Genomic DNA, 72,089 nt, shown 5'->3' with positions numbered 1-72,089 from the left:
CTCCAATACTTCACATTCAACCACCACCGCCAAATGATTATCTGAGCATTTCACTTGCATTTCCCCCAACTTAGTCTACTGTATTCGTTGCTCCCAATGCGGTCTCCTCTACATTGGAGAGACCAAACGTAAACTGGGCGACTGCTTTGCAGAACACCTGCGGTCTGTCCGCAAGAATGACCCAAACCTCCCTGTCACTTGCCATTTTAACACTCCACCCTGCTCTCTTGCCCACATGTCTGTCCTTGGCTTGCTGCATTGTTCCAGTGAAGCCCAATGCAAACCGGAGGAACAACACCTCATCTTCCGACTAGGCACTTTACAGCCTTCCGGACTGGATATTGAATTCAACAACTTTAGGTCGTGAGCTCCCTCCTCCATCCCCACCCCCTTTCTGTTTCCCCCTTCCTTTTTTTTTCCAATAAATTATATAGATTTTTCTTTTCCCACCTATTTCCATTATTTTTAAATATTTTAAAATTTTTTATGCTCCCTCCACCCCCACTAGAGCTATACCTTGAGTGCCCTACCATCCATTCTTAATTAGCACATTCGTTTAGATAATATCACCAACTTTAACATCTATGTGTTCTTTTGTTCTATTGTTGTTGACATCTTTTGATGATCTGCTTCTATCACTGCTTGTTTGTCCCTACTACCACACCACCCCCTCCACTTCTCTCTCTCTCTCTCTCTCTCTCCGCCCCCCCCCACACACCTTAAACCAACTTATATTTCAACTCTTTCTTGGACTCGAACTCAAGTTCCATCGAAGGGTCATGAGGACTCGAAACGTCAACTCTTTTCTTCTCCGCCGATGCTGCCAGACCTGCTGAGTTTTTCCAGGTAATTCTATTTTTGTTTTGGATTTCCAGCATCCGCAGTTTTTTTGTTTTTGTTTTTTATTTTTATCTGATCTTCTATCTCGTTGTTGTTTTGAGATTTCACAGTGCACAATTTGGCTGCTGTGTTCGCTTATGTAACAACTCTGACGACACTTCAAAAGTGCTGCGTCATTGGTTGTGAATCACATTTGAAGTATTCTGAGGCTGTAACTAGTGCTACAGTGCTACATAAATGCTAGTTCTTTATTTATGGCCATATTTGTATGTCATCTTTTGTCCATTTAATCACTGTCCAATACTCTCACTAATAGAATTCGTGTGGATATCAAATGATAGCAGTCTGAACCACACTCCCCAGTGCCCCTGCCCCTGTTAAATACCAGGAAGAATGGTTAATTCCACGAAGGTCTTGGAAGCCAAGCCAACCGTTCTCTGTGGACCTGCATCCCAGAAACACAATTTCTTTAAAGCAAATGGGGGAATGTTTAAAAAGATTATTCTTTTCATGGGATGTGGACATCACCACCAAGGCCAGCATTTGTTGCCCATCCCTCATTGCCCTTGAGCTGAGTGGCTTGTTAGGCCAGTTAAGAGTCAACCACATTGCTTTGGATCTGGAGTCACATGTGGGCCAGACCAGGTAAGGATTGCAGATTTCCTTCTCTAAAGGACATTAGTGAACCAGATGGGTTTTTAACAACAATCGACAATGGCTTCATGGTGATCATCACTGAGACCAGCTTTCTACTCCACCTTTTTTAGTTTAAATTCTACCATCTGCGATTTGAACCCCTGTCCCTGCGGTATTAACTTGGATTATCGGACCCGTGACATTACCACTATGCCGCCATCTCCCCATCAAGCCACCATGAGCCCAGTGAAAGGAGGAAAAGAAAGGAATCACCACAGGGGCCAAATGAGAGAGAATTAGTTAGCAAGTTTGAGGAGAAGAAACTTTCCAGTGATTGCTGTGAAAGATCATAATAGTTGATTCAGTCCTGCAGGCCACAATCCCCATCAACACAAAATGGATTTAATACTGGGCCTTATATGGGACTCTCTGGGGCTGAACAATCAGAAAATAAAAGTGACAACTCATATTTTTTTCCTTCATGGGACATGGGCATCACCACCAAGGCAGCCAGCATTTCAAATTGCCCTTGAGGTGTATAGGCCATTTCAGAGGACAGTTAAGAGTCATCAACATTGCTGCAGGTGTGGAGTCACATGTAGGCCTGGCCAGGTAAGAGCAGCAGTGACATTAGTAAATCAGATGGGCTTTTACAACGATTGATGATGGTTTCATGGTCCAGATTTATTAACTGAATTCAAGTGCCACCAGCTGGTGTGTTGGGATTTGAACCCAGGTCCCCAGAGCATCAGCCTGGGCCTCATGGGTTACTAGCCCAACAATATTATCACAACACCACTGTTGCCCCAAATCAAATAACAACTTTACAGTTTAGGACAGCCTGCCCTGTTGTCAACATGATATCAGAACTGAAGAGGGCTAGCTTGAAACTTACCTCTTTGGCCAAGATTTTGGCCATTTGCCCTACTGTTCCATCATGTGTCTGTGTCCAATTCTGTTTGATAATCCTTCTGTGAAGCCCTTGGACCATTTTTGCTCTGTAAAAAGTATTAAATGCACCCCCCCCACCCCAACCGTCATGTTTGTGGGATCCATATGGAAGTCAAACACAGCCTCGTCTTGGAGACAATCTCTTATTTTGATTTCATTTGATATTCAGAGGTTTGTTCTGAAATACTTTTCTTTTGGTATTGAGCTACTTTGCATTTTACTGTACTTCATTCACTGAATAGCCATATACCTAACAAAAATCTGTCTGTCTCTCTCTTGTATTTATCCTTATCCAGGCTTTTTGTCTCCTCCCCAACTCAGCTATTTCAATGCCCTTCAGCTGGCTTCCCATCTTCTAGCCTCTGTAAACTTGAACTCATTCAAAGCTCTGCTCTCCTGACCCCAATTTGCAATCAATAAACCTGTGAGTATTGTGAGGAGGGATATTGACTCATAAGGCCATAACAGCACAGAAGGAGACCATTCAGCCCATCGAATCCACGCCAACTCGCTGTAGATCAATCTAGTCACTCCCATTCCCTGTCTCTATTCCCGGTGAGGATGTGCTGATTTAACTACTTTAGCCATATTTTAAATAATAAAATAAAAGTATCTGCATAAAGGATGAAGTGAATCAATGTCATTAAAAACAAAAGCTTAGAACTGAGTTCTGACAAAGGGTCACACTAAAATATGAGGTGGTTTTTTTCCTTATGCAAATGAGAATTAACTCACTGAATACTTTGAAACAATTTCAGACATACATGGCGGGAAATGACTGTTAATCATGAACAAATGTTGAACGACATTGTGAGGTGTTTGTAAGACATCCCCCTGCCTGCCATTTTAACAGAGGATTTCTTCTTCAGTTCTCTGCCTGAGGGTAGGTCCTTGGTGATTGTTTGCCAAACCTCAGCAAAGTGCCATGATTTTCTTTACCATGGGTAGGGCAAGGGGGTAGGCCCAAACCTACCTCAGCTGGAAAGGAGACTGAATCCCATTGCTGTTGGCATTAATCTGATCCACATGCTTTGGCTGTCTAGCCAGCTGAGTAAACTGACCCCACAGCGGAGGATTTAACCTGTGATAAAATAATTGCTTAACGCTTGCCATTAGCTAATTAAAGGGAAGTCATTTGAATAAGTATTTTTCTGCTGTTATTAGCAACTGTAACTTCTGACCTATATTTCCATTTTGACTCAAAGACTTATTTTCTTTTATAGGAAATAGAAACGATTGCACACTGCAATTAAAAAAACATCCATTAAAATGCACATAAGTGTGGTTCACCCGAGTTCTGTGCTTTGAGGATGACCTGATAGGCTTTCCCTTTCTGAGGTTCATGATCTATTAGGACCAAACAGCCCCGTAACGCAAATATTTGGATGGCTGTTGTTTTGTTTTTGGGTCTATTCTGCCCTTCTTATCCTCAATGTTTTGTTGTTTCTATTTTAGAGGAGTCTCATAGGTGAGATCTTAGCTCATCATATCCCTCTTTTTGATGGCCTAATATCCAGGTAGGTTTTAGTGTTATGACCAGCTTAACAAACAGCAAATCTTTCTTTAAATTACCTACGCTAATTGCACCAATTCTGTATCACTGTATGAGTATATGAACCAGCCATATTAATACTGTGGAGGTCAGAGGCTGGAAATTCAGCGGCGAGTAACTCAACCCCTGACTCCCCAAAGCCTGTCCACCATCTACAAGGCACAAGTCAGGATTGTGATGGAATACTGTCCGCTTGCCTGGATGAGTGCAGCTCCAACAACACTCAAGAAACTTGACACCATCCAGGACAAAGCAGCCCACTAGACTGGCACCCCAATAAACCAAATTAAACATTCACTCTCTCCACCACCGATGCACAGTGCAGTTGTGTCTACCATATACAAGATGCTCTGCAGCAACTCACCAACGTTCCTTTGAAAGCACTTTCCAAATCGATGACCTCTACCATGAATAAGGACAAGGGCAGCAAGCACATGTGAACAGCATCACCTGTAAGTTCTCCTTCAGGTCACTCACCATCCTGACTTGGAAATATATCGCTGTTCCTTCACTGTTGCTGGGCCAAAACCCTGGAACTCCCTCCCTAACAGCACTGTCCACCACAGGTGAACTCTATCAGCATAACCCTCCATTCCCCTGTCCCTCATATGTTTATCTAGCTTTCCCTTAAGTGCAATTGCACTATTCTCTTCAACCAGTCCTTGTGGTAGCAAGTTCCACATTTTCAGCACTCAGGGTAAAAAAGTTTCTTCTGGCTTCCCTAAAGGATTTCTTGGTGACTACCACACATTGATGGCATTTAGTTCTGCTCTTCCCCACAAGTGGAAGCATTCTCCCTGTGTCTACTCTATCAAAACCTTTCACAATTTTTAATTAGGTCATCCCTTAGCCTTCACTTTTCAAAAGAAAAGAGCCTGTTCATCCTCTCATGATAGGTATAACTCTGCATTGCCGCTATCATCCTTGCAAATCTTTTTTGCACCTTCTCCAGTGTCCCTGTAACTTTTAAATAATATGGTGACCAGAATTGTATGTATTACTTCAGGCGTGCTCTAACCGAGGTTCAAAGACAAGTTTAGCGTAACTTTTTTATTATTCAAGTATATCCTTCTAGAAATAAACTCTAGAGGGCTTGGTCTGCTTCCTTAGAGCCCTGCGCACTACTTTTGGTGATTTTGTATATTTTGTACTTCCATATTCCTTTACTTCCTTACCACATTTAGATTCTTATTTTCTAAGTATTATGCAACCTCTTTATTCCTCTTCTCAAATTTAATACCTTACATTTGTTGATGTTCATTTGCAAATTATATGACCATTCTGTAAGTTTTTTGTATAATTTGTCTCAAACCTGCTCAGCAGTGACCGCCACCCCCCCCACGCCCCCCCCCCCCCCCCCCCCCCCCCCCCCCCCATTCCCCCAGCCCCATTTGGTGGACTTTGCAAATTTAGAAATTGTGGCCTGAATTATTCCCGTGTCAGGCAGCCTCGGCGGGAGTGGGTGGGGGCGGTCAAGGAGCCGACCGCCATCCGTGATCGGCTCTGCACCGCCATTTTACGCGGGCGGGCCAATTGAGACCTACCCGGCTTAGTATGCGAGCGGTACAGCGCTACCTGTGTGGGCGGGGGGAGGAGGGAGAGTCGGGGGCCAGCGATCTTCCAGGTGAAGCGAAAGAGTGTTTCAATCTCCCTAAGGGGCGGAGCTGCCTCAGGGAGATTGAAGCACTTTTGAAATAAATAAATGGAATAAAAATTTAATGAAACATGTCCTCTCATGTGACTGCGTCACACGAGATGGGACATATTTTTATATTTCAGAACATTTTTAAATTCAATTTGTTTAAGCTTTAGGAAACCTCTTCCCGCTCGTGGATGAGGTTTCCTAAAAACCGTAAAGGCCACTTGGCCTTTTCACCTGCCCGTCAACTATTAGGTTAGACGGGCAGCATAAGTTTGAAATTAATTAGTTCCTTCATGGCCTCAATAGATCTTTATCGTGAATTATCGGTGGGCGCGCAGCCGACTCCAGTACGCGCCCATCGAATGAGACATCGCGATGATGTCGGGACACACACCTGACGTCATTGTGTGTCATTTTATGCACCAAAATGTTGGGCCGGCCCCCACATACCAACTGAAAAATCCTCGCCTGTATTTTTGATTCAAAGGCTAAATCATTAATATAAATTGAGAACAACAGTGGCCCCAACACTTGTCCTTGTGGAACATCATTTCCTACCTTCTGCCACTCTGAATAACTATCCTTAATGCCTACTCTCTGGTTTCTGTCTTCAAGCCTGCTAGCTTTCGTTCTGTTACTTGTTCCCTGACATTCCCTGACCTTATTCATTACTCTATTATGTGGTACCTTATTGAAGGCATTTCGAAAATCCAGATATATTACATCTACTACATTACCCTTGTCTGCTTAGTTACCACTTCAAAAAAATTCAACAACATTAGTCGTGCAAGACTTTCCCTTTGGAAAACTATGCTAATCATTCATTATTATGTTTTGGCTTCCAGATGTCCTTCAATTCTCTCCTTTGGTAGGGATTCTATTATATTTCCCAGCACAAATATTGAGCTGACTGATCTACAATTTCCTGGACATGTTCTAACCCCCTTCTGAAATATAGATGTAACAAGACCCTGAGGGGTCTTGACAGGGTCGATGTGGAGAGGAAATTTCCTCTTGTGGGAGTATCAGGTACTTGGGGGACACTGTTTAAAAATAAAGGGTCACCCATTTAGGACAGAGATGAGAAGAATTTTTTTCTCTCAGAGGGTTGTGGGTCTTTGGAACTCTCTTCCTCAAAAGGCAGTGGAAGCAGAGCCTTTGACTATTTTTAAGCCAGAGCCAGATGGATTCTTGATTAACAAGGGGGTGAAAGGTTATCGGCGGTAGGTGGGAATGTGGGGTTGGGGTTGCAATCAGATTAGCCATGATTTTTTTGAATGGCGGAGCAGGCTCAAGGGGCTGAGAGGCCTACTCCTGCTCCTAATTCGTATGAGCCAGTCTTTGGGCATTACACCTTTCTCTAACTAAAATGTGCAGTAATGCCTCTGCTATCTCTCTCCTCGATTTAAAAAAAAATGGTTAGATGCAAGCTGTTCATATGCTCTTTTAAGTTTGATTAGTTTATTTAATATTTCACCTCTTTTTAGTTTAAATGCAGTTATCTCGTTTCTAACATCATCATCCATGTTAGGTCCACCATATATTATCTTGGCAAATACTGAAGCAGCATAATTATTTAATATTCCTGCCATTGCTCTACCATTGCCTGCACCATCACCCTGTTCATCTTGAAGGGGCTGTATTCCCATCCGGACTGTTCTTATTGATGTGCCTGTAAAATGTTTTTATGGGGTTGGCTAGCTCAGTTGGCTAGCTGGCTAGTGCCTTGTTTAGAATAATGCCAACAGTGTGGGTTCGGTTCCTGTTATGGCTGAGGTAGACTTGGGCCCTGCCACTGAGAGTGGAAGACAATGGTAAGTGACAAAAGAAATCAGTGCAGAGGGGAGCGTCATTGGACAAAGGACCTGTCTTTGACCAGCACGCACATTGCAGCATTTTATCCTTTTGTTTAATATTAATTGATAATTTAAGTTCATGACTCCTCTTTGCCCTCTGAATTTTTTTTTTGTCCTCAAGTGAATTGTCTTACAACCTTTACCTACAGTGACTACAAATATATGTTTGATAATTCTTGTGTTTAGTTCATGGTTAAAATTTGGGCAGAAGGACCTCTTGGTGTAAAACTAACCGTGGATATATTGCATATTTTGGGCTAGATCAATGTGGATCGTTTGCCAAAATAAAGAATCATTTTGCCAATCTCCAAGGCCAGGATTTTCAGGATGGCAGGACTTTCCTTCCCAACATCTGAGGAGTCAGCAGAGAACAGATCCCCACCGATACTACCTGCCCTGCAGCCATTTAATGCTCCAACAAGCATTAATTGACTGGAGATGGGACTTCTGACCCTGACTTGTGAGGAAGTCCCGCCTCAGAGAGCTTCTGGCCAATCTGATTGGCCGGCAGCACTCTAGCCCCTGCAGCGCCAGAAGCTGCAGCGGACAGGACTAGAACTCCGAGCAGTCACCAGAGCCTAACTCCCAGGAGTCCAGCTGTAAGTAAGTTTTGGGGGTCTCAGGGTGTGGGGGTCTCAGGGTGGGGTGGGGAGGTGAGGCCTGCTGGGGGGTGGGGCAGTGTGGACAGAGGGGTATGGGGTGAATGGGGAGAGGTTAAGGGGTACAGAGGACCCCTCTGGGGCCTGTCCTTTTTTGGAGGGACGGGCAGGTGGGGAATGCGGTGGGCGGGGAGGACAGTGGGACATGCCTGGTGTTAAAAGAAGGAGGGCTGATGGAGGGCCCACCTCCCCCCAACTTCCCACCCAAGGTCTGAACATGATTACTTTTTGGGCTTCCCCCACCTCCCCTGAACTACTCCTGCCAGCCTGAAAATTCAGGGTATTCAGGAAATGACCCTTAAATGGTCAATAATTGGCCACTTAAGGGCATCAGTTGGGGCAAAGGAGTGCAAGCCCAGGCCTCGCCCCCCCTGTGTAAAATAGCAGAGGTCTGGGTGGATGGGAGTCTTGTACGAAGGCCATCCAAGAAATTTAACAGCCACACCCCACCCCCCCACCTAACCTGCCCCCCTACAAGCCTGCCAGAAGGAGAATGGAAAATCCTGCCCCTAGTCTCACTTGAATAAATCTGAAACGTAAAGCTCTGTATAATTCACCAAATGTTACATGCTTTAAACAAATATTCATTTATTTCCCAATAGTACAACAGCTTCTTTTCAGAGAAGACCCTGAACTGATGCCAACAGAGCTTCACCTTTATGTGTGAATAGAAAATAATCTTTTCCCGCAAAGCGAGGTTTTCCTTGTAGTAACAGAACAGGAATGCCAGACGAGTGATGGTTCTTTCGTGATAATGTCAGATCTGATAGACTGGTGTTTGGTGACCTTTTGGCTGTTCCACCATGCTGAGTCAGCATGTTGTATACAGTCCCTAAAGTCAGTCATTAGCTTGTAATTTCAATTCTCCTCAGATACTGTATGTAGTAATATCAGCAAAGAGGTCACAGCATGGTGTCAAGAAGATATAATAATTCTCATGATGTTATTGTAATTTATTGTAAAATAAAGTAATAGTGGGATGTGTCTATGTGTCTATATATTTGTGTGTGTGTGTGTGATTTAATTGAATTAGAGGCAGCTAGTCTGGGTGCTTTGATCTAAAAAGAAAGGTTATGTTTGGAATGTTAATTAGATAAACGTGGGGAAGTTTAGAAGCATAGGTGTCAAGGGAACATTTGCATTTTAAAATAAACCAGACTAGATTGTTTTCAAAGGAGGAGTGAAATATGTCACCTAACCAGGTGAAGTTTAGGAACAGTGTGTTTATTTTTCCCAAAGATTACTGGTAAAACTTAGTGTTATGAAAGGGTTTAACTATCAGGGAGATAGATTCCAAAGACATAGTGAAACAATGGATATTTGTATTCAAAGAGAAAGATATGTATAAAGAAGGAGCAAGGACTGTGTGTAAGGGATAGCATTTGTAAGATCTTACAAGTGTGTGAAAAGCCTTCAGTAATCATGCCTAAACCTGCTGTCTTCAAAGGACTGAAGTTAAGAAAACTCACTTGGAAGTCGACCTGTTCAGAGTATTGTGTTTCTTTGCCTGGGTCTTTTAAAATCTATGTGTCTTACTGTTGCCTTAACGAAAGTGTAACTGGGAGTTAGATTGATTCAGGGACTTAGAAGTTATCATAGTAGTACTTTGTAGATCTATGTATGTATTTAAAATCATTCTTTTATTAATAAACATTTAATCTAGTTTTGTAAAAACCTATAAGACTTGGTGGTCTTATTACTACTGAATTTAGGGCACGCATCTCGAAATTTATACAAATTACAAAACAAGTTTTGGCAGTTGTTTCAAGTTTCCCTTTGGGGTTTGAGCAACTCAGCATTTACCATCGGCTGTGTCATAACAATGTTGAAAGAGATCATTTGTTCTTTGCCATTTGGTGAAAGAATAATTTTTTTTGTGTGGGGAAGAAATTCATTCTTTGTGTTTAGTGAATAGTGAATCTAAATTTTGTCTTTTGACATATATTCAACTGTGAATGGATTTAATCTTGAAGCTGTGAATTGAAGATCTTCTATATTTGTGCCATGTGTAAAATTGTGATATAGTGCAAATCATTATTCTTCAGAAAATTCATCAGGTTTATATTACTCATTACCATGGATCCTTAAATACCCCATAGAGTTATGCGATGGGTGGTAAAATAATGGAAGGAAATGCAGATAGGGAGCAATTGGACTCAAACACACGTATTCTAAAGTTAACTGATGACAGCTTGATGGATGCACTATAACAATTACACCCATTAATACCATGAAGCCTTTTTTACCATATTAACAAACCAGGCGTCCTATCATTCTTATTCAGGTAGCATTTCTGTTGAAATATTGACAACATTACTGTTGATCTCAGATCTTCAAACTATTGTCTGTTCTGGGTCTTGCCTGCTAATTTTGATTATGGCGAAGCAAGTATTCACAACATCACTTAAATTGAATCATAGTTCATGGGTATTCTTTTCTTATACAAAGATGAATTGCGCCACTGTAATGATCCCAGCTAATGATGCTACCGGACAAGCCAAATCCCAGGGTGGAACCGGCTTGATAGATCATAGTTTTTATTTTTTTGTTTAGAAACGTGGAGAGTAGCTACTGAACAGAGTCACAGGAGTCAGCTGATGAACTTTTAACAAAAGAATGAAGCATTTATTATACAAGAAAATAATGAACTATATTACAATACTCCTTCACCCACAACTATACCTTTACAGATATATGCAGATTTGTAAGGATAGCACAAACTATAAAAGCTATCTTATACTCTAATGTTCACAGTAAGTACACAGTCCATGTAAACCAATAGGGTGACCTGTGGTCAGACACACCACACTCTGAAACCAAGAGACAGACACCATCCCAAACAGATGCTATGGATCCCTCATTAAATCCCCCCAGATGCTTGTCAAACTGTGAGCCAACCAGTCTCACTGAACTCATCTTTCACATGAGGGTTGCCAATCTCCACCCTCGAAGAACCCCCTTTGGAATCTTCTCCCAAACAACATTTTCTCTCAGAAACCTTGCACAAGGGTCCACCTCCAGGGTTTCAAACTCTCCTTCCGATGTTCCTCTCCCCTGGATTGCCACGTACATTCAAGCTTCCTTCCACGCACTCTCTCATGGACTCAGCCACGCCAACAGAACACCACTGCTTCACATGGCCATGGTAAAGAGTTAGAGACTTCCACTGTCTCCTTGGATCTTCTGGCTTCTCACAAGCCTATTTTGCTTTAAGTCTGCATCCTGCAGCTTTCCTCCTTTAAGCTTGGAGCCTTTCTCTGCTTCTCACTCTTAACTTCACTTAACGGTGCCTTTTCCAGGTTCCTCTCCTTTGATTTAACTTAAAGGGCTTCTTGGGCCTTTCTCTTTTCCTTTGGGACATGTTCCCTGCAGTTTTCTCTCCCAGTAGACTGCTGAAAACTTGGTATCTCCCTCGAAATCCAGAACTCACTTGACATTCACTGTTACTTTAACTTTAGAGTAGCTCATCTAAGATTCTTAGGCCAGGATTTCCTGGTCGGCGAATAGGGGGGGGGAAACGCGCTCACCGACGCGTAAAATGACGTGGGATGACATCGGACAGAACTCCTGATGTCACCCCGCTCATTTCAATTTTTAGGTTGGCGGGGCTCAGCTGAATCTGCTGTGTGCCCGCCGACCTGTCAATGGTCTATTGAGGCCATTGACAAAGTAGTTAACGTAATTAATGGACCTGCCCGTCCCACCTCAAGGTTAGCGGGCAGGCCGGAAGCCCTGGTGGGCATTGGAAAAAGCATCAAACCTCATCCATGGTGGGATGAGGCTTCATGTAGGTTTTTAAAAAGTTAACAAAAGTGTAACTAAAAGTGATGGATAGTGTCACATGAGGGGACATGTCAGGGAAATTTTTGTTTTCTGTTTTTGAAATTTTTTAGTGTGGAGCCGATCTCCCTGAGGCAGCACTTAGCCTCAGGGAGATGAGTGTGCTCTTCCGTGTGTATGCGCGAAAGAGCGCACTCTTGGGTCAGGGAACCCCCCCCACCCCGCCCACACAGGGAGTGCATAGCGCTTCCTTGCAGACGTCACATTGGGCGGGCCTTAATTAGCCCACCCACGTAAAATGGCAGCACTGATCGAAGGCGTGCCTCCATGCACCCACTCCTCAACTTCCCCTCGATAGAGGGAAAATTCTGCCCTTAGACTTATTCTCCTCACTAGTCTGCTAGTATGTCAACTAGAGAGAGACTTAAACTGCTCCCTGCACGTTAGAGCAGAATGACCAACTGAACTGAAACTGCTTTCGGTTTCTTTGTGTTTGTGTGGGGCTTCTTTCTCTGGGCCCCTGTTGCTAGGCAACAGCACAGTTTTTTCTACTTTGTTTGTTTGTTTTAACTCTCCTCAAGAGTTGTAAACCTCATTAAAATTTAGGAAGATTACAGTAATTTCCCTTTGTAATCTAATCCCTTTAGCCTACTCCTTATCATCAGCAATGTGATAGAAGGAGTCATCAACAGTGCCACCAAGCACCACTTACTCATAGTTAACTTGTTCAACAATGCATGATGTAAGTTCCACCAGCACCACTTGGTTCTGGATCTCATTACAACCTTGGTCCCAAAATGACGACAAGCTGAATTCCAGAGATGAAACGAGCATGACTGCTCTTGAAACCAAGTCAACATTTGACCGAGTGTGGTACCAAAGAACTCTAGGAAAAGGGAAGGGAAGGTGAAGGCATTGGGGATCAGGCAGAAACTTGCCTGTGGCTGGATAGTTCAGGTTTTTGGAGGCCAATTACTTCTGCCTTAGTAAATTGTTGCAAGAGTTTCTCAGGGCAGCTTCCTAGGCTCAACCATCTTCAGCTGTTTCATCAATGACCAGCACTCCATCATAAGGGCAGACTAGGTCTGCTCACTTAAGATTGTGCATGTTCAATTCCATTATCAATTCCACAGGTGTTGAAGTAGTTCATGCCACCATGCAGCAAGATCTTGGCAACACCAAGGCTTGGGCTGATAAGGTGCAAGTTTCACACAAATGCCAGGAAATAGGCATCTCCAATATGAAAGAGTCCAACCACCTCCCCTTGACATTCAATGATGTTACAAACACCGATATCCACACAATCAATATCCTAGGGGGTCACCATTGAACAGAAACTCACATGGACCAGCTATATAAATGACCTGACTACAAGATCAGGGAAAAGGCTGGTTATTCTGCAGTGAGTGCCTTGTCTCCTGACTGCCAAAGCCTTTTCACCACATTGAATGCAGAAGGCAGGAGTGTAATGGAATATCTCCACTTGTGTGTCTGAGTGCAGCTGTGATACTTGAGAAGCCTGACATTATCCAGGATGAAGTGGGCCACTTGAACAGTACCCCATCTACCAGTTTTAACATCCATGCCAACATACTGCAGTGTGTACTATCTATTGGGATGCACTGCAGCAAGTTGCCGAGGCTTCTTCGGTAGCACTTCCTAAATCTGCAGCCTCCAGGACAATGGTAGATGTCAACAATTCCTCATTGTTGTGGGTCAAATTCTTGGAACTCCCTGCCCACCATCACTGTAGGAGTGCCTTCAGCAGGCAGCTTGCAGCAGTTCAATAAAAAAAAACCCACCAGCATCTTTTCAAAGGCAAGTGGAGACTTTGGGTTTGTTGGCAATGCTCACATCCTGAAGTATGATTTTTTTTTTAAAATTCAGCGCTTTGAACTCATCTGGACAGTAGAACATTCCTGAGTAATGAAGTTCTCAATTAACACTTTGCTACTCAAACTGCAATGTATGTGTTACTACCCTTAGCTTTAGAAAGCAAAGACATTTGACAGCGTTGCAATGATAGAGGGTGCTCCCTGGCCCCAAAGGGCATGATGATATTCCCTCTGGTTATGCAGTATTTTGAAAAGAAAGGAAAGACTTGCATTTATATAGCATTCTTAGCGACCACCGGATGTCTCAAATTGCTTTACAGCCAATGAAGTACTTTTGAAGTGTCATCACTGTGGAAACACAGGAAACGTGTCAGCCAATTTACCCACAACAAGCACTCTCAAACAGCAGTGACAATGACCAGATAGTCTGTTTGGTGATGTAGATTGAGTGATAAATATTGATCAGTGCACCAGGGATAACTCTTCATTGAAATAGTGTCATGTGATCTTTTACATCCACCCGAACAGGCAGCTGCTGCCTCAGTTTAACATCTCATCCGAAAGACAGCACCTCCACCAGTGCAGTGTACCCGCAGTACTGCACTGGGGTGTCAGTGTAGATTCTTTCCTGATGGAATCAGATTGTCAGATTTATCCCTAATCCAGTAACATATTGTGCTAGAACTAATCAGTGTGTATAAGGTAAGCCTTCTGAGCCCAAAGTGCTAAGGTTGAGGCAGTGTAGGGATGGAGGCAAGTTCAAATGGAGCATTCAAAAGGGAATTAGATTATTATCTGAAAAGGAAGAATGTGCAGGATTATGGGGAGAAGGCGGGAGAATTAAACTAGGTGGATTGCTCATTCAGAGAGCCGGTGCAGACCTGATGGCCTCCTCCTGTGCTGTAACCATTCTGTGGTTCTGTGAACAAGCTGCTTGAACTGGAGTGGATGGGTGGTAGGCTTGCATTATCTTCTGGGCATTGAGGAATAGCTGTTGCTACGTTCAGGGGTATTAATCCACAATTTGAATTCAATAATGCAATGATTGTTGGAAAAACCCATCTGGTTCACTAATCCCCTTTAGGGAAGGAATATTTAACACGTGACTCCTGATGCCCCTTTGAAATGGCCTAGCAAACCACTCAGTTCTCAAGGGCAATTAGGAATGGACAATAAATGCTGGCCCAGCCAGTGAAGCCCACATCCCATGAACAAATAAGCATGAAAGGCAAAAATTATAGTAACATCATTACAACACATAACTTGTTAATTCTCTGCTTGTTCGAGTTGCATAGTATGCCTCTATCACAGCCAAATTAATTCAGATACTCCCACCCACAATTGGAGACAGCTGTCATATTTATTGTTAACTAAAATTGTTTTATAATTATGCCAAGGTAGAATCAGGGTGCAGATGGAGCACTTACCTTTTGCTCTTTCTGTTTCCATGGCTATCATTGACAATACTTTGCCCACTGGGGAAGAATGAGGTAAATGATGCTGATTGAAAATGAACGGGAGATTATTTTCAGTTTCCAGATTTAGTAACAATGCCCGGCACTTGTAAGAAGACATGGCCAAGGAGCATTTATTTCATGTGGGAATTCTATAGTATCAACAGTCTCTAGATATTATCCCCGGCAACATATTGAGGGTAATATACGAGATTGATGCACTGTGATTTTTTTTTTAAATTCCAGCTTAATTTCTTAATTTAACTGTGCACTGCAAGCAAACATGAAAGTTATGTGATCTTTTACCATCCTCTAATTGCTCGGAAACTGTTTTCTGACAAAGTATTCACTTTTCTGGCACATGTTCACAATCTGTATCGTATTCATTAAGTAGCTAAACCTTGTGTTGTTTAACAGATTGGAACTTTTGAAGCATTTGTTTATAGCATAGAGATGCAGACAACCTGCAACTTTCATATGCAAACATGCAAGGAAGGCAGAAAGAATAAGACAAGCTAATCCACCAACTCTGTCCTGTTAGTGAGAATGTGGAACCTACTACCACATGGAGTAGTTGAGGTGAATAGTATAGATGCTTATAAGGGGAAGTTAGATAAACACATGAGGGAGATGGTGGCATTCTGGTAATGTCACTGACCTAGTAATCTGGGGGACATGTGTCCAAACCCCATGACGGCTGCTGGTGGAATTTAAATTTAATCAATAAATCTGGAATTTTAAAACTAGTCTCAGTAATGGTGACCATGAAACTCTCACTGATTGTTGTAAAAACACCTGATTCATTAATGCTTTTTGGGGAAGGAAATCTGCCATCCTTACTTGGTCTCTGCACATGGTACATGTGACCCCAGATCCACTCTGAAATAGCCGAGCAAGCCACTCTATTCAAGCGCAATTAGGGATGGACAGCAAATGCTGACCATGCCAGTGATGCCTGCATTCCATTAAAGAATAATGGATAAAGGACTGGAAGGATATGTTGACAAGGTTTGTTGGAAAAGGGTGGTTCGAGGCTTGTACAGAGCATAAATGCTGGCATAGATCAATTTGGCTGAATGGTTTATTTCTAATTTGTAAACTCCAACTAATTCTATGTATGCAAGCCTTGTTCCTTCATCATCGTTAAATGCTTCAATCAAGTCTGTTCAAGGTCTATGCTTTTTTAAAGTAAAAAGACCCAGTTTCCTGCGGCTATGTGTTAAATATGAAACTTAGAGATAAGTATTCATGCGTTGGGCTACTTTGTCTCGGATGGTGAGGAACTTTTTGAGCCTTGTTGCAGCTGCACCCATCCAGGCAAGTGGAGATTATTCCATCACACCGTTGACTTGTGACTTATAGGTGGTGGGCAGGCTTTGAGGAGTCAGAAGGTAAGCTACCCACTGCAGCCTTTGAACAGCTTTAATATCCATGGCAGTTATGTGGCTGGTCCAATTGAGTTTCTCATCAGTGGTAACATCAGGATGTTGGTGGTTCGGCTCTCAGTGATGGTAATGCCATTGAATGTTAAGCAGGGGTTTAAGATTTCTCTTGTTAGAGTGCTCCATTGCCTGGCACTTGTAAGGCATGAATGTTAGTTGCCACATAAATCAAAGCCTGAATATTGTCCAGGTCTTGATACATGTGGGCATGGACTGCTCCATTATCTAGGAGTTGCAAATGATACTGAACACAGTGCGATCATCAACGACCATCCCCACTTCTGACCCTATGATGGAGAGAAGGTCATTAATAAAGTAGCTAAAGATGACAGGGTCTGGGACACTACCCTGAGGATCTCCTGCTGTGATGTCCTGGGACTGAGGTGTTTGGCCTCCAACAGATGCAGCCTTCTTCTTTGTGCCAGGTATGACTCACAAGCACTGGAGAACTTTCCTGCTGACCCTTATTGATTTGTTTTATTCAGGCAACTTGGTTTTACATTGGTCAAATCAGTCACTCTCATCTTGCCTGTGGAATTCACCTTGCGCCCACATTTGGACCAAGACTGCAATGAGGTCTGGAGTCAAGTGGCCCTTGCAGAACCTAAACTGATCATTGGGCAGCTGATTATTGGTAGCTGCCACTCGATGGCATTTTTGATGATACCCGAGGGTATCTTTCATGGGATGTGGGCATTGTTGGGCAGGCCAGTATTTGTTGCTCATCCTTAGTTGCCCTCGAGCAGGTGGCGGTGAGCTGTCTTCTTGAACTGCTGAAGTTCATGTTGTGCTGGTACACCCATGGTGCTGTTAGGAAGGGAGTTCCAGGGTTTTGACCCAGCGACAATGAAGGAACACAATATAATTTGAAGTCAAGATGGTGTGTGAATGGCTTGGAAGGGAGCTTGCAGTTGACGGTGCTCCCATGCATCTGCTGCCCTTGCCCTTCTAGATGATAGAGGTCGTGGGTTTGGAAGGTGATGTCGAAGAAGCCTTGAAGAATTGCTGCAGTGCATCTTGTATATGGTGCACACTGCTGCCACTGTCCGATGGTGCTGCAGGGTAGATGCTGAGAGGATGTTTCCCCTTGTGGGGTAGTCTAGAACTAAGGGATACAGTTTAAAAACTAGGGGTCTTCCATTTAAGAGGGTAATTTTTTTTCTCTTAAAGGTCATTAGCCTGTGGAATTTTGTTCCCCAGAGGGCAGTAGAGACTGGGTCATTGAATACATTCAAGGTTGAGTTAGACAGATTTTTGATTGACAAGGGAATCAAGAGTTATGGGGAGAAGCTTTTTTGTTGACGACGCTCTGTTCCAGTAATGCAGTCAAATAAAGCAGTGGAGTTGAGGCCACAATCAGATCCGCCATGATTTTATTGAATGGCAGAGCAGGTTTGGGGGTCTGAATGGCCTACTCCTGCTCCTAGTTCTTGTGTCGTTTAATCATTTTGCTGATGATCAAGAGAGGGCTGATAGGATGGCTGGATTGGGTTTGATCTGCTTTTTATGGCAGGACATACCTGGGCTATTTTCCATAGTGAGGGGTAGATGCCTGTGTTGTAGCTGTATTCGAACAGTTTGACTGGAGTTCTGAAACACAGGCCTTCAGTGCACAGCTAGGATGCTGTTCTGATACACAGTTTTTGCACTGTCCAGCTGTGGTATCATGCGGAGTGAATTAACGTAAACAGAGCAAATATTTTCTAGTTAGATTGTAACAAAAAATGTCACATTTCCACATAGACTGAAATATCAGTTTAATGATTGATCTTGGATTTTATTTCATTTTTCTGGAGATATTTTCTTGAAAGGGAATCCGTTGATTTAGTGTTGGACTGCGATTGCCACCCACACTGTGCAAGTTAAGATAATGCAGATAATAATGAGAAGGTTTCTAAATGACAACACATTCTGGGAGGGGGAAAAAAAGGCACAGTAAGCCTGGGGGTGAACGTTCAAACATTTCATTTCTTGGATGGAATATTTGCTTCTGCAGCTTTGCTTTGAAAAAAAAATATCTGTTGGTGGAGTCTGAACAGCATCATCCATCCTTTCCCCTTGATGACAGAAAAAGGATGAGGAATTTTGACGGGGGTTTTTAGTAGCCTTCTGTTTTGTAAATAAAAACATATTTGTCAGTTATGTGTAGACAGCGCCCCTTTTAAGAGCAAAAAAAAATGCCACTGTTTTGCTAACGGGTTTTGGCAAATTATCTGCGTTTTGCTAATGAAACAAAATCCTGCTTTTGAACAGAGAAACACTGGAGAAGCTTTTTTTTTGACGACGCTCTGTTCCAGTAATGCAGTCAAATAAATCAGTGCTATTCTGCCAGGTGAACCCATGTGGAAACGGCGAGCAGGGTAGAAGAGGAGAGCTCATGGTGGTGGGGCGGCGAAAGAGGGTCCCCAGTGACAGACTGGCGGTGGGGAGGGGGCAAGAGGGGGGTGGTGGGGGGGAACCTCCAGAGGGAGAGGTGCGGCAGGAGAGAGAGAGGGAGAGGAGGGGTGGAGGGGATGGAATGAAAGTAGCTCTCTTTCCCACCACCCCCCCCACCCCACCCCTCCTCTCCCTTTACACTGCCGTCACCAGGCAACAGATTTCTGACGAATTTTTGTTCCCGCCTGTGTGGCAGATTAGTACAGTATCCAGTTTTGGGGATCTGGGCGAAGGAATATGTGTAGCAGCACAGAATTGGAAACTATTGGACACTGTTAGAATTTGTTTATCCCTACCTCTCCTATAAGAATTTAAAAAAAAACAAGGGAGGGACGTAAGATTGGGGTGGAAATAAGTGTTTTTTTTTTCTTTATTGGTCACTGCCCCTGCAAAATGTTTGGGTGGGGGTGAAGTTAAGGGTGTCACATACCAGCACCATGGAGCTGAACGCGAGCTCTCACCTGAGCTGGGGCTCAGGCATCAGGAGAGCCCGGCTCAGCAACCTCAGCCACAACAGCACCGCGGGAGGGAGCTTGCAGCAGGAGCAAACCTACCGAGACTTCACCACCTCGGTCCAAATCCTCATCTTCATCGGCTCCGTCCTGGGTAAGTGGTCACTGCTCTGCACTCCGCCAGTGCCCGGGAATGGCTTTCTTGTTTTCATAACCAATGCATTCCCACCCCCACCCACACCCACACACATCTATAGCCCATTGTGCCCGGGCGTGCTTAATACCGTGGTACAGTGGTCGCTCCACTGAAGTATTTACTGCCATTTAAACTCCCATGTCGGGAATGTCATTCTGTTAGTTTTTTTTCCCTCCCCCCAGCAAACTGCGTCCATTATATGGATTGTGGAGTGTCAATTTAATAGGCAAATGCAGACCTTGGAGCACTGACTCTATAGGGTGATCTGTATTTGCTGTCTCCAGTTGAAGTGGGGCGCAAAGGCTGATCTATTGTGACACATGCACCTTGCAAGTTACCCCCGCTGCTGTTTCCGTGTCTCTGCCTTGGTTTAGGATGTACGGATGCAATTTGCTGGGATGGGGGGGTGGGGGGGGAGGTGATTGTGAGAAACCGTCAGTTGCATCAAGAGCCTGGGCTGTAGCTTGGTGGGTACTGCAGTAAATCCAGAGGATACCTCAGTGAAAACAGGAAATGTCAAGATGCATCAAACAGTGCAGGACAGTAACCCACCCACGGGACTGCTGGAGTCCTCCTTGCCCCCAGCACCCATCTCCATTTACAATGGGCATTTCCAGAGGAAGGCTCAGTCAGTCGCTGCTTGAAGCTACGAGCTTTGTTCATTTTTCCTCCTGCTTTAATGTTAATGAAAGGCTTGCATTTAATATTGAGCCTTTTCGAAACACCTTACATCCAGTGCAGTCCCTTTATTAGAAGTGTAGTCACTGTTGTAAAAACATCCATTTTACTCAGAATGTACACACTCACTTACATTTTCTATGTGCCTCTGTTCAAAACAGGACCACTCATGTGTGAAAAGAAAGATTTTCATTCACACGCTGCCTTTACAACCTCAGAAAAACCTAAAGCATTTTACAGCCGATTTAAGTATCTTATGCAGCATAGTCACTGTTACAGCAACCAATTTGCACACAGTAAGCTCCCACAAACAGCAATGAGATAATGTTCAGATAAGTTTGAGGGATTGACACCGACCAGGATACCAGAGATAATTCGCCTTTTATGAATAGTGCTATGGGACTTGAGACCCACTACCCCAAGTTAAGTGTCTATAAGTGAAGTCTAGTTTTTGTGCAGTGGAAAGTTATTGAGAAGAGTCATGCAGCCTGGCACACCGGGAACCATGAGCAAAGATATTCACAATTTTAGACAAGGAAAGCAATGAACATAGTAACATGGCTTGGAGTTTCTGCTAGGTTGCATTTTTTTCGGCGCAATTCACTTGAAATCGACTAAACCGCTGCAAACGGTGGTTTACTGCCCTGCACTGTTTGATGCTGAATTTGGCATCTTGGCAAGACCTTCATTATCATTGGTGGGAATCTGCTGGATTTACCGTAATGCCCACTGAGCTACCACTCTTGATGCAACCAGCTGTCTTTCTTAGTTCTTTAAGACACTATTTCTGTTCGTGTTTCCTTTTGCTTTAATGTTAAAGAAAGACTTGCATTTGTATTGTGCCTTCGCAATATCCCAAATGCCGTCACTGTAACAGCATTCATTTCTCACCACACATCTCTGAATACATACACAAAGTAAGAACATTTTAAGAGTAAGTTACATTTTTTAAATTTATTTGTTCATGGGATGTGGCGCTCGCTGACTGGACCACCATTTATTGCCCATTCCCTCCATAGAGAAGGTGGTGGTGATCTGCCTTCTTGAACCGCTGCAGCCCATGTGTTGTAGGAACACTCACAGAGCTGTTAGGAAGGGAGTTCCAGGATTTTGACCCAGTGACAGTGAAGGAATGGCAATATAGTTCCAAGTCAGGATGGTGAGTGACTTAGAGGGGAACTTCCAGGTGCTGGTTTTCCTATGTATCTGCTGCTCTTGTCCTTCTAGATGGTAGCGGTCATGGATATGGAAGGTGATATCGAAGGAGCCTTGTTGAGTTGCTGCAGTGCATCTTGTAGATGGTACACACTGCTGTCACTGTGCCTCGGTGGTGGAGGGAGTAGATGTTGAAGGTGGTGGATGGAGTGCCGTCTGTGCAAATTGAGTTTTCATGATTTTTTTGCTAGCTTAAGAAATATTGCACTTGGTGCCAGCACTGCCACAAAACTGGCCATGCCCCCAGATCTAGTTCATTACTATGTCGAGTTTCTGCTAATGGCTAAGATAGCAAGTTACCAGGCTGAGAAAAAAAATAGAATAGCTCCCTCAGGAGCTAAGAATCACTTTGGATTGATTCTGGGAAAATTGAATAGCTACATAAAGGACAGTGTAAAGTATACCTGTTTTTTCGGTTGGGCTAAGAATAAGTGGTACTCTGTTCTGTGGTTTAAGTACGAGTTGCCTACAAAGATAGTGTTCAGTTATAGTGTTTTTGGTGATTTGTTACAGTAAACGTCTTAACACCTGAAATCTTGATGTGTCATTCTGGAAGTTCAAATTTCTTTTTAAAAGTTATTTGACCTCTACAGGGATTGTAGCATTATTGCCCACATGGCCTTACTATGTAATAATGTTGTAGACGGAAGGAATAGTGAGGTAAAACTTTATCAGTGTGGGATCACTAGATGACCCTTGCATACTGACTTGTGTTAAATAACTTTAATTTAAGCCTGGGCAACGCATCATGATTTCAAATCAGTTCTAAGGGAAACATCTGGATACTATTAATGGAGCCTTGCTTTGTTTCTGTGAAACAAATTATGATATAATGGTAGCAAGAGATGCTCACTGAACCTGGTTGTGACTCATTAATAAAGCAGCAACTAATGTCATCCTCTACTTCAAACACACATAGGTACTGATTTCATAAACAAATTTATCTCTTTCACATGAAGCCCTTATTAGTGAGTTTATATTCTAGTAATTAGGTGAAGAGATTAAGAGATGTTGGACTGAATCTTCGGGTGCAAAGGGGACAGTACGACACTGAAAATGATGGGCAATGACTCATGTTACCAATGCCCCTGTGGCAATGTTGACCAGACTATTGCTGGGTAGGTGGAATGTCCCTCTGAGCCAGGCTGTCAGGCAATTTCAAATCAAATCATGGGCCTCTGATGTACTTAAGACTCATTTTTGGCATTTACTATTTGGTGTTTGAGACTTCAAGGTGATTTAGATAAGTGAGTGAGTGGGCAAATACATGGCAGATGCAGTTTAATGTGGATAAGTGTGAAATTATCCACTTTGATAAGAAAAACAGAATGGCTGAGTATTGTGCAAATGGTGGTAGATAGGGAAATGTTGATGCTCAAAGAGACTTGGGTGCCTTTGTACACCAGTCACTGAAACAAGCATACAGGTGCAGCAAGCAGTTAAGAAGGCAAATGGTATGTTGGCCTTCATTGTGAGAGGACTCGAGTACAGGAGCAGGGATGTCTCATTGCAGCTGCACAGGGCCTTGGTGAGCCCACACCTGGAGTATTGAGTGCAGTTTTGATCTCCTTATCTAAGAAAGGATATGCTTCCCATAGAGGGAGTGCAGCAAAGGTTCACCAGACTGATTCCTGGGATGGCAGGATTGTTGTATGAGGAGAGATTGGGCCGACTAAGCCTTTATTCACTGGAGTTTAGAAGAATGAAAGGGGATCTCATTGAAATGTATAAAATTCTGACAGGGCTGGACAGACTGGATGCAGGGATGATGTTTCTTCTGGCTGGGGGTCTAGAACAAGGGGTCACAGTCTGAGGATACGGGGTAGGCCATTTAGGGCTGAGATGGTAGAAATTTCTTCACGCAGAGGGTGGTGAACCTGTGGAATTCTCTATCACAGAGGTTGTGGAGGCCAAGTCATTGAATATATTTAAGAAGGAAATGGATATATTTCTAGACTGTAAAGGCATCAAGGGGTATGGGGAGAGAGTGGGAGTATGGCGTTGAGATAGAGGATCAGCCATGATCATATTGAATGGCAGAGCAGTCTCGAAGGGGTGAATTACCTATTCCTGCTACTATTTTTTTTAAATGTTTCTACACGTTTCTGTGGCCTGAATTTTTAGGTTGGCAGGTGGGCTCGGTCAGTGGGCCTGGGATCAGCCGGGGCATGGACCGCTGGTCAGCCAGCGGGAAACACGTGCTGAGAAGCTCAGCGTTGCCAGGGAGGGGGCAGGAAGGGGGAGGGGGCGCTGACGTCAACAGGGGCGCAGGCCAGTGCAGAGAGCTGCCTCAGGGAAATGAAGGCCTGAAAGATCAAAAATAAAGGTTTCAGAAGCTGAAAGAAAGTGTCCGCGCATCGTACTAAATCACCTGAAAATTTAGCGGCTGAAAATGCTGTTCACAGAAATTAATTTATATCTTGTTTTGTCACAGAAACCTCATTCCGCCCGAGGATGAGGTTTCATGAGAAATGAGAAGGCCGCCTGGCTGATTCGCCCATCTGCCAGCCGTAAGGTTGGACGGACCATGAAAAATATCGGAGTCGATTGCTCCGTTAATGGGCTTAATTACCCTCTTAATTGCCTGCGCTGCTGACTTTTGCGAGTGCCTGCCGACCGAAATATCGCGCGAGCGTGGGACCATGCCAGGATGCTCACCTGACGTCATCTCAAGCGATTTCATGCCGGATCAGATCGGGCGCGTGCCCGCCGGTTGAGCTAAAAGTTCCGCCCCATGTTTCTATGTGTTTGCCATTTTTGGACCGAACTGGGTGACCTGGTTGAAGGGATCCCAACGGGTAGGCTCCTCTTTCTTTATGTGCGGCTGGAAAGAGGAACAGGAGTGGATCCACAAATTCATCCTGGGCCCCCTGCTATCCACCTGCACCACCACCCTCACCCTGTCTACACCCTCCCCAGAGATTGGGTTCCTTTTCTCACAACTTACCTATGTTGGGCCTGGAGGATGGGCAGCCACCTAAGGACTGTTGAGGGATAGAGGAGGGGGGAGCGGGGAGGTGGATGGGGGGTGGTCGCAGTGCAGGCGGGGGGAAAGTCCGCCTCTATAGTTTGTCCTCCGGTTTCCTTGAATGCTTGCTGTAACCAGTGGAAGATTGAGAGAATCCATTTTTCTTATGTGCATAAGTAGGGTTGACTCTGATCTTGCACCAAGGTTAAGGTGACCGATCGGGGGTAAATCTTTAGATGGTTGATCAACCTTCCATTGAATTTAACCCATCTCTGAAGCCACTAAGGATTCCGTCTCAGATTAAATATAGAATCGGTTGAAAACAATTGGGTGGTATAGCACGGGCATGTCTGGCTCCCCTTCTGATCTTTATCCATTTTCTCAGTTCATCATCAATTCTAACTGTTGTATAAAGATTCCAAACAAGTATAATTTATTTCTGATCAATTCTCACTTTTTGCAATATGTCTATTGATCTTTAGTACTCTATGTGATCAAACACGTTCTCCGAATCAATGAAAGTTGGATACAGTTGACATTTAAAACACCCTTTCTGAAAGCAGTGATTCACGCTATGATACAACTTCATAGAGACCAGCAGCCTTGACAAAACTTTGTCGGTCACTTCATTGATGGCTTTTAAATTTGTTCTTGGGATGTGGGTGACACTGTCAATCCCAGTTTACCCTGAGGGCAATAACAAACAATAATAGTGTGGGGCTGGAGTCACATGTAGGCCAAGTTTGGTAAGGTTGGCAATTTCCCATCTCTGTATTCAATTGTTTTTTATTTGAGAATAACTAAGGTGAAGAGTTGGTCGCCCAGACACAAACTTAAGGTAAATGGAAAACGAAGCAGAATGGAGTTGAGAATTCTTTTCAGCCGATGAGTAGTTTATGACCTGGAATGAGCAGCCTGAAGGGGTGGTGGAAACAGATTCAACGGTAACTTTCAAAGGGGAATTGGATAAATATTTGAAAAAGATTTGTGGACCTGTGGGGAAAGGGCAGGGGACTGAGACTAATTGGATAGCTCTTTCAGTGACCCAGTACAGACATGATAGATCAGGTAGCCTCCTTCTGTGGTGAATGACTCTATGATGAGTGAATGAGTTGTCTTTTTTTGAACACTCCAGCAGCTTTCATGATCACTTCCTAATGCCAACTCAGAAATGACCATATCTACTGAATTCAGTATCACGGCCTTGCCATGTTTGGTTTTGAACTCATGTCCTTTGGGTTGACTAGTCCAGTACATAACAATTAGGTGACCCATAATCAATAAGGAAGTGACATGCATGCCTGTGGGACATTGCAATTGATGCTGGCTCTGTTCAGCCCTGAAATCCAGATATACGCACTTCCGGAAACAGGAATCTTGGCATATCGTTTTTATAAACACAGAAGATTTATTGAGCTTCTGGGCCGCTCTGTTCTCAGAAACACTGAGCAGAAGTCAGGCACTTTCCCATAGGAAAGAAACTTCCCCATAGCGAATCAAGCCCAAGTAGATTCTTGTGATGTTTCCTCCAAAGTAGCACTAGTGGGAGGTTGTGATTATCCTCTCAACCAATGTGTGGTGTATGAGGTTCTAATAAATGGTGGGCTAAAGCAGACAAAAATAATTTAAAGAACAAAATTAAGATGACCACTTCCACTTTTTCCTTTATTGCTTTCTTTTTCTCTATTATCTTTCCACTCTCCAGCCCAATATGAGTGTACATTTGATGCTTTTCATACATATTGTACCATTTTCATACTCAATCTCAACCAATGGATTAACACTGCTCCTACTGGCAGTAATTTGCTTATTGGATTTAATGGAGTTCCTTGCTACATTAGCTCAGTGACAGGAAATAGAGGGTGGCTGGATTTTTTTGGATTGGCAGATAATTTGCTGTGTGTGCCTCCCAAGGATCAGGTTTGAGTCCATTACTCTTTCTTTCAATTTTTATAAAGGACCTCAACTCGACTATAGCGAGCAGCGGTATAAAGTTTGCTGATGATATGAAACTTGCGACAGAATAAACAGTGATGGGGATTGTTGTAGACTTCGGAATGAGGAAGACAGGAATGTGAAATGGGGAGAAACATGGAAATGAAGTTCAACAAGGAGGAGTGCAAAGTGATACACTTTGGAAGGACTAATATGAGAAACAGTATATTACAAATGGCAGAATTTAACAAGTGTGGATAAACAAAGAGACCTTGGTATCTATATAGACAAACCCTTAAAGGCGACAGGGCAAATTGATCAGGTGTTTCAAAAAGCATGTGGGTGACTTGGGTGTTTAAATAAAAGAATAGAATATAAAGGCAAAGAGATCATGCTAGTACTTTATAAATAATTAGTTGGAGCTCAGCTGGCATATTGTGGATACTTCTGAGCATCTTGCTTTGTGACAAATGTAAAGGCTGGTAAAAGGGTACAGAGGATGTTTACCAAGGTGCTATCAAGGATTATGGACTTCAGTCAGAAGAGAGGTTGGAAAAGCTAGCAATGTTTTCCCTGCAACAGTGAAGGTTAAGAGGCGACTCAATCAAGGTTCTTGAAGACCAGGTGAGATTTTGATACCGTATATGGAGAAAGGCTATTCCCTCTGGTGAGTGGCTCAGTAGCCAGTGGACATAGATTTAAAACCATTAGCAAAGATCTAAATGGGAGATATAAATTATTTTCACTCGGAGAGTAGTTGGGGTCTAGACACTTGGAGGTGGTAGAAGCTGATGTCATGAATAATTTTTAAAGTGAGTTGGCAGGTATTAGAGGATGAGGATTATACAGGGTCAAGGACAAAAAGTGGGGATGTGCGACTAAACATTACAGCTCTTGAAAAGATCCAGCACAGGCATGATTAACCAATGGCCTTCTTTGCTGTAATTTTCTATGATTCCATAAACTCAGATGTAATAGCAATAATTCAGATGATCCATCAGAAGGGGGGGACAGTGATATTGTGGTCATGTCACTGGACTAGTAATCCAGAGGCCTAAGCTAATGCTTTGGAGATAGGGGTTCATATCCCACCATGATGACAACTAATTAATAAATCTGGAATTGGTGGCCATTGACAGCTATTATCCTTTGTCTGGTTCACTAATGTCCTTTAAGGAAGGAAATCTGCCACCTTTACCTGGCTGGCCTACATGTGACTTGGAACCCACAGCAATGTGGGCGACTTTTAACTAGCCTCTGAAGTGACCCAGCAAGCCACTAACTTCGAAGACAATTAGGAATGAGCAACAAAATGCCAGTAACACTCATACCCCATGAAAGAATAAAGGAGAGAAAACGTTGGCACCTGATGTTCTACAGTCAACACTGAGGGAAAAACTGATCCTTTGTGAAGTTAACCACCCCCCATGTGCTGCACTAAATCATCTGATTTGCATCATCACAGATTGGGTTTGGGTTTGTATCCTGTTAGATCTTCCTTTACTAAGACAGATATCGGGGCCTAGAAACTGGTTTGCGCTAGACTGGCAGAAGCCCACCCAGTTTTGGGCCTCGTGCTTCATTTCTATCAGACTGCCAAGCTGCAGATACCTATAGGGAGCCTCCAGGCAGCCAGTCTGAATTTTGGGCTATTGCGTCATCTGAAATGGTCCGTTGGGGTGGGGAGATGGTGGTGGTGGGGGGTGGGGGGGGTGGGGGAGGGGGCGCACGTGGTGGTGGGGTGGGGTGATGGTGTGAAGATTGGCATTTGGTAGACAATCAGGAAGAGACGGGATTGAATGATGGGTGTCAGAGGCTCATGCCTTTATCATGGATCCGGAAGCAACTCTTCTACTCCTCCTGGCTACGTGTTTATGGTAAGTATTTTTAAAAATATTCCTGTGAAATGGGCACACATCACCAAATTTCTGGTCCTTGGTTACAACACATGCTGTAGGAATTATTTTCCAGCTTTGCCACCAGAAGCAATTATTTCTAACAATTTCCCTCAGCCCGTTTGGGTGGTAGTTCAAGGAGGCCTGTCTCCTTGCCTTGCCCCATTCTTATAGAGTGGTGCCCCTCAAGCTATATATATTCAATTGCCTGTATAAAACCAATTATGTATAGCCAATTGTCTCTCCCTAATGGAGATGAGGCCTATGGTTGTTTGTAGGCCACAGCTAATTACCTCTCAACCCAATATCTGCGTTTGTGCTGTTAGGCTATCTGTTTGACATTAAATTGTGAATTTCAAAATTTCCGCTAACTAAAACATTGGAAAGACTGCAGATTCTTTTAACAAGCCCTGCCATAAACTCTGCTCCTTTGCCACTGATTTCACTCACTTCTGGCTGTTTGCTCAATCAGAATCATGCTTTTATCATCTTTTGTAACTTGACCTTTTCAATGGTCTCCTTATGACCCTTATATCCTCCACCACCCATAAATTTCAGTGTGTCCAAAACTCAGCCATATCCTGTACTGTGCAAAATCTCATTTGCCCTTTACACCCATCCTCACTGACCTCCACTGGTTCCCTCTTACTCACCATGTTGAATTTAAAACCTTTGTCCCCATTTTCAGATCCTACTTTGCAACCTCCACCAAAATTATGTCCCCGCATAAACCCATCCACCCTCTTAGATTCATAGACGTTTACAGCACAGAAGGAGGCCATTCGGCCCATTGTGTCCCCACCGGCCAAGAAAGGTCTTACTACACTAATCCCATTTTCCAGCGCTTGGCCCATATCCCTGCAGGCTATGGCAATACAAGTGAATATCTAAATACTTCTTAAATGTTATGAGAGTTTCTGACTCAACCACCCTATCAGACAGTGAGTTCCAGACCCCCACCACCACCTCGGTGAAAACATTTCTCCTCAACTCCCCTCTTAGCCTTCTATCACTTACCTTAAATCTGTGCCCCTGGTTATTGACCCCTCCACTAATGGAAAAAGTGCCTTCCTATCCACCCTATCTAAGCCTCTCATAATCTTATACACCTCTCTGCTCTCAACCTTCGTTGCTGCAAGGATAACAACCCTAGCCTATCCAATCTTTCCTCACAGCTTAGACCCTCCAGCCCAGGCTTGCTTTTTGTTTGGGCTTTTTTTTTGCTTTTTCTTTCTTGGGCCTCCTATGCATTCCGCCTTCTCTTCAATCTGCCACTGATGACATCCCTGGGCAGAATGGTGATGAGTGGTTAATTCTCCCATCAGTCACGCTCGGAGATCGCATTACTGCAAATGACTAGGATTGAATTTATACACGTAATTTGTACTATATTACTATCCTCCACTCCACTGCATTTTTCTGGAGGAATCAGCCTGCCTTTATCAGGAGAAGCTGCTGCAGTTTTCGTCTCGAGTTCTTGTTTAGTTCATGAAGACTCTTTTGTTGTAAGGTAGACTAATGCTCTAAGTCCTGCCCTGAGTCCCACCAACTCAACTTTTTACTATTTATATCAATAACTTAGATGAGGGAAGCGAAGGCATGGTAGCTAAATTTGCAGATGACACAAAGATAGGTAGGAAAGCATGTTGTGGAGAAGACATAAGGAGATTGCCGACAGATATAGATAGGTTGAGTGAGTGGGCAAAAATCTGGCAGATGGAATAAAATGTGGGAAAATGTGAGGTTGTTCACTTAGGCAGGAAGAATAAAAAAGTAATGTTTCTTAATCAGCGAACAACTGCAGGATTCCGAGGTGCAGGGGGATCTAGGTGTTCTAGTACATGAGTCACAAAAAGTTAGTATGCAAATACAGCATGTAATCAAGAAAGCTAATGGGATGCTATTCTTTAAAATGAGAAGAATTGAACATAAAAATAAGGATGTTATGCTTCTTTTATACAGAGCATTGGTGAAACCGCACCTCCAATACTGTGTGCAGCTTTGGTCTCCTTATTTAAGGAAAGATGTAAATGCGTTAGAGGTGGTTTACTATATTGAGCGGGTTGTCTTATGAGGAAAGGTTGGATAGGCTGGGCCTGTTTCTACTGGTGTTTAGAAGATTGAGGGGTGACTTGATTTAAGTATGTAAGATCCTGAATGGTCTCAACAAGGTAGACGTGGAAAGGATGTTTCCCCTTGTGGGTGAGTCCAGAACTAGGGGGCACTGTTTTAAAACTAGAAGTCACCCTTTTAGGACAGAAATGAAGAGTATTTTTTCTCTCAGAGCGTTGTGCAACTTTGGAACTCTCTGCCTCAGAAGGCGGTGGAGGCGGAGTCATTGAATATTTTTAAGGCAGAGGTAGATAGATTCTTGTTGGACAGGGGAATCAATGGTTATTGGGGCTAGGTGGAATTCAAAACACAAACAGATCAGCCATGATCTTATTGAATGGTGGAGCAGGCTTGAGAGGCCTACTGCCTACTTCTGTTCGTATGTATGTTTGCAACTCATTGGCTCCACAGTGCAACTTATTAGCTGACATCCTTTGTCCACCTGAGCCCTACTCTTTGGAATTCTTCCTGAAGCCCCTCTGTTTCTCTACTTCCTTTTCATCTTTAAAAACCTCTTTGTGACTAGGTTATTGCTTTCCTCACTCTCCCACAATGACCACCATATTCTTTGGTCACCTCGTCATATGAAGAATTTGGGATATTTTCTGTGTGAAAAGTGCTTTAAAAATGCACATTGTTGTTGGTGTTGGAAGCCTTGCAGAGGTGCTGGTACTCCTGGATACTGCATTGAGTCAGTGCCTACAGGGAAAGAGCAAAGTTAATTGGGAAAAACAATAATAAATAGGAATTGACGTCAATGTCTGATACTTTCATTTCTCACTGTGCTGGCTACAGCTCCATCTGGCCAGTGCATAGAAAATTGAGGCAGCTACCAACAGTCATCTAATTGGACTGGTTCCAACAGTGAAAAATGCAATGTTTGTGAGGAATGGCACCTTTTAAGAAAACCTGCATAACCTGTCCAGTTGCTAATACTGCACTTAATAGACTGTTGTGAACAGATGGTGTAGTTGAAGAAGGTTCTCTTGTGGCATTTCAGTGTGTTTCTGCAATGGATGACATTTATGATAACCTTGGGATGCAGTTGTCCCTCATGCATTTTGACATAGATAAGCAGCTCCCTTTTATTGCGGTTATCAGAAAGATCTGGAATTTTGATTTGGACTATTTGTCTTCCTCCTTTGTCAATCTGCTATCTTTATTTTTTTTTTAAAACCTCTTATTGCATGTTGTGTCTTTTGATTAAGCCTTCAGATTCCTAACATTTTGTTGGTCCAGGCTAATGGTAGCTCTTTTTCTGGTTCCTGGTTTGCTTAGAATGAGCATCATAATTATGAATGAGTATTGACTCAAAGGCTAAATTTAGACATTGCATTTAGACATTGCATAATTTAGTTTGTTTGTGAAGCTGAAGAGCAGCAATCTTATGCTATTTCTGTATTGTCTCTTTTGATAGGAATTCATTCTCCTGTTTAACATAGAGTGTGAAGGAGCTGGATTAGCATCAGAAGTGAAACAGCAATTAATTCAAAATGCTTCAGTGCATTGTTATTACAGTGAATGTTAATTCCATTCCTTCTTACCATCATTCAGGCCAATACCAGTAATTATATCAAACAAAAATATTCACAGAGAAATCAGGGAAGTGAAAAAATTGTGGATGTTAAATGTAATGATAACTCCTTCTCCCTCCTTTATTTGAAAATAAAGGGCTGATGGTAAAATTGAAAATCAGCCCAGTTCTGTACAGTCCTAGTAGTTTCACCTTGACATTCTGGCAGTGGTGAGAGGAAGTCTTCCAAAATTATAGTTTCCCATTTGTCTTAAGTTATTGTTAAGTACTGTGTGTACTGAGTGTAAAAAGTGTCAATAGCTGACTGGGTTTAGCTGTAACCTTTTGCCAGCACAGTGCATTGAAGTAAACTGTGATTAATGTGATGTAGCACCAGTTTGGAGGTGGGGTGTGGTGGTGGTGTGAGTGACTCACCAGACAGCTAGCATGTGGATCAGGTGATCGCCAAAAGCACTGGGCTCGATCCTTGTTCCAGTTGAGGTAGACTTGGAGCCTGCCTCCTCACCCTACCCTGAATTAAAAAAAATCACAGCACTTTGCCGTCGTTAGGTGAATAATTGCCAAGGGCCTGTCTGCAGGCAGAGACCTGAAGAAGGAGAACCAATGTATTGCAGTGCAACCTGGGAAACAGGATCGCTACCGATGACAACCTGAAACATGCATTCTCTGTTTCTATCTCCGCAGATGCTGCCTTATTTGTTGAGTGTCTCCAGCATTTTCTGCTTAATTCCAAATTTTTCAGAGTCTGCAGTATTTTGCCTTAGCTTTGGTGATTGGTTGGTGCAGTATCACATGTGGCAACATTAGTCTTTTACCAGAAACACTGGACTCATGTTTAAGTGTCAAATCTGGAAGCATTTTAAGCCTGATCTAGGTTGAAACTATCACATGATTTCTCAATTTAATCATAGTCTCTGGTAAGAACTACATTCACATTATACCAAAGGGTATTGAACAAAACATGCATGACCGGATGCACACATTTTCTATTTATATTAATATGCTTTCAGTCTTTTTTTTACTTCTGTGCATTGTTAATATGATAGGACTGAATTTTACAGACAGGTGGATAGTGAATTAGGGTGCATGTTCACCGCTGGGCCATTTGCCCCTGCCACAATTTTATGGGTGGTGGTGGAGGTGTTGGGCAGGCCACCCGTCTGTGGTCCAGTTGAGGCCGTTAAATGGGCAATTAATGCCCACTTGCTCAACCTGCCATTGCTCTGATTTAATGGACAGCAGGCGAGGCCTCAGCTCATCGTGTGGCCTGGCAGGTTTAACCCTGCTGACCAGTGAAAGGTGAGTGGGTGCCTCCATCCCTGGCCCCCACCTTTGCCAATTGGAGCCCCCTCTGGCAATTTCACCTACTCAGCCCGCTCTCCCCATCTCGCCCTGTCCACCCCCCTTGCTGCCAACCTGGCCCTGGTGAGACCTGGACTCACCTGGGCTTGGGGACATCCATGGTTCCTCTTCCTCTTGGGCCGCCTGCAATACTGGCAGCGGCCACCAATCCTGGTGTGGTGTCGAGCTGCTGGCCTCCGATTGGTTGGCGGCTCTATAAGGCGGGACCTCTGCCTGGAGACGGGTAGAATTCCCGCCTCATATCAATTAAAGGGCCATTGCTCGAAAAATCAAAGCTGGGCGAGCTGGCCAAACGGAGGCGGGCTAGACCCTAAAAAATTTACACTAGGGTGTGGGGAGCCTGCCCTCCATCTAAAACCCAGCCCTTAATTTCTAAGTGTTGTATAAATTTCTAAGCCTTTGGGCTAGGTTGGCTCTCAGCGGTAAAAGAACCCAAATTGTAAAGGTGAACACAATATTTAACATCTGACCTTTGTTCTTACCAAGGCAAGAGATAACTGAATGGAACAGTTGACCTATACACATTTAACATTGGGGCCTCCTGTGATGTATGGATAAGCTCATATTATAAAAGCAAAATACTGCGGATGCTGGCAATCTGAAACAAAAACAGAAAATGCTGGAAAAACTCAGCAGGTCTAACAGCACCCGAGGAGAGGGAAACAAAGTTAATGTTTCGAGTGAGTCCGTATGGCTCACACTGACTCGAAACATTAACTCTGTTTCTCTCTCCACAGATGCTGCCAGACCTGCTGAGATTTTCCAGATTTTTCTGTTTAAGCTCCTATTACACTGGATTCCAACAATGTTCCTGAAAACCAATACCACAGAAGAGAAGCACCCTATTGCATCAGAGTGACGTTTTTGTTTTCCATACTCCCTATTGCTCTTAATGGTGCTAAATTCCAGACAACTTTACCTGATAGATTGTTCACATTATGGTTGCCACGATTCGAATCAATGAGACAAAAGCAAAATACCGCGGACGCTGAAATGAAGATATAAAATGCTGAAAGCACTCGGCAAGTGGAACATCTGTGGAGAGAGAGCTAACATTTCAATGATCTTTCATCAAGTCAATGAGTGCCTCTTTAACATATCGGAGATGTCATTCCAATCTAGCTGAAATGGATTCAAACTGAAACTGCAGAGAGTTCTGACTCACTGCACCACTCAGGCTTATCGTGTCCAGCCTCCTCTTAGACAATCATATTGAGTGCTTCTCATCATCAAATTACTGTGTGTTGATAAATTATCAGGCAGATTAAAAAAAAGCTTAATTAATCACCAATATTCTGCAATAGTTAAGGCCGATTGTATGAGGGAGCTTCTTGTGGCTGTGATGAAGCTTTTCTTATTATTTTATGAAGAAGAGATTCAGGATGATAACACTCATGACAGTCATGAGGTTATTAAGATAAATGATATGTATCATACTTTGTAAGATGAGGTTAACTAACATTTCAACCCCTAACGTCAGTCAACGCCCTTTGTTTAGCCAGTTGTGTAATTGTCTATGTTGTAGCATAAATTCATCTGTGTAAACCAACTCTGGGGCTTTTCTCTTGACATCCAAAGACCACAGTATGGAAAAAGATTACTTTCTTAAATGTTTTTAGCTGCTTGTTGCAGTTTTTTTTGAAAAATATACTTAACTCATAAAATATCTGAAAGAACATTACAAAACATTTCTAAATGGCCATCACAAAAAGTGCAATCAGATTCAACTTCTACACATGGATCACAAGGTGCATCAGAACAATCAATGAATATTACAATCATTTCAATATGGTCATTACAGACAGTCAGACGGTGCAATGGCATTGGAGTTATCAACATACATCATGTTGCACTCTGAGGTGCTTCAATACAATTATAATACAATTAGTATTCAATACATACATTCATTGTGAGCCATACAGCCTGAGGGGTCTATGCCTTTCCCAGCTCCTCAGTGCACTATGCCAGAAAGGTCTTAGACAGTGACCTTCCCCATTGGGCGTTTGCGGCGGCTGCCCCAAGCTTTAGTGCGTCCCTCAGCATGTAGTCCTAGACCTTGGAACGTGCTAGTCTGCAACACTCGGTCGTAGCAGTTGGTGTTTTAACTACTAAAAGCATTGGCTCATTCAGTACTCAGAACTCTTTCTTTGAGTCAGAGGTTTTTTTTTGAAAAATATATTTTATTCATAAAATATCTGGAAGAACGTTCCAAAACATTTCAAAACCACACAAGTACAATCAGATTCAACTTTTACAAATGGATCACAAGGTGCATTAATACAGTCAATGAATATTACAATATGGTCAATGCAGACGATCAGACAATGGTATTGGAGTTATCAACATACATCATGTTGCACTCTGAGGTGCTTCAATACAATTATAATACAATTAGTATTCACTGCAGACATTCATTTTGAGCTGTACAGTCCAAGGGGCTCTCAACAGTTCCCAGCCCCTCGGTGCTCTATGGCAGAAAGGTCTTAGACCTTTCTCCATTGTGCCTTTGTGGCGGCTGCCTCAAGCTTTAGTGCGTCCCTCAGTACGTAGTCCTGGACCTTGGAATATGCCAGTCTGCAACACTAGTTCGGGGACAACTCTTTGCGCTGGAAGACCAACAAGTTTCGGGCAGACCAAAGAGTGTCTTTCACCGAGCTGATGATCCTCCAGCTGCAGTTGATGTTTGTCTCGGTGAGTGTCCCTGGGAACAGCCCATAGAGCACAGAGTCCTGTGTCACAGAACTGCTCGGGATGAACCTCGACAGAAACCACTACATCTCTCTCCAGACCTTCTTTGCAAAGACACAATCCACAAGGAGGTGAACAACGGTCTCGTCCCCACCACAGCCACCTCAAGGGCAACGTGCAGAGGGGGTGAGACTCCTGGCGTGTTGGAAGGATCTGATGGGGAGGCCCTTTCTCAACACCAGCCAAGCTACGTCTTGGTGCTTATTGGAAAGTTCTGGCAATGAGGCATTCTGCCAAATGACTTTGTCAGTCTGCTCAGGGAACCGTCCCACAAGATCCACCCTCTCCTTTTCCCACAGGGCCTCTAAGACGTTACGTGCCGACCACTGCCTGATGGACTTGTGGTCAAAGGTGTTTCTCTGCATAAATTTTCCCATGAGGGACAGGTGGTACGGCACGGTCCAACTACTTGGAGCGTTCCACGGCAGCGTGGCCAGACCCATCCTTCACAACACCGGGGACAGGTAGAACCTCAGTATGTAGTGACACTTGGTGTTTGCGTACCGAGGGTCTATACACAGCTTGATGCAGCCACACACAAAGGTGGCCATCAGTATGAGGGCGATATTGGGCACGTTTTTTCCCCCTTTATCTAGAGGCTTGTACATCGTGTCCCTGCAGACATGATCCATTTTCGACCTCCAGATAAAGCGAAAGATGGCTCGGGTGATCACCACCACGCAGGAGTCTGGAATGGGCCAGACCTGCGCCACGTACAGCAACAGTGAGAGTGCCTCACACCTGATGACCAGGTTCTTACCCGCAATGGAGAGGGAGCGTTGCTCCCACATGCCCAGTTTCCTGTTCACCATAGACACTCGCTCCTTCCAGTTTCTAACACATGCCCTGGTCCCTCCGAACCATATCCCCAGCACCTTCAGGCCGTCAGCCCTGACAGTGAAGGGGTCAAAGGATCAGTCAGCCCAGTTCCTGAAGAACATGGCCTCGCTCTTCCCACGATTTACCTTGACTCCCGAGGCCAGTTCGAACTGGTCGCAGATGTGGATCAGTCTGCGCACCGACAGCGGATCCGAGCAGAAGATGGCGACATCGTCCATGTACATGGAGGCTTTGACCTGAGTGCCTCCACTGCCTTGGATCATCACTCCTCTTATGCCCGGATCCTTCCTGACGGACTCAGCAAAGGGTTCTATGCAACACACAAAAAGGACAGGGGAGAGAGGGCAGCCCTGCCTGACTCCAGATTTAATAGGAAAGCTATCTGATTCCTACCCATTGATTGAGACTGCGCTACTGATGTTAGTGTAGAGCGGTTGAATCCAATTGTGAATTCCCTCCCCAACCCCATTTTGGAGAGCACATCCACCATGTAGGTGTGCAATATTCTGTCAAAGGCCTTTTCCTGATCCAGGCTGATGAGGCAGGTGTCCACACCCCTGTCCTGTGCATAGGCAATCGTATCCCTGAGCAGCGCAAGGCTGTCAGAGATCTTCCTGCCAGGCACAGTGCAGGTCTGGTCAGGGTGGATCACCAATTCCAGAGTGGACTTGACCCGATTGGCGATGACCTTGGACAGAATCTTATAGTCCACGTTCAACAGTGAAATGGGTCGCCAATTTCTAATCTCCTCCCTTTCCCTCTTGTGCTTGTAGATGAGGGTGATGATGCCTTTCCTCATGGATTCTGACATGCTGCCGGCCAGAAGTATACTCTCGTACACTTCTAGCAGGTCTGGGCTCATCCAGACCCACAGAGCTGAATACAACTCCGCCGGCAAGCCGTCGCTTCCGGGAGTTTTACTCTTCTCGAAGGACTCAAGGGCCTTAGTCAGTTCATCAGGATTTAGCGGTTTGTCCAGACTCTCCCATGTACTGTCATCTAAGACCTACGTGATAGAGGACAGGAAGGACTGGAGGCCGTGCTGTCTGTGGGCTTCACATTATACAATCCGGCATAAAAGGATTTGCTGATCCTCAAAATGTCGGATTGCGATGACTTTACTGAGCCGTCTTCTTCCTTCAGGCTGCTGATCACAGAGCTCTCTCTGTGTACCTTTTGGAAGAAGAAACATGAGTACGTCTCATCCTGGTCCACGGAGTGGACTCTGGATCGGAAGATGATCTTGGAGGCCTCCGAGGCAAAGAGCGAGGCTTGCTGGCTCTTCGCCTCTTGGAGTTCCTCCTTGACATCGACCCCCAACCCTGCAGCCAGAGCAGATTCTGCATGTTTTTCTGGAGTTGGGACATTTCCCTCTGTTCCTTTCTTGCTTTCTGGGTGCCTTTGAGGATGAAAAACCTCTTGATGTTTCTCTTGATCGCTTCCCACCAGTGTGTCAGTGACTCAAAGAGGGGTTTCACGGTTCTCCAACCTTTGAAATCCCTCTTGAGCTCCTCAATGTTCTCTGGGGTCAGCAGTTGCACATTTAGCTTCCATGACCCCCTGCCCACCCTCTGGTTTTCCTCTAAGTGACAGTCAGCCAGTAGAAGGCAGTGGTCAGAGGAGAACACTGGCTTGACGTCGGTGGATCTGACTGTGAACGCTCCGGACACAAACAGGAAGTCTATCCTGGAACAGACGGACCCGTCAGGCCACGACCAGGTGTATCTACGCTGCGCTCCGTCTGCAGGGTTGCTGAAGACATCGTGCAGCTTGACATCCTTAACTGTTTCCATCAGGGATCTGGACGTAGCGTCCAATCTGCTGTCGGCCCTGCCGGATCGTCCAGCCACATCGATGATGCAGTTGACGTCACCGCCCAGAATGACCGGCCTGGAGGTTGCCAGCAGCAGTGGGAGCTGCTGACAAAGCTCCAGCCGCTCAGCCCCTTGTGCCGGGGCGTAGACGTTAATTAACCGGAGTGGAGCGTTCTTGTACATTACGTCTGCTACGAGGAGGTGCCCGCCCACCACCTCCTTAACCTGGGAGACGGTGAAGCTGCCTTCCCGCAGCAGAATACCCAGGCCGGAGGAACGAGAGTCGTTTCCTCCCGACCAGATTGATGGCCCATGGGACCACCATAGTGACCATTGCCTGTAGGAGCTGAGGTGCGGTATCGCACACTCCTGCAGAAACAACAGGTCAGCTTTGACCTTGGCAAGGTAGTCCAAGGTCGCAACACATCACGTAGTAGATTTAATGCTACGCACATTTATGGATACAATCTTTACACCCATTTTAAAGCATTTAGTCTCTTACCAAACCTGTTACCTCTGAGAGTCCCAGACCTTTGGTCTGCTCCTGCATACCCATAGTGTTCACAAATTGCCTCACTTTGGATGGGGTGAGGAAATTGTCCTGAACCTCCTCATTGGCGGTGTTCTGCTCGGGTGGCATCTGGGGGTCTGTGCAGAGAACGGGATTTGAAATATCCTCTGTTGGAGAAGCTTCTCCAATCCTCTCCCCCTCTGGGGCATTGCTGCTCCCGGCTTCCCGGAGCTGGGGTGCGCTGAGCGCCTCACTGTTCCCAGATTCCTGGGGCTGGGTGCGCTGGCCTCTTCGGGTTGTGGGCAAAGTTGGGGTGCGCTGGTCTCCTCATTGTCTCCAATGTTCTGGAGCTCAGGTGTCTCTTCCTCCAACTCCCTAGCGTTTTGCCGCTTCTTCTGTAGGTGCCACCCTTTCCCTTCTTCGTCCGAAGAGCAGCTGCCCTTGTCATCCGTGTCGGATGGGAGATGCCTCTTGCCACTTGTCTGGGAAGTGACTTGGTCCCGTCAGAGGTTGAGTTTTCCAGCCCCACTCCAAGGCTTGAGCACATAATTTAATCAGTAGTGAGAAACTGCTATATTATTCAAAGCGCCACCTTTATAAACTGAAGCAGAGTCAGTTAGTAAAACCCATATTTGAAGAAGAGATAAGAAATATTTGCATTTACATAGCAGTAATAGTTGACCTATATACATTTAACATTGGGGCCTGCTGTGATGCACAGATTTGCATTTATAAACACTTTACAACCAATGAAGAACCCTTTGAAATGTAGCCACTGTTGAAATGTGGGGAAAGTAGCAGCCAATTTGCACACACAAGCTCCCAAACGCAAACATGAGATAAAGACCAAATAATCAGATTTGAAAGGCGGCCAAGGCACAGGAGGCAACTTACCTGTTCTATAAAATGGCGCCAAAGGGATCTTTTACGCTCACATGAGAGGGTAGATGGTTTAACGTCTCATTGATAACATTGAGGCAAAGCTGGAGCACCCCCCCCCCACCCCCCCCACCTCACCACTGTTCTGGCCACCATTCATTCTCAACAAAGGTGACCAAAATGGACTAATAGAGGTTAATTTCATTGCTGTTTGTACGTTTATCCACAAAACAACAGCGACTACGCTTCAGTATAATTAATTACATGTAAAGCACTCTGAGAATATGAAAGCTGTATGATACAATTGTTATTGCTTCCTTTTCCTTCCATTCTCTCTTCTGTCCTTTAATTAACTTTTTCCAAAACACAAACATTAAATAGTTTGAGTCAAATTTAGCTAAATACGGACTTCTGACATTGCACGTCATCATACCCATCTTTAAAACTCTGTACTGAAAGAGCTTGGCAGTCATTCCTAAGTTGTTTTTAAACATATCAGCTCTCATAACTCTGACCTTCTACAGCATCTGGCCAACCGAAGATAAGACTGACAGATTTTGTGTGGCTGGGAGCCACGAACACCCATTATTCTGCCTCCCTCCTGTCTAACTTCAACCAGTGATAATACCGCTGCAGTGACAGTAGCATCTGGAAGCATTTTTGGGATGCTCTCTGCTAACGCTGGGACATGCCGGCATGACATCACATTGGTTCCACCGATAAGGACGTCATGAACTTATGATCTGTTTATTGCTAACATTTTTTTGTTTTTTATTGCATTGGATGTTTTGTGCATCACAATGTTCCCTCTTAGCGATATCATGGCAGAAATACTTGGTGCAAGCACAGTGGCCAATTTCTGATGTCCCTTCTCCATAGGTGCTATCACCTGGAATGTAATTAGTCACCTGTACAGAGGAAAACCAGTGATGTGAGCACATTGTAAATTTGAGTCGGGGGTGGGGGGAGTTCTCCTTGAGACCTGGAGCATGATATTTATCAATTAGTCAAAGTGCAGCACCTTTTAGACTATTTGCAGATTAGGTGACACAAAACAAATTAAATCAGCTATGATGGTATGTGGGGCATTTAGCTGAAGACTTATTCACCTGAGAATTCATCAGTCATACGATAGCAATTATAGATTAAAAGGTGAAGTGTACCGACACAGTTGAAAAGTTTTTTAATCAGTTCAACGTGAGTAAAAGAATAAGTAACAGGTAGAGATATAATTCATTCTTCCGAGCTGGCTTCAGTTGTGACCAAATTTATTGCAGTGTCACCGTGCTCGATGATCTTGTCGGAAGTATGAAAAGTCCATTTCAACAATGCAGCTGGAAAGTTTCTCTCTGCAGCTGATTTGAAATTAAACTGTGGTGTTCCTTTATGGATTGATAAATGCAGTTTTGCTGTTGGCTAGAGATCTCTCTGGAGTTGAGCTATTTTATATATCAGTCTCTGGAAAGTCTGCTGACTTTTACACGTTATTAAATAAAAGGACTTATCCCCCTGCTGCGATGTTATCGCTTCAGTTTGGATGAGTTTTAAGTTTCTGGATATATCGCTTTTAATTTTAAAGCCTGTGCTCCAGGTTGTGTTGACCATAAAAAATTCAGCTGCACTTGAGATATAAATTTTAAGTTACATTTATTGACCACGTTATTCCTTAGCAATCAGTGATGCATTATTACTCAATAAACCTGCGGTGACAGGGACACAATCTTTAATCTTGCAAGGTGGATGTTCATCATGAATCAGTGCTTCAGAATATGTCATCCACCAGCACTTGCTAATGACAGGCAGTAAAAAAGCTTACAAATGAACCTGAATAAAACCATTCCCTGAATTATGCAGCATATCTATTATTCAAAGATAATGCAGGAAAGCTAGGTGATTTCAAGATTGTAACTTTGTTGTGACGGTCAGGCGGTGATTATAAATTGCTATTACAATCTGACTATTATAACGAGATTAATACTGGCAGTGGGTGCCAGGTATTTTTTTATTCCCTCATGGGACATGGGAGTTGCTGGCTAATCCATCCCTAATTTTTCAGATGCAAAAAGAAAAATCCAAGCCAACCAAAGCTGTCCCTAACCCTGTTTCTGAGGGTTAGACATGACTGCAACCCCCTGCGTAGCCAAGTAGCCTCATAATGTTCACTGACAGCTAAGGAATGGCTACAGATAAAATGAAAGGCACCAGAGTCCCATAGGCTGCTCTGCCATCAGAGAGAGATGCCTGGTGGTAAGTCTAACCTGAGGGCCATCATGCCTCAGGCGAGGTTGAGAAGGCGGGGCCTTCACGGATGACCTCAGCCAGAAGAGGAATTGAACCCACACCCTGCTTCACAAATGAGTCATCCAGCCAACTGAACTAAATGACTACAAGGGAGATGCCAGAGGGTTGCAGACACCTATGGAACAATACGTGGGGCAGGATTTTCCACACCTGTCTGCCCGCCCGCTGCCGGGATCTTCCGGTGCCGCTACAGGCCAAAGGACTTCTGGCTGGGGCGCCGCAACAGAGCCGGAAAATCCCGGCCATGATTTAGTAGTTCCAGGAGAGCCGGGAGAATGGTGGAGTAGAGGAAGAAAATATGTTTCAAGCAGTTTTGTTCCTTGTGTATTATCCATTCCAGTGTACTATCATTTCTGTAGAATAAATGATGTGAGTTTTTTTTTCCTGTGTGCCATTGTCTTAAAGGCGCATTATGTCAAAAAGGCGCGTGACTGCTAAATGAAACCTCATTGGGCCTCTGCTGCATTTTATTCCTGCTTGCTTCTCACCAGCTTGCCACTTTATTTGATGCAGGGAACCTGGTGGTGTTATGGTCAACGTGCCGCACGTCAGTCTTCAAGGCCGTCACAAACCGTTTCATCAAAAACCTGGCCTGCGCTGGAATCTGTGCAAGTGTCTTTTGTGTGCCTTTCGACATCATCCTGAGTGCCAGTCCACACTGCTGCTGGTGGATCTACACCCTGCTCTTCTGTAAAATTATCAAATTCTTGCACAAGGTCTTCTGTTCTGTCACTGTTCTCAGCTTTACTGTCATTGCACTGGACAGGTTGGTCACATCTTACTACTAGACTATAATACAATGTCAGTAATTCTGTGTAAGAAAAAGGATTTATAGTAATAAATTTAGGCTGTATGATAAAATTTTTTTTTTATTCTTTCATGGGATGTGGACATCACTGGCAAGGCCAGCATTTGTTGCCCATCCCTAATTGCCCTTGAACTGAGTGGTTTACTAGGCCATTTCAGAGGGCAGTTAAGAGTCAACCACATTGCTGTGGGTCTGGAGTCAGATATAGGGATAGCTAAATAGCCATAAAGGACATTAATGAACCAGATGGGTTTATGTGAAAATCAGTGATAGTTAAAACTAGCTTTATATTCCAGATTTATTAATTGAATTTAAATTCCTCTAGTTTCCATGGTGGGATTTGAATCAACGCCCCCAGAGCATTAGTCTAAGCCCCTGGATTATTAGCCCAGTGCCATTACCACTATGCCCTGCCTCCCCACGAGGTTTATAATTTAATTTATTAATTAAATTAATGTATAATTTAATCGAAGATCGAATTGATAGGTACTGGTAGATTTTTCTTTTCTGACAATGATCTTGAAATAATATGGAGTATCACTGAAACATTATTTTTAAACTCTACTACAATTACAAACTGGCTTTGCTGATCCTGAACACTTCATTCGATTCATAATGAATGTCTTTCCCATTTTTGTGCTTTTATCTGCTGTTAAAATGGATGCAATATTATTCAATGGATTAATATTTTGTGATAATTATCTAAAAAGTAAATAAAAGGTAAATAACCATTAGCTGTGGTCTGAGGTAAATATCTATATAATATAGCTGATCAGATAACTTGTGGTGGTGGTGGTGTGTTACAGTTCACTCAGGGAACTCACACTGCTGTGGTAACCTGTACTTTTACATACACGTTGTAATCTGGGGCTATAGATAGTGATGGTAGAGGCTCCAACATTCTTCCCATCACATGGCTGACCAGGAGTCTCCCCCACACATGCCACCTGCCATTGGCGTGTGTTGGAAGGATTTGCAGGTTAATGCTCAACCTGTTTGACAGTGTTATGAACGCATCTTCCTTGGCCATCAAGACCTGGGGTGGGACTTGAAGCTGGAGCTTTCATAAACTGCGCCACAAGGACCTCCTCAGATAACATGAGTGAATTGCACTAATGTTGTGAGTTGAAATATTTAAGACCATAAGACCTTGGAGCAGAAATTAGGCCATTTGGCCCATCGAGTCTGCTCCACCATTCAATCATGGCTGATAAGTTTCTCAACCCCATTCTCCTGCCTTCTCCCCATAACCTTTGATCCCCTTACCAATAATCAACAGTTGGTTATCTTGAAATTAAACTTATAAGAGTTCAATAGAATTGTTAATTCTTTTGTTCCTGTAGCACAATCACCAGAACTGAAAATAAATACTCTGAAGATAGTCTGACCATTGCCTTGTAAATGAGGTAAAATTAAAGTATTTCGCGACTAACCTCAGTAACAATATTTCCACGTAAACCCGCTTTGGTTTTCACTATTCTTTACTCGGTACCTTTATTTGGTGCACATCAGGAACAAAAAATGCTGACTATTTCTTCAGGTTTTTTCCTCGCAGCTGAATGATGGTTAATTAAAGCTGCTTTCTGACATTCTTTTGTCTTTCTGATGATCTGCAGAGATATTTCCCACAAAGATTTCATGAACTGAAATGGGAGGCTGGGTAGATTACTTGTGCACTCATTGCATTGTTCACTTTTCAACAGGGGCAGACAGTCTGGCCATATGGGGAGTCAGGGATCCATGGGATCTTTTATGTCCACCTGAGGTTTATATTGCTTCATCTGAAAGACAGCATCTCCAACAGTGGAGCACTCCTTTGCTTCTGCATTGGAACGTCAGCCTAGATCGTTGTGTGTCAATCCCTGCAGTAGGATTTGAATCCACATTCCTGTGATTCAGGGCCATTGTGCTCTCAACTGAGTCACAGCTGACACTGATATAGAAGTGTCAAAAATTACGATAAAAGTAAAAAAACTGTGGATGCTGGAAATCCAAAACAAAAACAAAAATACCTGGAAAAACTCAGCAGGTCTGACAGCATCTGCGGAGAGGAACACAATTAACGTTTCGAGTCGGTATGACTTTTCAACAGAACTAAGGAAAAATAGAAAAGAGGTGAAATATAAGCTGGTTTAAGAGGTGGTGGGACTAGTAGAGCTGGATAGAGGGCCAGTGATAGGTGGAGATTGCCAAAAGAAGTCATAGACAAAAGGACAAAGAGGTGTTGAAGGTGGTGATATTATCTAAGGGATGTGATAATAGGTGACATTAAGGGTAGAAAGCAGGACAAGCAAGGTACAGATAGCCCTAGTGAGGGTGGGGTGGGGGGAAGGGATCGAAATAGACTAAAAGGCAGAGATAAAACAATGGATGGAAATACATTTAAAAATAATGGAAATAGGTGAGAAAAGAAAAATCTATATAAATTATTGGAAAAAGGGGGGATTGGAAAGGGGGTGGGGATAGAGGAGAGAGTTCATGATCTAACATTGTTGAACTCAATATTCAGTCCGGAAGTCTGTAAAGTGCCTAGTCGGAAGATGAGGTGCTGTTCCTCCAGTTTGCGTTGAGCTTCACTGGAACAATGCAGCAGGCCAAGGACGGACATGTGGGCATGAGAGCAGGGTGGAGTGTTGAAATGGCAAGCGACAGGGAGGTCTGGGTCATGCTTGTGGACAGACCGAAGGTGTTCCGCAAAGCAGCCACCCAGTCTGCGTTTGGTTTGCATTCACTGCTCCCAATGCAGTTTCCTTTACATTGGAGAGACCAAACGCAGACTGGGTGACCCCTTTCCGATCCCCCTTTTTTCCAATAATTTATATAGATTTTTCTTTTCCCACCTATTTCCATTATTTTTAAATGTATTTCCATCCATTGTTTTATCTGTACCTTGTAGCCTATTTCGATCCCTTCCCCCCACCCCACCCTCACTAGGGCTATCTGTACCTTGCTCGTCCTGCTTTCCACCCTTAATGTCACCTATTATCACATTTCTTAGGTAATATCACCACCGTCAACACCTCTTTGTCCTTTTGTCTATGACATCTTTTCGTTATCTCCACCTAGCACTGGCCCTCTATCCAGCTTTACCTGTCCCACCTCCCCTTAAACCAGCTTATATTTCACCTCTTTTCTATTTTTCCCTAGTTCTGTTGAAGAATCATACGGACTCGAAACGTTAACTGTGTTCCTCTCCGCAGATGCTGCCAGACCTGCTGAGTTTTTCCAGGTATTTTTGTTTTTGTGTCAAAAATTAACATCAGGTGACAACACTTCCCCTTGCAAATGGCAGCCTGTCTTTACTCAGAAAGAATGAACAGACTTGCATTGTTTCATTCACATCTTTTAGGAGATCCCAAAGTGTTTCAGATTTAAAGAATTTCCTTAAGGTACAGTCATAGTTGTCTGTTGAAGATTGCAGAGGTTGTGAGCAGAGCAAAGGTTCACGAAAAGCATGTGAGATGGGCAGCCACCTAATCTGTTTATGGGGATGGTGAACGAGGGACAAATGTTAAACATGCCACCAGGAGAACTCCCACTCTTCTTCAAGTTGTGCAGCGGGATTTTTACCAGCTACCCACTAGACTTAGCCTGTGATATACTAACTTATGGACTCCGACAGTGCAACACTCCCTCCGAACCACAATGAAGTATCAGCCTATACTGGCTGGGATTTGAACCCGGAGCCTTCCGAACCAGATGTGAGAATTTTACCAATGGAGCCGATCTGACATTAAAACATGCAATTTGTAAAGTCATTGGGGTTTGAGATCAGTGCCATCTGTGTTTTGAGCTTAATGTTGTAAAGTCACCCGAAGCACAAAAGTAAAAGATACGGGGCCAACTCGAGATATTCACCTCATGGTGCTCTTTGCATTGAATTTTCACCCACTGCAGCTAGTTACAGCCTGGTGGGAGCTTTAAAAGTAAAAAATTCACAGGCCCTGCCTTTTAAACTTAATTGTAATGTTAGCTGACAACCCTGCTAGAGTTCTGTACGCACAACATCCATGTAGTAAACATCATGGTTCTTGGGCACAAAGTAATAAATCAGGATTTATAACTTTGTTGTGTTAGCCCTGTATCACTCAATAGTATATATATAAAGTGTCAGGCTGGAAGCCATGTTATGTAACTGCATTGTTAACTGAACTGGGGTTGGAGCAGCTGTGTTATTAAATCTGGAACAGGATTCCTTACAGTACGCAGGATTTTTTCTTTGGCATTGAATGTATATCCATTTGTTTTGGTGCCCACAGTTGTTCGATTTGAAACAATTGCGGGGTTTTAATCCACTCGCTGCTCACAATATTGTTGTTCCTCCTCATCAGAAGATTAATGTCAGATTCTGTGATTTCTTTGGAAGTTGCAAACAAAGCAACTCAAACCAGGCCACTCCTATGGTTAACTTAGGCAACATTATTCTATTTATAACCTGTAATCAAATCCAAGTGATTCAATATTGCTTGGAGAGGAGCCTCTTTGGCCCACACAATTACATAATCAGCGCAGGAGTCCTTTGATGAATCCTAATTATCGTTGACAACTGCTTGAAGCGAATCTCAGTGATGAATATATCTTTTGCCTTTGTGGAGTTGGTAAACCACCACTGTTCTGTAGAGCAGCCAGCAATTAATAATTCTGAAGGATAATTGGTCACACAAAGACATAATACCATATATATCTTTTTATTTGAGTTTTTCAGCTTTTAGCAGTTGAAGAAACACTATCAGCATTGTCACTTATTGTAATCTTTGTTAAGAGTCATGGGAGGCCAATCAGGCTCCATTGCGGTGGCCCTGAATTGGAAAAATATCAGTCATTCAGATGCTTCCGGCCACATCCAGTGTGGTTGGCATTGTCAGGGTGCTTGTGTGGGTGTGGACTGTGTCCTTAGAAGCCTGTGGAGTGGGCCAATCATGACGTCAAACAGCCTTTAACCCTGATTTGACGCATGATATGCCAATTTAGATTGGCGCGCTTTGGAAGGATTTACAGGTCAACCTGTTTGGCTGCGTTACGAACACACCTTCCTTGGCCATCAAGTCTTGGGGCATAATTTTGCCCTTAATGGGCAGGCGGGCCCCACCGGCTTGGGCGGTGGGCGGGCAGCCGATCGCCACCACCGAAATGGGCCCCGCCGCCATTTTGAGTGGGCGGGCCACCCGACGGGAAGCGCTATGCGCCTCCTGTGCAGGGGGGTGTGGGGGGTGGGTGGTGAGGGATTCCCCATCTGTCAGAGTGCTCTCTTTCATGCGTGCGCATGAAAGAGCATACATCTCCCTGAGACTAAGTGCTGTCTCAGGGAGAGCGCTGACAGTGTTATAAACATAAAAAATAGAGAAATAAAAAAATTATTAACATGTCCCCCTCATGTGACAATGTCACACGAGATGGGACATGTTAATAAATATGACATAAAGTTTATTAAAGTTTTTGAAATCGACATGAAACCTCATCCCGCCAGTGGGTGAGGTTTCATGTATTATCAGAAGCCCGCTGGGGCTCCTGGCTTGCCCATCAGCCTTAAGGTTGGACGGGCAGGTCCTTTAATTGGCTTAATTATCCTGTCAATGGCCTCAATTGGCCATTGACAGGTTGGCGGGTGGACAGCTGATCGCGCTGTCTGCCCATCTTCCTGAATATTTAAATGGGGCGGGATGATGTTGGGGATTCCCCCCCTCCCCCCCCCCTGCCCCTACATCATCCCGTGTCATTTTCATGTCGGCGAGCAGGCCCCACCCCCAACGGAAAAATTCTGGCCCTGGGGTGGGACTTGAACCTGGGCTTCTAGCTCAGAGACAGAGATGCTACCCATTGCTCCACAAAACTTACCATTCAGATTCAGTAAGGAAGGCTATAGTTTCTCTTGGGCTGCAGCATGACTTGGAGATGGAGCTCAGGCAGTAGAAAAGGGAAACAGTGTGCACAGATAGGAAGAGGAGGGCTCTTGCTAGAAGGTCCTACACACCAATGGTCCACTTCTCCTACTTCTACCTCAGCCAGCAACAGAGTTTGAGGAACCTGCATTTCAACAAAGCTCAACTAGATGCAATTTCTAGCTTCTTGCTGATGGGTGTGTGATGGGGCTGTGGTACATTGAGCAGTGTCAGAATTTGGCGGTGTGGCAGGTATGAGATTTCACATGAAGGTGCATCCACTGACGTTGATCACCCTGAGGCCAATGAACTTCTTCTGCCACTGCTGCCAGGGCCTTGTGGACCTGACTCCATGGGAATTGACCTCCCCGGCCATCTCCCATTCCCGTCTCAGGGTGAACCTTGCAGGTCTCCAGCAGAAACATTGCATCTCTCATCCTTTCAGCTTCCTGTGCTAAGGCCCTGAGCGCCGCATTACAAAACCTGGGAACCCTCTTTCTTTTTTTGCCTTTGGCTCAATTTTCTGTGCTTTTGGCTTCTCCTTAAAACATCCACCGACAGCAAGTTCTGTATAATGAGTGCAGCCCCAACCCCCCCCAACCTCCCTTCAAGAGGTGCAGGCTAGATGTGCACTGTGCTATTTACGTACCCTGCTGGGGCCCCTTTAGTGAGTGCAGCAAGTCAGCAGCACAGCATATTGTAGAATTAGGTGAGGAAAGATAGGAGGAGACTCGAGTGGAGGAGAAACCCCAGCATGGACTGGTTGGGTCAAAAGTTTCTATGCAGTATATCCTGTGTAATCCTATGAGTTAATTTGAATCAGGAGGCAGCAAAAAAGTTTGTATGCTGCGTGTCTTAAGAGGAACAGGCGTGGAGTGATCGCACATTGTGATCCTGAAGCAGAAAACTTGCCTAAACAAAGCTCCCCCCACCCTCAGGTTGTTCGACCCTTTGCCAAATCTGAGACTCTTCACTACAAATACTTGGCAAACAAAAGCTGCTGAGTCATTACCGATTTCATGGTTAAAATGCCCTCCTTGCCTGGCGGAGACCTGCGTCCCAGAAGAAATATCCATTTATGTTTTAGGTCCATTGATTAGGCCGCAGTTGGTGTCTTCATCTTTGGGCGCCATCATGTTAGAAAAAAAATATTGCAGCCAATTGATGCTAATTAACTGTGATGATACCAGGATGAGAGAATGACACTTGCAAAATCTAGGACAGTACTTATTTGGAGCTAAAAAGGTTAAAGGGGGAATCTAATTGAAGTGTTCAAAATTGTAAAAAGCGTAAAAAGATCATTTCCACAGATTGGTGAACTGGTAATAAGGTGGTAATAAGGAGCTAAGTATTTAGGATTAGTGCTTGAAACATAAAGGGGGAAGTGAGGAGAAAACTTCATGCAAAGGGTTATTAGGACAAGGAATGCATGAACACAAGTGGCTATTGAAGCTGAGCCAATCACAGCCGTGAAATGGAAATTGGACAAGCACTTGAAGAGGGATATTATTTAAACGAGGCAGGATGTGAGCACAAATTGGGATTAGAGTTACATTACTGTGATGTGGAGTACATAACCAGAATGATTTCAAATGGCTCATTTTGTGAAATTTTAAGGTTTTTTTTCTGCTGTATGCATAAATAATGCCACAAAAAAGATACATCGATAATTAAAAACAAACTGGTAAGATCATAAGAAATAGGAGCAGGAGTAGGTCATTCAGTCCCTCGAGCCTGCTCCACCATACAATAAGATTTTGACTGATCTGGCTGTGGCTTTATCTCCACTTTCCTGCCTGTCCTTCATGACCCTTGACTCTCCCGCATTTTGTTAATTTAAACCCATATTTTGTTAATTTAGTTTAATTGTTTCATAAAAAGAGTCATCAAAATAGTATAACCCTTGACTCCCTTGCTGATCAAACATCTGTCTAACTCAGCCTTGAATATATTCAATGGCCCAGCCTCCGCTGTTCTCTGTGGAAGAGAATTCTAAAGATTAATGACTCTGAGAGAAGAAATTCCTCCTCATCTCCATCTTAAATGAGATACCCCTTATTTTGAAACTGAGCCCCGTAGTTCTAAATTACCCCATGAGAGGAAGCATCATGTCAGCATCTACCCTGTCAGGACCCCTCAGAACCTTATGTGCTTCAATATGACCCACCAAGAGGTCCACCATGCTATTATTTATGGGTAGTTTGATGGCTGGAGTGTAAACTCTCTGCTTTGCAGCAGCCTAAAGACAAGGGCATTCATCCGTCACTTGTGGTACTGCGAATTTACTAAAGTAATTTATTGTGATTGGCACAAGATTAAAACATTGCCCACGTTATCGATACTGAAAAATGCAGACCACATACAAATAATATTGATGGTCCTGTGTATTTGTTACTTCAGAAAAGGTGCATGAGACCAAAATAACTGATCCAGAGTATGAGTAAAATAAATGATTAACACAAGAGATAGTTACATCGTATTTACAGCACAGAAACAAGCCATTTGGCCCATCAGCTCTGTGCTATTGCTCTATCCTCCACACAAATCTCCTTCTACCTATTTCATTTTATCCTATCAATGTATCCTTCTCTTCCTTTCTCCCTCATGTAATTCCTTAGTTTCCCCTGAACTGTTAGCACCTGTCCTGGTTCCTACTCCCTGTAGCAGCAACTTCCGCATTCTCATTCCTCTCTGGATAAAGTTTCTCCCCAATTCCTTATTGGATTTATTGGTGACCACCTTTTATCTATGGCTTAGTTTTGAACCCACTGACAAAGTGACACATTGTTTCTGCATCTACTCTTTTTGACCCCTTCAAAATTTTAAAGGCCTCTGTGAGATCACCTCTCAGCCTTCCCTTTCTTAAAGGAAAATGCCCCAGCCTATTGAGTCTTTCCTGGTAGTTATAACCTCTCAGTTTTGATAGCACCTTTGTAAATCCACTTTGCAGCTTCTCCAGTATTTCTACCTCCTTTTTGTAATATGGAGAGAGAACTGTCCGCAGTACTCTTTGTGTGATCCGATTAAGGCTCTATATAAGTTTAACATAACTTCCCTGCTTTTGAATTCCAAAAAAACACTGTTGTCAGAATTACATACGATGCTATATTTTCAGTCTGCCATCCCAGCCTTCAAATATGTGCCCAGAGTGTTAGTATGCACGAGGAATTCTATTGCAACAATTCCCTGAAATTGTAGAGATTCCTTACGCAGTTTTCAATCCATCTTACTTCTTTTTTAAAAAAGAAAATGTTTTCCTTCCATCACCTTAGGTGTTTGAAACCACACCCTCACCATCACCAGGACTGCTTGCTTCCACCTCCGCTATATCACCAGTCTTCAACCCCCGACTCACCCTGTCGATGCTGCAACTCTCATCCATGGCCACGTCCCTCAGGTGGGCGCGTGTACGACCCAGACAGAGCGAGGTGACGTCGAGCAAGCGCGCTGACATCATTGCGCACTCACGTGATATTTCACTTGGTGGGCAAGCGCAGCAGCCGGAAGTGTCCCCGCCGGACAATGAAGCAGGCAATTAGGCCCATGAGCGAATCAATGAACAGTGATTTTACGCAGCCCGTCCACATTCACGGTTGGCCATTTCCCCCAGACGGCATTCCCATTTTGCTCAAACCTTGGTCTAGGGCTGGATGAAATCTCCGTGGGGCAATAATATAATAAGAGATATCTGGGGACTGTTTTTTTTTAATGAGGTATGCTTTCAAGTGCTTGATTGTGCTGCATGGACATAATTTGCAGTATTTTTGTCGTTCCCTTTATTCTGGGGAGGTCTGCAGCATCCTGGGGCAGCTGTCTGTCCCTAGGGGAGCTCACCAGAACCCCCAGTTAGCTCGGTGTCCACTGTCGTCCCACCCACCCCAGCAGTGCTGAGCATTTCTTAGCATTGGCTGGCTGTTAATTGGTCAGCCAATGTGAAATCACGGTCGGGGCCGATTGCGGCCCATTTCCTGTCCGCGTCCAAGCCCGTCGGTTATGTGCACCCAACGAACGAAGAACTCAGGCCCGTGCCTTTGTTACCTCCAGACTTGACTATTCCAATGCCTTGGCTGACCTCCCACCTTCCACCATCCGTAAACTCCAGTTTATCCAAAACTCTGCAGTCTGTATTCTAACTAACATCCATTCGCCCATCGTCCTTGTGTTTGCTGAATTACATTATCTCCTGGTTGGTAATGTCTCAATTTAAAAGCCGCATCTTTGTGTTCACACTCCAGGCTTGTGCCTTGTAGATGATGGGCAGGCTTTGGAGAGCCAGGAGGTGAGTTATTCACTGCAAATATCCAATCTGTGGCCTTTTTGAGCTGCCACAGTATTAATATGGCTGGTCCAGTTGAGTTTCTGGTTGATGGTGACCTCCCAGGACGTTGATATGGGGAACTTAGCGTTGGTAATGCTGTCCATCAAGGGGGGTTGGTTTGATTCTTTCTTGTTGGAGATGGTCATTGTGTGGTCGCTTGAGTGGCGTGAATGTTAGTTGGCACATATCAGCCAAGCCTGAATTTGTCCAGATCTTGCTGTATGCCGATGTAACTGATTCATTATCCAAGGGATAAAACTTTTCTCTCGGCGGCCAGATGTGCACCCAACTCAACCAAGCATAAAATGACACGCGATGATGTTGGGCGAGCGTCCCGATGTCATCGCGCACTAGCGCGCTGTTTCAGTCGGCGGGTATGCACCAGAGTCAGCAGTGCGCCCACCGACAATTATAAGGCCTATTAAGGCCATTGAAAAGTTAATTAAAATACATTTTTCACTGCCCATCCAACCTTACAGTTGGCAGGCAGGCGAAAACGCCAAGCGGCCTTTGCACTTTTTTGGAAACTGCATCCACAGGCGGGATGAGGTTTCCAAAAGCAAATAAAAATGAAATAAAAACTTTAATTTTTCATTTATGACATGTCCTTGCTCATGTAACAGAGTAAAAATGTAATGAAACATGTGCCCTCATGTGAGGGGAGTCACATGTGACAGAGTCACATGAGGGGACATGTTTCATTACATTTTTACTTTAAAATATTTTTTTCATCTCTCTTCGACTCCCTGAGGCAGCTCCCTGCCCGGCTCACTCTCCTCCCCCTGCCCGCACTGGCAGCGCTTAGCGCTGCTGCACGTGTTTATTTGCAGACGGGGGTCGTCTTCCCGATGCCAAGGGTAAAGTCCTGCCCAAGGCGTCGTAAATGGTCCTGAACACTGTACAATCACTAGTGAACATTGCCACTTCTGACCATTTGATGGGGGGGCGGTGGGAAGGTCATTGATGAAGCAGCTGAAGGTGGTTGGGCCTAGGACACTACCCTGAGGAACTCCTGCAGTGATGTCCTGGAACTGAGATTGTTGGCAGATGAAATTTAATGTAGAGAGGTGGGAAAAGATACATTTTGGTAGGAAGAATGAGGAGAGGCGATACAAAATAAAGGGTACAAGCCTAAAGGGGTTGCAGGAACAGAGAGATTTGGGGGTATCCGTGCACAAATCATTGAAGCTGGAGGCAGGTTGAGAAAGTGGTTAAAAAGATTTATGGGATTCTGGGCTTTATAAATAGAGGCATAGAGTACAAGAGCAAGGAAGTTAACATGAACTTTCATAAAACACTGGTTAAGTCTCAATTAGGGTATTGCATCCAATTCTGGGCACCACACTTTAGGAAGAATTTGAAGGCTTTAGAGAGGGTGCAGAAAACATTTACGAGTATGGTTCCAGGGATGTGGGACTTCAGTTACGCAGATAGATTGGAGAACCTGGCACTGTTTCCCTTAAGGAAGAGGGGTCTAGATAGAGAGAAATTGTTCCCATTGGTGGAAGGGTCTGGAATCAGAGGACACTGATTTAAGGTGATTGCCAAAAGAGCCAACCAGGAAGAAAAACGTTTTTTGTGCAGCGAGTTGTTAGGATCTGCCTGAGAGTGTAGCAGAGGAAAATTCAACTCATGGGTTTCAAAAAGGATAAGCACCTGAAGAGAAAAGAAGGGAGGGCTATGGGAAAGGGCTGGGGAGTAGAACTAATTGCTTTTCCCTTGCAGAGAGCTGACACCAACAAGGCATCCCTCTGTGCTGTAGCCATTCCATGATTCTATGATGAAGTGCTTTGGTATATGGTTTGTTGCTGTTTAATGAATGATAGGTTTAGAGGATAATATAGAGGAGTTGGCATGAACCCTGATCTTGGGCTACTACCCTCCCTTCAGCACTCTCTATCTTCAACATCTGCAGGGCTTTCTCCTCTTAGCAGATGATTGGTAGCTGGGGGGGGTGTGCACCTCCTGGGTGTATTCTTTCGTTGTTGTTATGAGTTGCCTTCTGCGAGCACAGCTGAAGTGACAGATGGCAATTCTCTTGATGACAGTGATAACCATCTGTCAACATGCAGCTCACGATGGATGTGATGATATTTACCTGCATCGTGCAGCTACACTAAAAGGTACTATTATTTCAGCCTGAATGCCTGTAGAGACATGAGTGAAGGGACATTTCTAGGGAAAGGGTGCTAATTGTACTCTGTGCTTAATGGGCATACGTAGCAAGCATTGCAAGTAATTTAAGACAGTGTGAGGGAAGATAATTGTAACTGTTGTTGGTGCTTAGTGTGCTGAATTAATGGAGTGGAATTAATTTCTCTTATTTATCTGTCCTGGTAAAATACTTAAACTTCTCCCAGTATTGCATACAATTGTACAGCTCTCCCTAAGGTCAATATTAGCAAACACCCCTCCCCACAGGAATCTGGCTGATGGCCTTTGCTTCTTGCTAATGAGTTTGGGGATATACAGCTTTCACAGCATGAGTTATGTATTTTAAAAAAATTGTAAAGTTACCCTTGCCTTACATTTGAATTTTGTACCTTAAGTAGGTTGGGGTGAGGGTTGGTCTTGTGGCTCAGGAGGTAATGCCCTCCTTGCCTCTGAGCCATGAGGCTCTAGGTTCAAGCCCCACTCCAGGACTTGTTGGCCACAAAGGAGCATTCATGGCACAGCCAAACAGGGTTAATAATCAACCTACCAAACCTTCTAGCATGCCCCTGATTGACAACTCGATTGATACCAGCCAACTTGATTTCAAATCCCACCATGGCTTGTTTGAGAATTTGAATTCAGTTTTCAAATGTCTGGAAATAAAACAAGCTGGTATCAGTAAAATTGACCATGAAGCTATCAGACTGGCATAAAATCACAACTGGTTCACTCGCGCCCTTTAGGGAAGAGAATCTCCTATCTTTACATTGATGTGGCCTGTATGTGACACCAGCGTGCTTGGCTCTACTGTCCTCGGAATTGGCCCAGTTGTATCTTACTGAATTGGAGGTGGGCAGTAAATCCTGGCCTTGCCTTTGAAGTCCACATCCTAAGACTTACTTTTTTTAAAAAAATCATGTGTGAATTCCCGTCACTAGCTCCATAATGCGAGGGAAAAGGCAAAAGGTTAGTGCTGGGAGGAGAATCTTCAAAGCACTGGAAGGGGAAGGGAAAGCTGAGGATTTCCTGCGCAATAAATCATCACAATCGCCAGAATATTAATAGGAGCAGGAGTCAGCCATTCAGCCCCTGGAGCCCACCCTGCCAGTCAGTAAGATCATGGCTGATCTGATGTGGCCTTAACTCCACTATTCTGCCTGATCTCCATAACCCTTGTGACTCTCTTGTCAGTCAAAGATCTGTCTATCACAGCCTTGAAATGTTCAATGTCCCAGCCCCCACTGCTTGCTGAGGGCAGAGAATTCCAAATACCAACTACCCTCTGAGCTACAATCATTTTTCAAACACTTACCATGGCCTCTTAAGACCACAAGACATAGGAGCAGAAATTAGGCCAATCGGCCCATCGAGTCTGCTCCGCCATTCAGTCATGGCTGATAAGTTTCTCAACCCCATTCTCCCGCCTTCTCCCCGTAATCTTCGATCCCCTTACCAATCAAGAATCTATCTATCTCGGTCTTAAATGCATTCAATGACCTGGCCTCCACTGCCTTCTGTGGCAATTAATTCTATAGATTCACCACTCTCTGGCTAAAGAAGTTTCTCCTCATCTCTGTTCTAAAAGCTCTTCCCTTTACTCGGAGGCTGTGCCCTCGGGTCCTAGTCTCTCCTATTAATGGAAACATCTTCCCCACGTCCACTCTATCCAGGCCTTTCAGTATTCTGTAAGTTTCAATCAGATCCCCCCCCTCATCCTAAACTCCATCGAGTATTGACCCAGAGTTCTCAAATGTTCCTCATATGTTAAGCCTTTCATTCCTGGGATCATTCTCATGAACCTCCTCTGGACTCTCTCCAGGGCCAGCGCATCCTTCCTGAGATACGGGGCCCAAAATTGCTCACAATATTCTAAATGTGGTCTGACCAGAGCCTTATAAAGCGTCAGCAGCACATCCCTGCTTTTATATTCTAGTCCTCTCGAAATAAATACCAACATTGCATTTGCCTTCCTAACTACCAACTCAACCTGCAAGTTAACCTTAAGAGAATCCTGGACTGGGACTCCCAAGTCCCTTTGCACTCCAGATTTCTAAATACTCTCCCCATTTAGAAAATAGTCCATGCCTCTATTCTTCCTACCAAAGTGCACGACCTCACACTTCCCCACGTTGTATTCCATCTGCCATTTCTTTGCCCATTCTCCTAACCTGTCCAAATCCTTCTGCAGCTCCCCTGCCTCCTCAATACTACCTGTCCCTCCACCTATCTTTGTATCATCTGCAAACTTAGCCAGGATGCCCTCAGTTCCTTCATCTAGATCATTAATGTATCAAGTGAAAAGTTGTGGTCTCAATACTGACCCCTGCGGAACTCCACTAGTCACTGGCCGCCATCCTGAGAAGGACCCCCTTATCTCCACTCTCTGCCTCCTGCCAGACAGCCAATCTTCTATCCATGCTAGTACCTTGCCTCTAACACCATGGGCTCTTATCTTACTGAGCAGTTTCCTGTGCGGCACCTTGTCAAAGGCCTTCTGGAAGTCCAAGTAGATAACATCCATTGGCTCTCCTTTGTCTAACCTACTCATTACCTCCTCAAAGAATTCTAACAGATTTGTCAGGCATGACCTCCCCTTGATGAAACCATGCTGACTTTGCCCGATTTTACCATGCACTTCCAAGTATTCTGAAATCTCATCCTTAATAATGGACTCTAAAATCTTACCAACGACCGAGGTCAGGCTAATCGGCCTGTAATTTCCCGTCTTTTGCCTCACTCCCTTCTTAAATGGGGGGGGGGGGGTTACATTAGTGATTTTCCAGTCCTCTGGGACCCTCCCTGACTCCAGTGATTCCTGAAAGATCACCACAAACGCCTCCAGCATCTCTTCAGCTATCTCCTTCAGAACCCCGCTGCCTTCTGCCTGCTTTCACTGGTGGGTGTAGCATGAGCTAGCCTCCCACAATCTCAGGTAAAACTCTGCCTTTCCTACCTTACAACATTTCAAAAATGCTTCATTGGCTGTAAAGCACTTCGAGACGTTCTGAGGACAGTAGAGCCAACCGTACTGGTGTGAAACTAGAGCTACATACAGGCCAGAGCTTTATTTCCAGACTTCTGAAAACTGAATTCAAATTCTCAAACATGCCATGGTGGGATTTGAAATCACGTCGGCTGGATTTTCAATCTAGTCCTCCTCAATACCAATCCAGTAAGATGGCCGCGACATGTACCGTACCCCGCAACGGGGTGCAACTTGCTTGTTTTTATCTTCTGAATTAAGGCATGCGTGGGAGGCACCTGTTTTTAAACAACTGATCTGTGAGTGCTGGCTAACGTATAAGGACAAACCCCGCAGGAGTTTCCTTTGTTCTTAAGATTGCCCCAATTCAGAAGCAATAACAGGAAGCGCTGCACAATCAGCCATTTATGTTGTGAGGTAGCTGGGAGATGCTGTGTCTGCAGCTGTTTATTTTAATGGTCCTTTGGTACAAGAGTAATCACATCAGTTGCACTCACCAGAAGGTGAAGCAGCATCTACAGAGCAGACACAGCAATGTGGCTCTTCAATCAATAAAGAGACTTGGGGGCAAACATTTGCTCCATTGCCTTCAACAGCATCTGAGACAAGCACATCTATAATCCTTGTGCAGCCATACTTGGGGGAATGGCCTGTGACGTAATGGTTGAGCTGGAGAAATGAAAATGACCGGCTCACTCCCTTAAATCAACAGCCATCAAATAGCTCATTCCATTTTTGATCCCTCTAGTAAGTCTGCAAACGCAGTTCAGATTAATAGCATGTTTGTTATTTTGTGGCTAATCATAGAACAGTCACTGCACGGAAGGAGGGTATTTGGCCCACCTTGCCCATGCTGGCTCTCTGCAAGGTCAACTCCTTCTTCCCCGCCTTTTCCTCGTAGCCCTGCAAGTTTTTTCTTCAGGAATTTATTCAATTCCCTTCTGTAAGCCATGACTGAATCTGCCTCCCCCACACTCTCAGGCAGATCCTAACCACTCACTGCATAAGAATAAAATTTCCTCACATTGCCATTGGTTCTTTTGCTAATCACCTTCAATTCTTCTGGGACAATTTCTCTCTATCTGCTTCTGCCTAAACCCCTCATGAATCTGAATACAAGTCCTAGCAAATCTCCATTCAACCTTCTCTTCTCTTTTTGTTTAATCCCCTTGCGCTTTGCATCCAATTCAATGGCCGGGATTTTCCGGCCCTGTCGTGGGTGTTGGGACCTGCTGGGGTGGGGGGGGGGGTGGGGGGTCCGGCGGTCCAGCCAAAAGCCCATTGGCTTCCGGTGGAACTGGATGATCCCGGCGGTGGGCGGGGCCAGAAAATCCCACCCAATGTGTGGCTGCTGAAAGTGCCCCATCCTGTATACAGCGCCTGCATGATAGCAGAAACCTGCAGCGATTCAGAAAACCCCTTAAAAAGAATTTGTTTTTTGTACGTCCCATCTCCGGCTAGAGTCATGCAGTGATAGCAATGTTTTTTTGCACAGTTAAAAGCCGCACTGCATGAGTTTGTGCTTTATTTCTTATCTCCATGGGCCAATGATCTTTGAATTGTATTTTATGACATGGATTTTGAAATAAGGCAATAAGCACTCACTGGAGGAGACTTATCCACTTCGTCAACATTGGACGGAGGCCAAAATTTACAAAGATGATCTAGTTTTTTGGGAATGCTGAATTGATCCTTGTAAATATTTTAGAAATGAAATTGGGTCTGCTGTTTAGTTTACCGCATTGGCTGAGGAAGGGAAGGTAAATCTATCTTTCCAAAACACTGAAAGAAATTTACATCAAATGAAGCAAAATGTTTGAATCTTCACATGCCTGGCTGATAGGAATCCAATAGCGAATTAAACTGACAGATCATGGGTTGTTTTAAAAAGATTAGTGTACAATCAAACCATTGAGGGATGTAAACACTAATCTCCTCTCATGATCAGTGAAAAAATGCTGTGATCAAGGTGTAGGAGGCAGACATTGAGGTTGGCGGCACTCTGGTTATGACTCCCTGACCTTAGCCAGAATAATCATTACCTCCCTTTCTCTACATTTTACTCCAGTCTGAATGATGGCATTAAGGAAATAGACCTATTTTATATAAGTCAATTATTAAAATTTTCTAATAATCCTTCAGGTGTACTGTCAACCCACTTTGTACATAGGACAGAATTTTCCCCCCTTTTTGTGGGGGTGGGGGCGTTAGTTCAGGAGCCAGCGTGTGCGGAGGTGCACTGCCATTTTACATGGGCAGGCCAATTAAGGCCCGCCCAGCGTGATGTCCGCCAGGAAGCGCTATGTGCGGGCAGGCGGGGATTCCCTCAGCCGAGAGTGCGTTCTTTCATGCATGTGTGTGAAAGAGCGCACTCATCCCCTGAGGCTAAGTGCTGCCTCAGGGAGATCGGCGCCAAATTTAAAAATGTTAAAAATATAAAAATAAAATTTCCCTGACATGTCCCCTCATGTGACACTGTCACATGAGTTGGGACATGTCCATCATTTTTAGTTAAACTTTTATTAAATTTTTAAAAAACCTACATGAAACCTCATCCCGCCCGTGGATGGGATTTCATGCTTTTTCTGAAGCCCACCAGGGCTCCCGGCCTACCCACCAACCTTAAGGTTGAACGGGCAGGTCCTTTAACTAGCTCAATTAGTTTCTCAATGGCCTCATTTTACGCATCGGTGAGCAGGCCCCGCCCCCTGCTCACCGACCAGGAAATCCTGGCCATAGAATTTACAGCACAGACACAGATCATTTGCCCCTGCAGGTCTCCACTGGTGTTCCATTTCCACATCAGCCTCCTCCCACCTTACTTCATTTCACTCTATATCTATCTATCTATCTATCTATCTATCTATCAAGGAGTTTGACACCATCCAGGACAAAGCAGCCCATTCGATTAGCACCCCATCCACTCTCCCTGTACCACCAATGCATAGTGGCAGTAGTGTGTACCATCTCCAAGACGCACTGCAGCAACTCACCAAGGCACCTGGCAACAGCACCTTCCAAAACCATGACCTCTATCACCTAGTAGGACAAGGGCAGCAGGTGTATGGGAACACCACCACCTGCAAGTTCCCCTCCGAGCTGCACACCATCCTGACCTGGAACTATATCACCGTTCCTTCATCGTCACTGGATCCTGGAACTTCCTTCCCAACAGCACTATGTGTGTACCTAACCAGATGGACTGCAGCAGTTCAAGAAGGCAGCTCACCACCACCTTCTCAAGGGAAATTGGGCATGGGCAATAAATTCTGGCCCAGCCAGCGATGCCCACATTCCATGAAAAGTAAAATAAATCCTTCTATTTTTCCTCCTTCGTGTGCTTATCTAATTCTCCTTCAATGTATTGATACTATTCTTCTCAGTCGCTCCATGTGGTAGCAAGTTCCAAATTCCCACCACTCTTGGCTCTTGCATCACAGTTATCTCCTGCCCTTGATATCCCACCCTGATCCCCTCCACCCACCACTTGACTGCCTTCATTTCACCATAAGTGGCATTGGCCTGTGCCCAAAATATTTAAATTCCTGTAACTTGGAAAGTAAGACCAGACCTGGGGCTCAAGTACTGGACAGAGGGGAGCCCAAAACGACCGTACCTCTGGCAGGGAGTGGCGTCAGAACCAATTAGAATAGTGATTTTTTTCTAAAATGTTTTAAAGCAGTGGTGATAAACTTAAATGTCTTGAAAATTCTGGATTATACTTGTCTTTGGTGAGAATTCTAAAGAGTCCAACCAGAATAGAGATTTGATTATAAAACAGTTTCGTAGAGATAGCTTATAAAGAGAATTTGTCTTGTAAACACTCGTTTCTTCATTGGACACTGCCTTAAATGGTGATGACCATTCAGCAAAGAACTAATTGGAACTTATTTGTCCATGTGCAATTTATTTTATTTTGTATTTGTTTCCTCGTAGTGAGCCAAAGGACACACAGCTTTATGTACACAGCAATGTGGTATGGTATAATGCAGCTCAGGGTCAGCTGTATGTAACTGGCCAAAATATCTAATCGCCATAATATTCTTGGGTCATTTAGAGGCCAATTGCTTCTGTTGACCTCTGAAGTCAGTTAGAAGATATTTTCTGTTGCTAAGGAAATTTCTCCATTGACTGGAATAATCCTTCACTGTCACTCGGTCAAAATCCTGGAACTCCCTCCCTAACAGCACTGTGGGTGTACCTACACCATAGGGACCGCAGCTGTTCAAGAAGGCAGCTCACCACCATATTCTCAAGGGCAATGAAGGATGGGCAATAAATAGCCAGCGATGCCCACACCCCATAAAATGAAATTTAAAAGTTGGTTCTGCTTAATGGTTGTTTCTTGAAACTCAAATGCACATCTCCTTGTTAGTTATGCGTGGAGAATCAGAATGATGGAAATACTCAGAAGGTCTGCCGGTGCTGTGGAGAGAGAAGCAGTGTTTGTCTCACTTTCTTCAGGTCCTGCCAGACCTGCTGAGTATTTCCAGCACTTTGTTTGTTTTTTTCAGATTTCCATCATCTGTCGTATTTTGTGTTTGAATCAAAACCAGTGCTGATTTAAAGGGCTGAATCTCAACTTCCAAAAATGAATGGATTGGGGTTGTGTCAGAGGTTAAAATGCAAAATATCTGAAACGGAACCAGCCTCAAATGCATCTACTTCTGGTTGCAGCGGAGATGAGATGACGGAGGGCAGCAAATCCACCTGTGGGAAATGGGCTGTTCATGTAAATATTATAATATTATTATATTATATATATAATATTCTATATATATTATATTATATATATAATAATACTATAATAATCTCGCCTGCCTTTAGTTTAACAGTCACTCAATTATTCGCCACTGTGACTGGGTTTCCTATGCTTGGGAAACTTGGCAGCTTAAAGGAGGTAAGGGCATTTACAACACCGCTTGCCAGCTAGAAAGGACAGGAGTGCTTCCGCCAGGCTCAACATGCTCCTCAGTCAAGCTCCAGTGTGATCTGTCCGCTCTCCCCGCCTCACCATGGGACCCTCTTGCCCACCACCGCACCCCCACCAACCAACATTCGATGCCTGGACAACTGTTGGACCCACCCTCCGCCCCCTTTCCATTTGACAAACAGGTCAAGAACCAGAGGACACCGGTTTAAAGTAACCGGCCTGGCCAAAGACATAAGGGTGGCATGAGGAAAAACTTTTATTTTAACTCAACAAGTGGTTACGATCTAAAACGCACTGCCTTAAGAGCAATGGAGGCAGGTTTAATCATGAGTTTCAAAAGGGCATTGGATAAGCACCTGAAGGGAAATAATTTTCAGGGCTACAGGGAAAAGGCAAGTGAGTGCAACTAGCAGAATCATTCTTGCAGACAGCTGGTAAGAGCTTGAGGGGCTGAATGGCTTCCTTCTGTTCTGTAACAATTTTATGTTTCTTTATTGGCCTTGGTAAAAGTGCAGCGCAGAGTCACCAGAAAGTTACCAGTGCACCTGGGGCTAGATTTTAACAGATTACATACAACTAGGTTTGCATTCCCAAGGATAGTGAGGGATGGGCAGTAAATGCTGGTCTTGTCAGTGATGCTCAGATCCAATGAACGAATATATTTTAAAAAATTGCCTGCAACATAGATAATTAAGGTTGATTGAATTGTGTTTCTTCGGGACTTTGAAAGGAATTTATGATAGAGAGAGTTTTGGAATTCTCTCTCCGAGTGAGCAGTGGCAGCTGGGTCATTGAATATATTCAAGGCCGAGCGACACAAACTTTTGATTGACAATGGACTTGCCGAGGGTTATGGGGAGCAGGCAGGATAGCGGAGCTAAGGTCACATCAGATCAGCCACGATCTTATTGAATGGCAGAGCAGGCTCGAGGGGCTGAATGGCAGACTCCTGCTCCTGCTCCCCTTTCTTATGTTCTTATGTTAAGTTTTTACTGCTGGTGGGGTCGTCTTTGACCCCACCAGCAGTAAATACTGGTGTTTGTCATTTATATAACGACATAGATGACTATGTAGGGGGTAGGAATAGTAAGTTTGCGGATGACACAAAGATTGGCTGGGTGATTAACAGTGAGGTTGAGTGTCTTGGGCTTCAGGAAGATATAGACGGGATGGTCAACTGGGCAAATAAGTGGCAGATGGAATTTAACCCTGAAAAGTGTGAGGTGATACACTTTGGAAGGAGTAATTTGACAAGGAAGTATTCAATGAACGGCATGGCACTAGGAAGTTCCGAGGAACAAAGGGACCTTGGCGTGTGTGTCCATAGATCTCTGAAGGCGGAGGGGCATGTTAGTGGGGTGGTGAAAAAGGCTTATGGGACACTTGCCTCTATCAATTGAGGCATAGATTACAAAAGTAGGGAGGTCATATTGGAGTAGTATAGAACCTTGGTGAGGCCACAGCTGGAGTACTGTGTGCAGTTCTGGTCACCACATTATAGGAAGGATGTGATTACACTGGAGGGGGTGCAGAGGAGATTCACCAGGATGTTGCCTGGGATGAAACATTTAAGTTATGAAGAGAGGTTGGATGGACTTGGGTTGTTTTTATTGGAGCAGAGAAGACTGAGGGGCGACCTGATCGAGGTGTACAAGATTATGAGGGGCATGGACAGGGTGGATAGGGAGCAGCTGTTCCCGGCTCTGTCAAAAAAAAAATCCAGCAGATGTGCTTTGGAGGATGAGCTTGAGAGTGAATCACACGGTGTGAATTAGCCAGTTAGAATTGTGTAACTAGCGTCGCAGCACTGAGCTCAGAGACATGGACAGGATTTTCTGGTCCCACCAAAAGTCAATAGGCTTTAGTCTGCCTCTCTAAATGTTCAGTTCCCACCCAGGTGGGGCTGGAAAAGCCCAGCCATAGCTGGAAAGTTGACACTGCATTGTAATAATCAAGATAAACAGTAAATAGTGTGATGGAAAATCATGATATCAGAACTGTAAGGAAACCTTATACTTGCAAGCAGTGCTGAATACATCTGAAGTATGACAATACTGCATATTGACATAAAGAGATCGAAAGAGATAGAGAAATTTGTGCATTCATTGATTTTTTTTATCTCTCTTATTATAGGTATTACTCTGTCTTGTATCCTTTAGAAAGGAAGATCTCGGATACAAAATCCCGGGACTTGGTGATCTACATCTGGATTCATGCAGTTTTAGCAAGTGTTCCAGTTTTCGCGATGACCAATGTCTCAGACATCTATGCCATGTCCACGTGCAGTAGTTCATGGAGCTACTCTTTCGGGCACCTAGCTTATGTAGTTGTCTACAACATCACCACAGTGATTCTGCCCATTGCCGTGGTATTCCTGTTCATGATTCTGATCCGTAGAGCCCTCAGCACCAGCCAGAAGAAGAAAGTAATCATTGCTGCATTACGAACTCCACAGAACACAATTTCTATTCCATATGTTTCCCAGCGGGAGGCTGAACTGCATGTCATGCTCCTCTCTATGGTGCTCATCTTCATTCTTTGTAGTGTCCCTTACATGGTTTTCGTGATTTATCGAACCATTCTTAACATCACTGACATCTCTGTCTTTTTAATGCTGACGGCAGTCTGGTTGCCTAAGGTTTCCCTGCTCACTAACCCATTGCTCTTTCTGACTGTTAATAAGTCTGTTCGGAAATGCTTAGTGGGGACCGTGGTTCAGCTCCATCGCAGGTACAGTAGACGCAACGTCGTAAGCTCTGGTGGCCTCACTGATGCCACTCTTGAGCCTGGGGTCCGCTCAGGTAGCCAGTTGCTTGAAATGTTTCACATCGGGCAGCAGCAGATTTTCAAACCCTCCGAAGAGGAGGACGACGAGAACGAGATCAAGTCGCTCGCGTCTACTGATTGCCGGCAGAAAGAAATAGCCACCACCAGCTTGGAAGTGGAGCAGACTTTAGTGGAAAGGTTTGGCACCCACGCTAACAACGACTCTGCCGCAGTGGTGGGAGCGGCAGCAGCGCCTCCAGATTCGGATGCAACCTCCGACAAGTACGCAATGCAGTTTGGCTTTGGCCCGTTCGAACTGCCTCCACAGTGGCTTTCCGAGACACGGAACAGCAAGAAAAGGCTGCTGCCTCCATTGGGCAACACACCAGAAGAACTCATTCAAACGACGGAAAAGCAACCAAAGTTCAGAACAGAGTGGAAGATAAGTCGAAATAATAAAGTCAGCATCTTTCCTAAGGTGGACTCTTAGTCCTTCGAACTAGCCCAACTATAGTGGACAGTATTTTGGACACATGGATTTCTATAGCACAGAGTATCGTAGCACTGCCTATTTTGTGTTGTGTGTCGAACTATTTATTTAAAAAATGGAGAACAAACTTCACAGCAAATGCTTCTTTAAATAGAAAACAACATTCCCGTAAGTTCTGATGAGAAGGATTTGTATCCAGGGTTGTCTTTCACCTTCAACTGAAGAACTTTATTCACCATATCTTCAGAATTGTGCACACAGTTCATATTTTGATGTGGAAAAAAAATGAGCGGGTGGTACTTTGGTTTATGCTGTTAAATCTTAAAAGTGAATGACCTACTGACTGTTTGAAAATCATTTATTTTCTTATACAATTTATATAGGATTGCTTAAACATTTCTTTTTTAAACTGGTGTTCGGCCTTGTTTATTGTGACAGTGAGGGGGCAAACGGCAACTCTAGGAGACCAGTTAATTTGCCTGTGAAACTTATTTCGATGTCTGCCCTCTCCCTTTCCTGCTAACCTTCAGAATGTCATCTTAAATTTACCTACGTTTGCACTGAAGACCCCATTTATAATCGTTTAACACAGATTTCAAAAGCTCATGTGACGTCAGTACTTGTGATTCTTCCAACAGTTTATCACCATTCAATTCGTTACATCAGTTTGCATGGCTGGCAGCTATTAACCATCCCGAGATAAAAGCAAAATACTGCGGATGCTGGGAACTGAAATAAAAGCAGAAAATGCTGGAAAAACTCAGCAGGTCTGACAGCATCTTGTGGAGAGAGCGAAACAGAGTTAACTTTTTGAGTCCGTATGACTCCACTTCAGAAGAGGCTCTCTATGGACTTGAAACGTTAACTCTGTGCCTCTCTCCACGGATGCTGTCAGACCTACTGAGTTTTTCCAGCATTTTCTGTTTTTATTAGCCATTCCTACTTGCCCTGAGAACAGAGTGATGGACATTCCTTTTGGGCTGTTTGCTGCAACTGAGTGGCCTGCTAGGACACATCAGAGGCCAGTGGTGTGGGACTGGAGTCACATTTAGGTCTGGCTGGGATGGCATTTTCCTGTATGAATGACATTAGTAAACGTGTTTGGATTTTTTGACAATCCATCAGCTTCATGGTCGCTTTTTACTTTTTTTATGTCCAGCATTTTTGAAACTGAATTCAACTTCTCAATTTGCCATGTTGGCATGCGAACTCAGTTCAATGTGCGATTACCCAGACCAGGCCTCTGGATCACTAGTCCAGTAACATAGCCATACACTACCGTACCCAGTCAGAGAGTCATCACTGCACATAAGCAGGTCATTCAGCCCAAGGAATCCATGCTAGCTCTCTACAGAGCAATCCAAATTGGGCCCATTCCTTTGCTCTGTCCCCATAGCCCTGCAAGTTTATTTCCCTCAACTGCTCCGCCAATTTCCTTCTCCCCCAGTTATTAGTTTTGTTGATGCACCGTGAAACCGACAACTTTCTATTTTCTGCCGCCATTCCTGGAAGGCCAACTTGACCAGAAACTGGTCTGTAAAGTGACATTGGCACGCGATCTTATATATAACCAAAAGAAGGATGCAGGTTGAACTGTATTGGCCAGATGAATGCTTTCAATCATTTTTCAACATAATTAATACTGAAGTGTTACCTTTTATACTAAAAAAAAATCACCAGTTTTTCATCATTCTGGTTAGCGTATTGCATATTTGGTATGATTAACTCCATAATGTATAAACACTGCCATGATGTTAAGTGGCCCGTATTTTTACTATAAAACAGTGTGAAACAAAAATTTGTGCTCTACATTTTAAGTTGTTAATAGTTTATGTGTAAAAACATTTTTATTTTTTTTTTATTGGCCTGAAACAGTTGACCTGCACAGATTTTAGCCAGTTTTTAAACAGCATGAACATGTATGTTTATAACATTTTGTGTGTTTTCAATTTAGTATTGCTGTTAGAGCCACAAATAACTCTGAGCCCTCACTGTAAGGCTCGGGGACCTGGTATTAAAAGAAATTATTAACCTGGTGTTGTATCTTTGCAATATGCACTTTCCAAACAAATCGATCAACATTATTTTATGCCAGAACCATTTTATAATTTGAATTTTAGAGCCTTTTTCAGATTTGCGAATGTTTGTTAAGGACAATGAATAATGGCCAAAATCAATGCAGCCAGGCAGCCACAACAGATACACGCGCTGTTTAATTGTCAGTCCTGGCCCCAGCTTATAAATTGCATTTAGTCCTATCCATACATCTCTCTTGTGCTCATTGGCTCCCAGGTCAACATAGGAACATAGGAAACAGGAGCAAGAGTCGGCCATTTGGCCCCTCGAGCCTGCTCTGCCATTCAGCTCAATGATCTTCTACCTCAATGTCGATTTCCAGCACCATCCTCATATCCTCATCCCCATTCCCTAACCCTGTCTCCAGCCCCCTAACCCCACACCATCCCCATATCCTTGTCCCCATTCTCTAAAATCCTGTCTCCAGCCCCCTAACCCCACACCATCCCCATATCCTGTCCCCATTCTCTAATCCTGTCTCCAGCCTCCTAACCCCACACCATCCCCATATCCTGTCCCCATTCTCTAATCCTGTCTCCAGCCCCCTAACCCCACACCATCCCCACATCCTCGTCTCCATTCTCTAATCCTGTCTCCAGCCTCCTAACCCCACACCATCCCCATATCCTGTCCCCATTCTCTAATCCTGTCTCCAGCTCCCTAACCCCACACCATCCCCATATCCTGTCCCCATTCTCTAATCCTGTCTCCAGCCCCTTAACCCCACACCATCCCCATATCCTGTCCCCATTCTCTAATCCTGTCTCCAGCCCCCTAACCCCACACCATCCCCACATCCTCGTCACCATTCTCTAATCCTGTCTCCAGCCACCTAACCCCACACCATCCCCATATCCTGTCCCCATTCTCTAATCCTGTCTCCAGCCCCCTAACCCCACACCATCCCCATATCCTGTCCCCATTCTCTAATCCTGTCTCCAGCCCCCTAACCCCACACCATCCCCATATCCTTGTCCCCATTCTCTAAAATCCTGTCTCCAGCCCCCTAACCCCACACCATCCCCATATCCTGTCCCCATTCTCTAATCCTGTCTCCAGCCCCCTAACCCCACACCATCCCCACATCCTCGTCTCCATTCTCTAATCCTGTCTCCAGCCTCCTAACCCCACACCATCCCCACATCCTCGTCTCCATTCTCTAATCCTGTCTCCAGCCTCCTAACCCCACACCATCCCCATATCCTGTCCCCATTCTCTAATCCTGTCTCCAGCTCCCTAACCCCACACCATCCCCATATCCTGTCCCCATTCTCTAATCCTGTCTCCAGCCCCTTAACCCCACACCATCCCCATATCCTGTCCCCATTCTCTAATCCTGTCTCCAGCCCCCTAACCCCACACCATCCCCACATCCTCGTCTCCATTCTCTAATCCTGTCTCCAGCCTCCTAACCCCACACCATCCCCATATCCTGTCCCCATTCTCTAATCCTGTCTCCAGCCCCCTAACCCCACACCATCCCCAAATCCTGTCCCCATTCTCTAATCCTGTCTCCAGCCCCCTAACCCCACACCATCCCCATATCCTTGTCCCCATTCTCTAAAATCCTGTCTCCAGCCCCCTAACCCCACACCATCCCCATATCCTGTCCCCATTCTCTAATCCTGTCTCCAGCCCCCTAACCCCACACCATCCCCACATCCTCGTCTCCATTCTCTAATCCTGTCTCCAGCCTCCTAACCCCACACCATCCCCATATCCTGTCCCCATTCTCTAATCCTGTCTCCAGCCCCCTAACCCCACACCATCCCCATATCCTGTCCCCATTCTCTAATCCTGTCTCCAGCCCCCTAACCCCACACCATCCCCATATCCTCGCCCCATTCTCTAACTGGTCTCCAGCCCCCTAACCCCAAACGATCCCCATATCCTTGCCCTATCCGCTAAACCTGTCTCCAGCTCCCTAATCCCACATTATCACCATATCCTTGTCCACAACCGTCTAACCCACCCCCAGTCCACTAACCCCGACCTCAGTCCACTAATCCTGCCTCACCCCTAACCCGTCCCAGCCCCCCAGTGCCACAATGCCTCGATTTAAGATTCTCATCCTAAAATTCAAATTCCTCCATGGCCTTGCTACTCTCTATTTCTGCAACCATCTCCATCCCTACAACCGTCAATGATCTCTGTCCTCCTTCAATTCTGGCCTCTTGCCCAACTCAGATTTTCATCCCTTTATCATTGGCAGCTGTGCCTTCACCTGCCTAGGCCCTAAGCTCTGGATTTCCTTCCTGTAACCTCTCTGCTTCCCTCACTCTTTCCTTCCTTCAAGTCACTCCTTAAACTCATTAGCCAAGCTTTTGGTCACTTCCCCTAATATCTCATTATTGGCTTGTTATCCAATTTTTTCTGGTAACGCTTATGATAGCATGCTTGCTAATATGCATACCCATTTAAACATATGTTTATGTAAATAGTTATGTCATCAACCTGTAATACTTATCGGAATGGAAACGAGAAAAAAGTTTATATCCCACTGCTGCCACCATGTTGTATTTTCTCTTTCTAGACTAATACAAAGGAAGAAAAAAGCAGGTGTAGAAGTTGAACACAGGACATTAATGGAGGCTTCTTTTTGCTACTGCTACCTGTGCTACTTACTGTGCAGGCTAAGTAAGCTGGCTGCTGCATGTGACACTGCATCACTTCCTGTGATGACAATGCTATTAACATAAGCTTATATTTAAATGAGCATTCTCCTCCTCCAGGAGGGCATTGGCATCCATGGACTTTCATTGGATTGGTCCATGGTTAAGCTTGGCAAAGCACTGCAGTGGTTTGCTGTGGCCTTCTGCAGGCAGGCTGACCAGGATACTCTCCCACTCTTACCACCTGCCATATTGGAAAGATTTTCAGGCAGATAATCAACCTGTTTGGTTATGTCATGGATGCACCATCCATGGTCACCAAAGCGGGACTTGAAACTAGAGCTTCTGGCCCAGAGGTAGGGATGCTTCCCACTGCGTCACAAGATCTCCATTTAAATAAGTAGACTTTACATATCAGCAAGCACACTACCACAACAACACCATGGGTGTTGTTTTTGCTACATCAAAGGTGATTATTGTAAGTGCAAGTTGTTTTCGACATTTCCTTTCCCAGGGCTGGTCTCTGTGCTACAATTGGGAATTCCTG

The 72,089-nt window shown here is 44.3% G+C and overlaps 1 protein-coding gene across 1 annotated transcript; it reads left to right on the top strand.

Annotated features, from left to right (window-relative positions):
• The first annotated feature begins 19,520 nt into the window (after window positions 1-19,520).
• On the top strand, window positions 19,521-67,545 carry gpr176 (G protein-coupled receptor 176). Its single transcript, XM_041215123.1, has 3 exons — window positions 19,521-19,689; window positions 43,037-43,289; window positions 65,732-67,545. The coding sequence occupies exons 1-3, from the start codon at window positions 19,521-19,523 to the stop codon at window positions 66,852-66,854; spliced, it is 1,545 nt and encodes a 514-aa protein (XP_041071057.1). The 3' UTR covers window positions 66,855-67,545.
• Window positions 67,546-72,089: the final 4,544 nt, after the last annotated feature.

This window comes from Carcharodon carcharias, chromosome 20 (genome assembly GCF_017639515.1).
Source record: "Carcharodon carcharias isolate sCarCar2 chromosome 20, sCarCar2.pri, whole genome shotgun sequence".
NCBI lineage: Eukaryota > Metazoa > Chordata > Chondrichthyes > Lamniformes > Lamnidae > Carcharodon > Carcharodon carcharias.
This window is presented reverse-complemented; position numbering and strand designations above follow the sequence as displayed.

What these genes read in the sequence shown, in the direction of transcription:
- gpr176 (XM_041215123.1), top strand. Translation starts at nt 19,521, where the DNA reads ATGGAGCTGAACGCGAGCTCTCACCTGAGCTGGGGCTCAGGCATCAGG. An exon ending in CTTCATCGGCTCCGTCCTGG is followed by an intron (nt 19,690 to 43,036) that starts GTAAGTGGTCAC and finishes TATTTGATGCAG; the next exon opens with GGAACCTGGTGGTGTTATGG. An exon ending in ACTGTCATTGCACTGGACAG is followed by an intron (nt 43,290 to 65,731) that starts GTTGGTCACATC and finishes CTCTTATTATAG; the next exon opens with GTATTACTCTGTCTTGTATC.